Raw genomic sequence first — 60948 nt, 5'->3', positions numbered from 1 at the left:
AGATGAAAAAATAGAAAATATAAGACAGTTTGGCAATAGGAGTGCTGAACCAAGTGCTGGGGCAGTTTTTCCTCTTTCTAATAGATTGCTTTTGTGATAGTTTCTTCTGTAGAAGGCTATGATTAACAATACACTTTAATTTTTTTCATATAAGTAAAAATAATTTATTCAGTCCCAATTGGGCACCATTTGCATTTAATAAATCTTAATTCAAAGGGGCGTTGTTACTATATGTGGTTTAATAGAACTTGAGGTCTCTCAGAAAGGAGTCCCACTTTCATAACAAATGAAATGAAAAAGAATATTTCTCTCCTACGAGGTAGAACCTAACAGAAGAAATACCATCACAAAATCACCCAGACTTTCTTTAATTTCCCTTCAAATTCACAAAAGTAGCAGTAGTACTTTCCACAGAAAATGTTAATGCCCTTTGAACTTTTGTAGACTTTTTATTCGTGTGTACTCACCCCTTTCTGACATTGTTACATTCTAGGTGAACTCCTTGACAAGAAATTACTGACCACGTTGCAGGATTATTTTATTAAGTCATCTGGGACAGGAAAACCAAGTGCCTTAAGTAAACAAGGAATTCCTGATCTGCTCCCAAGAGCTGTCCCTGCCTTCCACACAGGCTTGTTTGAGAAATTTCTTCGTTCTGACTGCGCATAGTCAGTAAGACTTGAGGTAAGTAGGAACATTTATAATTATTTATTACTCTGAAGTGTCCTCAGTCTCCCTGAGGAACGAGTACATTACTAGTGCTGCCCTCTGGGTAGCAGATTCTTACAGAACTGTATTTCAAATGAAATGTTTTACTATTTTTTTTTTTAATCTACTATTAGCCTTATTGGTTTGGTTTTGTCATCCAGGATTTTTCCAGATGTTCTGTGATCTCATAATTAACATATCCAGGATCCAAGTCTCATATTTGCACTGAGGTCTGACTTAGACATGTATTTTCAATAGCATGACATGATTCTTTATTTGATTTACATTTCTTAAGCCTTTCCTAGGTACAAAAATAAAAAAGGCATGCAAATAATAACTTGGAATGTCACTGGCAACTCCTAATCTATTTCATTGCTAAACCTTTACAAAACAAATTTATTGTAATTCTGTATTTCTTTGGAAAACACGTGGTGCACAGACACGTACATCCAGAGTTGAGTCTCCTGTTATTCACAGCTCTAAAATTAGAATGGCATTTCTAATTTTTGTATCTGAGAAAGAAAAATGAACAAAGCAAACCATGGCATGCATGACTTTACAACACTAATTACTCACTGGCAGGAGCCACCAGCACTCACATATGACCTTACCAAGGCTTTGACTCAGGATGTTATTTTTCTGCAGATTACCACCCTAGACTCAGACCATTTATCATGAACTGCTGACATTTCAGCACTAGCACAACAATACACAGCACAAACTACTGACCAAAAATGAGTACAGCTTTTTGACACAGTAAATGACAGTTCATTATTGGGATATCCCTGCAACAATAATGCATTTTCCCTTGATAAAAATGTCATCTTCTAAAATTAGTTACAGTGAGTTGGATAATCTTAATAAAGAAGAGGCACATAAGTCAGAAGAACCACCACTGCTCAATTATAGCAAAAAGCAGAGCTCATGATGACCTGAAGTGCTTTAAGAACAAAAGTAACATTTTAAGTATGAATGATGCAAACTTTCACTTGGCAGGGTTTTTTTTACTTTCTTTGAAATCAAAACTTTTTGAAATAGCTTGCAAAGGCTCTGGGGAGAAACCTGTTTTTTCTCTGTGTATTTGCCAATCATATAGTGCATTCCCTTCAGATCACTGAAAGCATGTAAACTATTTCCTGGGAAATAAGCTATTTTCCAAGATGACACTTATGGAAGCAGAAACCCACCAACCAAACATGATGAAATGTGAACATGTATTTGGGAATGAAATGAAGCAGTGAGTGATATTTTGTAGAATTATCTTGTGTCAAGGTGTAAATTAGCTGGTAGAAGGAAGTAATTTCAAAATGTATCAGTATTTCCTCAAGCAGTGAATGCTTTGCTACAGCTCTGTCAAATCTTCTACAACTGAAAACCATTCCATCAAAGTCAATGTGAACTCTGACAGCGGTTACAAGAGGAATAGGCTTGCAGTAGGCAAACCACACAAAATTAAATACTAAACATTGCAAATACTGAAAAATTGTTTTATTACTTCCATGGAACTGAACCAGTAAAACACCAGTTTTAATAGTGGATTAATGATTCCTTGGAAGAGAAGATTAATGTACAAAGACTGATATTTCTGTCCAGCTTTGCATGTTAAATCATCCAGACCACCTTCCTTCCTTCCTTCCTTCCTTCCTTCCTTCCTTCCTTCCTTCCTTCCTTCCATTAGTCCCCCCCCCACATCCCCTGCATGTGTTCCCCAAGAGGTGCCAGGGACCTGTGGCTCTGCCACACCAAGCACACCCTGGAGCTGCTTTGACTTAGCTCCTCAAACAGACAGCAGCAGAGAACAATGAGCTGCCACGACTTTATGCAGTTTGTAATTACTTTTTAACAAAGTAATTTCACTTTTAAAGTGATAGAATTTCTTTCTTGGAGATTTTGCTGCATATCTCAAGAATCCTCACTATCAGCACAAGTCCTTTCATGATGGCTGTAAATGAGGGAGGCAGAGGAGCAGTAAGGTGCTATATGTAAGATTCAGACACCTTAGACTATTTTCAAAATTACTCAGAAAGAAAATGAGTAAGAAGAAGAAGTAAGAAGAAATTTTTCATTTCAGCTTTTCCCTAAAAAACTTTTACCATTGTTCTTCCATATGCTATTTGTCTGCAAGCTTCTGATTCTATGGGCTGCAGTACAGCTGTAAAAAGTGTCTCCAGGTTAAAAATATTCACAAAAAATCATGTAACACTTCAGTGCATTTGGAGGAGACAAATCTGAAGGAGATATTTTATTTTACGTTGTTTAAAATTTGATACTGCTCTCACATCCTCATAAAAGTGACCATTCTCTTCTAGGAGATGATGTAAAACAATAAAGGAGCAGCGTTAACGTGCTCTGTTAAATGTTTCAGGATGTGCAGTCAAAGAGGTTATTTGGTTTGGACTGCTCAAAGCTGGAACTAAATGGTTTACTGTGTGCTGAAGTCCCACAGTTGCAGGCAACACAGCTGCAAGAAGAGTAACCACAAAAAACTTATCAGAAATATAGAGTGCACCAAAGATTTTGTCAGAAGACACAAGTAACAAAAGTAAGCACAGCAATAAGTCAAAAAATAAGAACAGCAACAAGAAATTGTGTTATTCCAACCACAAACACAGATTAGAATTAGCTGCACTGACGACAAGTCTGACTGGGGACGCATGGCTGAAAATTCATGCAAGAAACAGAAAATAACCTTCCACTAGACTAAGTTGCTCAGAGCCCTATCCAATCTGATCTTGAACAATTCCAGGGATACAGCACCCACATTTTCACGGAGCAACTGTGCTAGTGTCTCACCACCCTCACAGGAAAGAATTTCTTCCCAATATCTAATCTAAATCTTCCCTCTTTCAGTTTAAAGACAAAACAGAATATTTTCAACAGAGATGAAGAATGTCAAATTACCATTTTAGAAAGCAGGGGTTGAATTGTTCCAGGCAATGATGGATTAAAGTTCTGTCTTCTTCATCTTCCTCTTGAGCCTGTGTCACACAGATCAGGAGCAGCAGACAGCACGTAGTGTTTCAGGCATCTGGGGAACTTCGTGCATTAAAGGTATCCTAGAAATTATTGGAAGTCTCTGCTTTTCAGAAATTATAAAAATAAATTTGAATCCTAAAATTAAATTTAGACTTTCTCACTTGTCCAAGTGTTATTGCAAAAGTTCCACTCTTAGGTACCAGGCTGCTTTGGCACGGACAGTTCTACATTTCCCTGCTGGAGCCCTCACTTCCCACAGTTCAGCCTTCAGCATGTCTGAAGTGAAAATCAGATGGAAAGATGCAATCCAAAGAAGAAATTGTTTCAGATTACAAATATCTTTTTTATGAATTACAACAGAATTAAAAGTATTTTTCTGCTGCTGCCTTCAGAAGAAATTAGATAAACACACATCTATTTTCCTGGCAAGGGTAGCTGCTTCATAGAGATGGTTTACTGTAACAAATTTTTGCCTCAAGTATTTTAACTTGTCAACCTCCTACTGAAATTAAGGTTGTTTTTTAAAAAAAAAAAAAATGAAATGGATTTATTTTTGTAAACTTCTGTAGAAAGTATTTATTTTGCAACCATGGTGCTGAAATTAAACAGCTAGATAGATACATGTTTATATTCCTGCAACCATAGAACTTTTTTTAATGACTCCATGAATGTGTTGCTAAGAAACCAAATCTTCCCTATATCTGTGTCACTCTTTAACTTATCCTAATTATAAACAATTTTTAATTGCATTTGAAACTATATTTTTAATACTTAACCATTGTCCAATCACTTCAGACGTCATTTTGTTTACAGGAGGCAGTAGAAAGGGACGAGTGGGTTTGTTCTTAAAGCATCATCACTTGGAGTTCCTAAAGTGTTTACAGGAAGCTTTTCCCCACACGAGGAGGGTCAGATCTATTACAGCAAGCAATTGTGATTGACTCAACCTTTGGCATTTTTGTGTTATTAATTCTTCCTGTAACTTGCTGCAAATATTATGTTTGTTTGTTTTCTGTTTCTTATGAATAAATTGTACTGAGTAAGACCTAATGGTTTAGGGCTTGCACAATTTTCAGGCTCTGCTCAAATCCCTGTTTCTGCCAGCAGATCTGTTCCTCGATTGCGCTGCCTACCTCTTCTAAGCATAAATCACTTCTGCATTTCTCCAGAGCCAGATGGAACTTCTTCCTATGGCAACCCTTAAGGGAGCAAACAAAAACCAAACCAACAAACTCTGTACTCAGAGATAGCATTCAAGGTTCTTGAGCCAGGAATTGTGGACCACATATGTGTATTGCATCCATCTGCACAAAAGCAGAGCATCAGCTACAAAAGGATCAGACAGCAAATATGCTTTGATTTCCCAGACACTGTTAAAGTGAACTGAAAAACAGAAAAAGTATGGATTAGTACTTACCAAGGATAAACCAATAACAGATGATAAAGACATGAAGCTGTCATTGCTTTTGAGCCTTCACCAAAAAAATTGAGATCTAATGAAATAACCAGGAAAGCTTGGAAAAGCCTGAAGAAACTATGAGTTAAGGAATCTGTGAGTTACAATGATAAGTAAGTGTAGGTCCTGCTCACTAGCCTGACCTCCTCCCACAAAGGGCACGGGGTCCCAAAACAACTGAGTAAAATCAACAGCAAACATTTTGGTGCAGAGAGAGCAGTTTACTTGATAATCTGAATTGTTCTGTTTAGAATATAAGAAGGTCTCCCTCCAAAGTATCCAACTGGATGTATTAATGGTCACCAGAAAGCAAGTTGTGATAGTGGTTGGTCCATGCAGAGAAGCAAACATGATATTTTAACCATTGTTTGCCCAGCTCCAGTGTCCAAGACAACAACCTGTGAGACACACAATGCCTGTCACCACCACACACCACATTGCTGCAGCCACTGGTAAGGAGCAACACAGCTATAAACAGTCATTTTTATGAGAATACAAAGCACGTTGTTACTGAACCAATCAGCACAGCTTTAATGGGCAATATTTTCCACCTGAGATACACCCTCAATACAAGCTGATGGCCAAGGGCTATTGGAACTCATGATTGGTTTTTTTCCTTGCAGCTATTCCTCACCATAGTAGTAAACTTGGGATTATCTCAAGAACACAAAATGCATTTTAAACAGCCCCTTTTTCATCTCACTTTTGAAACAGCATTACACTAATAGTATTTAAAAATTTCCTAGTAAATATCACAATTAGCTGACATTCAGCAGGAAAACATTGTTTGTTCAAAGAGCAAATATTTTTCTCAATATAATGCAGCAACCCTTAATAGAAAGTTGTTTGCTAAAACGAAAGACCAGTTTTGCCATTTTTATGGTGGCAGATTGCAGATGTTAAAATGGAAAAGCATCTGATTTTTTTAAAGGAAGCAATAAAAGTCACCAGAGGCATTGTAAATTCCCTTGGCATTTGAGCATTTTCCCAAGAAAATTAAATCTCATTCCAATCTATGCTGTTATTCAGTGAAGCGCTGAGTTACCTGTAACATCCTGGAGCAGTGCATTGGCAGGTAAGGCACATCTGAAAGGTCCCAACATCTTGTCCTAAAGGATCACCATGGCTACAGAACTGGTACATATTGCTATTCCTGAAATTGTTGCTCACATATCAGACTAAACTAATATAAACACTTAATATAGAGAAATCTGATAATAAACCCACAAGGTGGACCCTTTGTCTCAAGAATCACATCTAAAAGACCTTGAACCTTGCTCTCCATCTTTGTATCCAGGTAACAAACTACAGGTATTTGCATAATCCCCGTGATGAGCAATTGCTTACTGATGGTTTCTTTCCTCAACACATTGGTTCAGCCCAGGCTAGGACTTCATTTCAGGATAAATTGCTTCCTTATATAGCCTGCTGCTGCTTAAAATCCCAATTAGATTAAAATATTCTCCCACCCAGAGGATTTCCACAGTCATTAGTCAGAAATGAGATTCACTTTCTTCCCACCAGAGCACTTACTGCCCCTGCCTGCTCTGGAGGCACTAATTATTGCCAGCAGTAAACAGGCAGCTCATGACTGCTCGCATCGTTAGCCAACTTCTGAAGAGACCACCAGCACATCCCTAAGCAGACTGTCCTCTTCTCCCTGCCTGGGCAATACTCAGATCCTAATGTGAAGCCATCCCACTGTTTTTTTAATAATCTCATATTCCATAAAACATATAACTTGCTAATCATACAACACAGCACGTCGCTGGCTCTTCTGTGAGATGAAGTGAAATGATAATCCAATCACTTTCAGTGGTAACAGGTCCTTGGGTGCCTGCAACCTGAGCTGCCTCTGCAAGCTATCACATCACTGAGCAAGGCAAAATAGCCACAGCAAAACTCAAATGTTTTTTTCAGGATTCATAGTGTATGTGAAACACAGGCAGATACCTGGATAAACACACTTCCATCCCAAGCACCAAACTGCCTCAGTTCCACTTCTATTTGCATTTTCTAAGCATGGGTCATCAGAACATGATCTTCTCTGCCTCAGACCACCAACTGTCCTGGCTATGTGCAAGCACTGGCACCTCTTACCTGAATTCTCATTGGCCTCCTCTCTGCCTTCACACACACGGGAATGGTAGTGGTTGGATTGAATCCAGTGTGATGTTTTTTGTCACAATGATTCTTTTTAATAACTCAGGATCATCTTTCTGGTTACATAAAAACACCTTAACTCTCAGGATACAGTTTGGTAACTTTAATGAGGCTTTGCAATTTACATTCAATGTGTATCAGTACACAAAATATAAGAAATCACATATACATATAAACTTTGCTTTGTTGTTTTACAAGCCAGTCAGAGTGAACAACACAAGCTACATTTATTCACACAACAAAATGGAACATTTTCAAGCTTCATTCACCAATCAAATATCTCAACAATTTACAGACCAACATTATTTTGCAGTTGCTAAAACAACAATCTTCCATAGGTAACAAATAATTTATGTCAACAGATACAGTGACATCACACTCTACGAAATGAAAAAGTCAAGTTGAGCACTGGCTGAATGCTTCCAGATTTCAGCAGAACTCACATGAAGCACTAGTGCAGAACTTATACCAGCATCAAATCTGCCCACCATTTATCAGCCCCATGACTGAGAAAAAAAATCACATACAGAAATTCTTTAGGGTAAATAAAGCCATTTCAGTACAGGGTTATTTAACCCACTTATTTTTCAACCTTTTTAAAACAAAAAGGAAATAGCTTTAAAAATTAAAAAAAAGAAATATTTAAACCTTTTGGGTTTTTATTTTCTGACTTACAAACTATTCTCACATACAATATGAATTTGTACTTTGTGAATAGTTTTGGTCCCTCAGACTGTCTTCTTAGTGAATCTGTTTTTAACTACTTTGTTCAAATATACCAACACTCCACTAACATAGTTATTTGAAGTTAAGTAGGTAAAAATAACACAGACCTATTTTAAAACAATATCTCTCATTTTTGGCTTCTGAACAGCATACAGTCACAAAAACCAAAGCTTCTTTTAGCAGCATTAAAGGTGAAGGGCCTTCTGTGTGAAGCTGTCCTGAAAATTTTCTGGTACCTTCAAGTTATTGAATGCTCTCAGCTCTTCAGACACAGACCCTGCAAAAACTGAGCATTCAGTTTGCTTTCACAAACTAAACCTTGCCCCCAAAGCAGTTCCCTGCAGAGGTGCTCATTTGGTCACATATATTTTCACGACACACTCGTGACCTTTTACAAATGAAGCAGATGTACCACATGGGAATTTCAGTACATGCACCAGGGGAACACTTCCAGAATCATCCTTCAGTTTGGGAGGGAGGGGGAAACCACTGTTTTCACAGACTAACCACTTTTTTATGCCTGTTATTTTCAACAGATTTTGCTGAAAGGACTAAAAGCTCACCAATACACCTCAAAACATAACTATAAGGAAGCTGAGCTCATCTGCTTCTCTGTTCCCAAAGGGAACCTCGGGTTTTGTCAGTGATTTGAAAGGAACACTAACAATGATGCAGAGTTTTCAACTCTCCCAAAAATTAATGGAACAGTAAATGATTAAGAGATCAAGTCAATGAACGAAGCACAGTGGATCATGTAATAAACTGGGCATAAGGAAAATGTCTTTTATATATACAATTGGTAAATTCAATGCCTAGGAGCACAGAATACCCTTATGGAAAGGATGCTTGACTTTATTCTAGACAACAGTGACTCTGCAAAGGATTTGAGGGTATCTCTGGTAGAAAATTCTACCCCTTTTGAAAATCACCCTGGAGATCACTTCTGCACTTGAAGTCAAGTTAAAGTGAAAGGTTTGGTGGGGAGTATTGTAAGGAGCCCTCTTCACTTTAGAATACATCCCTTCCAAAACTGGCACTGGAATGTTAAATCATCTATATTTTTCCCTTCCATGTACTAAAGTGAATTAAAACATTCAAGGGCATCTTTTGGAGTACCAATATCAAACTGGTAAGCAGTAATAGCAAACCACTCACAATTTAAAACAATGCCAAACCACTGAGCCTTGGAACTCATTTTAAAGTACTGCCCACGTAAGAGAGTTGCCTCCATCATCTCTTCATAGACTGAGTTAAACTTTATTGTCCCATAGAGCTGAGAGGCTGGAGGTTTATCTGTTTGGAACTTCCTGGTGACTCTGATATTGCTGCAACCTTAAGAGAATTCTTGATGGAGCTGAGCTCCCACATGTGCAAGTTTATGACGTGCACGCCACAACATCCGCTTGTGATCTTGTAGAGGTTCCTAAGAACAGCCTTGCGGAGGAGAATGTACACCCAGGGATCCAGAATCTGGTTCCACGTGGCCATCCGGAGAGCGAAAAGGATCGTTTCACAGGTGTCCTTTGAGCGGCCTTCGTTAATCCCAATTCTGGCCATGGTCACCTGAAAAGGGGAATATTTTAGAATTATGCATCCAAAAACACACAAAGAGAGTATTTAAGTTACCTGAAAATTGAGTATTTTAAAACTGTACATTAAAAAACATACAAAGAGAGCATGTAAATGAGTAAAATCGTTTCAACATTGTCTCTAATCTTCACACCTTCACAGCATCAGTGCATCCCAAATTGCAACATAAATACTTTCAGGCATAAAAGATTTGTCATCCTAGAAATCCTCTAATGTTTTACAAAGGACATACATGTGCCTCTCCTGAATTACTTCTGCTGAACTTTAAGCAGAGGATGGCAACCAGCCAGAGAACACCCTCCAAAATGAGGGATTGATCTGAGCAACAAGTAAAAACTTAATCCAGAATTTATCTAACAAAGCCTGCCAAGACTGTTCCAGAAATGGATTTTCTCAAGGACAGAATCCACTGGTAGGTCAGCTCGTTTTTATAACTATTTATTTTTTCACATTTTCCTAATTAAAGGCTGCATAAGGAACACAGTACCTTGACTTCAACAAGAAGATTCATGCTTTTTAAACTGCAGCAGAACACAATTTATTGACACTAGAGGATTTAGAGGTCTGTATAAAAATTTAAGCCATGGTGACAAAAGCCACTTGTCAGTGGAGACATGAGGGTTTCATTCGCCTCTGGAAATGCTGCAAGACATGGACAGACCTCCAACAGCAACAACACTACCAGAGCCAATAATTCCACATGGAGGAATTCCAGACCAGCTCAGCAGGGCAGCATCTGGCAGAGGACACCCAAGGGCCACACCAGCCCAGCAAGCTGTGGCTCTGGCCCCCCTGCTCTGCAGGGACACAGCCCCAGGGAAACTCAGGCCACTGGGACTCCTGCCCTGCAGATACCTCCTTTACAGGCTGGCTGCCACTGGGCATTTGTAACCTGAGTTCCTGTGTGAGGAAAGCCTGGTATGCCAAGCCAGGAATCTGCCAGAAGAGGGTAAATTATCTCTCTTGGTTATTAATGTTGAAACCACAAGAAGACTTTTTTGGTAGAACGATGAAACACTGTAAGGCTTTTTGTTCCAAAGCCTTTAAAGCACTGCAGTTATTTAACTAAGAAACAAGATATTTTACAGCTGATGCTGTGAGTACACTGATTTATTGGGCAATGAGAAGTAGGGTCAGGCTGTCCATGCACAGGGTTGTAGTTTCAAAAAGATGCACTGAAAAGAAACTCAACAGCAAAACTAAAGAATAACAATGAATGAAGAGAGACACCTAAAGCTCAACATGCCAGCAAACCTATTTTACTTATTTTTAAATGCTTCTCTGTATTTCCAGACCCTACTTATAGCTTGCAGGTCACCACATCTGAGTGGTGCCATTCACAAGCTTGCATGGCACAAAGTGAACTCCAAAAAGGACACTGAACTTGTTTGATGAAGCCTTTGATGGAGTGTTTCTGTACGGCTTCTATGGGAGCAGCAAAGGAAGCCTCAGGAACACTGCTGAGGAAGCTGGTAGGACTGGCAGGAACACAGCTGGGAACTGGTGAGGGGAGAAGGAGGAATGTCTGAGCACCAAGCCAACACAAACACAAGCCAGTTCCCTGAATCTGCTTTTCACCCCAACCACTGGGCACATTCCTCTCTGACATCAGCAGCCCACCCAAACTTGAACAGCTCCTTTGGCTTCACATGGGATATTTTTTCAGGACAGTCTGCATTTTATTTATTAGAAGTCCAATACCACAAGGCAAACTCAGACAGAATACTCCTTACTCTACACACAGGACTGGGCAGCAAAGGACAGCTCAATAGAGCTCACAGACCAATGTCCTTACCCCATACAGCATGTTTGACTTAATACAGACATAGAAGCTACTAATCTGCCTCTCAATGTACTTAAAAATTCTTTTGTTGTTCCTCTCTCATATTTTCTGGAGTTAATAAATGCCAAATTCAGTGCAATTTCATGTCCAGAAAAAAAAAAAAAAAGCAGTAGCTCCATCCAGATATTGTAAAACTTATTTTCTCATGTTACCTAGAACATTTGTGAGAAGTGTTTGCATTTAGAAGTAATCACCTCTAAGTGAATCCATTAATTTGCTGTTCAACATAAACAACTTCTGCTTTGATTATGGATTTGTATGAAGTAAATCAGGACAAAAAGGAAAACTGATACATAAGATATGGATTCTGACTTGGAGAAGTTTCATCCAGAACATTTCAGCTGCCTCTTCTGAACATCAGACATACAAAAAATAATCCATCTAAATTCACACAGAGCAAGTAGAGCTTATGTCCACAGACACACATTTAAGCAACTCAGCTGTAGGTCCCTGGATTTGAAACAGTAAGATAAAATCTAATTATCTAAAAATTTTGGTTTATAAGATTTTCCTAACCATATTACTAACATTATTTGGGAGTATTGTGCAGAAATTTTAAAATATTTTCTTTCTTATATCTCTAAAACTAATATAAAAGCTTTTTGGACTTCTGGGAGGCCAAGATTTCCACATAGAAATGGAATAAGACAGAGAATCTCATTGCAGCCCTAAGCATGAGCATTTTTACACTAAATTACTTGTGGCAGAACAGCAGGATATGTTGCCATCACTTTGAGTATGAAGTGAAAGAGTTTCACTCCTCCAAAGAGACTGCCTTGTTCTGGGGGCTCTTCACATCTTCTGCAAAATCATGTATGAAAACTGCAAGCAACTGTGCAAAGAGGAGACTATGTTCTGGAGCCTTTCTAAAATGATCTGCTGATTTCTAGAACAAGACTTAAACTTCAGTGGAAGAGGGATGGAATGGAATGAAGTTAATATAAATTATTATTTCTCTAACATTTTCATAGTCTATTTATTTCAATATAAATTCTTAAAATACTGTTCCGAAGTCAGTTTGAAACCATAGCTTATAAAAAAGATAATACACTACCAGCTGTTTAACAAAGGATTTCATTGAAGCAAAACACACAGACAGTCTGCATTTTCTTCCTGGGTGTGAGAAATTCATGTCACTGAAATGGTTCAAGTCATCAGCTCAGAAATTGCCACCAGAACTTGGTGCAGTGCCAAGTGGACTTTTGAAAGTGGGATCACCTCCATGGGCACAAAAAGAACACTTCAATTATTCTTATTTGACTGTCAGAGGTCAATCATTGGTTCAAAGTCAGGGAACCAGTTCAAACCCTCTTTTCCTTTCCCTGCAGGTCCACCAGGCTGGTGTGACAAAGGAATTCTGTTCTCTGTAGGCAGCAGTACCCAACTGGGGAAGAGGCAGCACTATTGCATCACATCTAATCACCTTTGATCTCCACAACTGAAGTTAACATTCATGCAGATTCAGCAGCATGACTCAAAAAATTAATCCCCAGCTGGTAAATAATACACGTAACTCATGGCATTTTCTAACATATTTAGAAATGTAAGAAACCAAGTAGCACTCTGCTAATTTATACACTGTTTATATGAAGACAGCTGTAGTATGTCTCCCTGGTTTGCAAAAAAAAAAAAAAAATTTAAAAAAAAATCACATGATGTAACTATGACAATTCAAACTTTCTTTATAAAAGGTACTATAAAAGCACAACTTTAAAAGCAATTTTTTAAACCAAGGCTACCTGCTTGAAAGATGTAAAGTTACTCTGACTCATACTAGTCCTTGCTGGTTTAAGAAAGGATCTGAGAATTCAGTGTCCCTAAAAATATAGAGAGAGAAATCAGATTTGTGTCAAGGAAGCACTTGACACAATACATTAAACTTCTACATACTTTCCGTCCGATCTTATGCTTCATTAAAATCAAAGCTCACTTTGCAAGGTCCAGAAAGTCTGATGGAAATTTTTTTTAAACATTTTGAAATTGTTGACTTCTTCAATTCTGCATCTAGCAGACAGCATCAGAGAATTACCATTTCCCTTAGGGACAAAGCTCAGGGCAATAAACCAAAAAATTGCTCCAAGGCTTCACACCACTCTTCAAACATAAACAGCACTAATTTAATTTTCCTTGCAATTGGATCTACACAAGGACAACCAATAGGCTCAAAGGCTGTGCTGCTTAGTCACATTCCTGTTAGTACTCAAGGACAGCCAGTCAAAACAAGCAGCTGACTTTAGAGCTAGTTAAGAAATAAGACCAAAATGAGACTTTGATGCATTTCACCTCACAGGCTCTAAATCCAGGTTCTATCCTTGACTTCAGGAAACTGGATAAAACCCAGTCACCAAGAGACTGACATGGAAAGCAGAATAGACAAATATCGGAAATTCTTGTTTTCTGCAGCTCAGCCCTCAGACTCACTTCCCTGTGGGAACCTTGCAGACCCTCCCAAGCCTCTTCCTTTGGATTTCCTTACAAGCCATTCTGAGGATTTCCATTAATGGAAGGAAGTCCATGGATTCTTCAGTATTTGCACAACACTTCTATTTTGTCACTATTGCCTATGTCGAACCCTGAGGTGCAAATCCCCTTCCTCTAAACCACAGAGGTTTCAAGGCAGAACTTTACTGATCCCAGTCCACTAAAACAAAAAATATACACTTATTTTGAATTCCTAGAGATTTTGGAACTTTTCATTTTATAAAAGCAGCTTCAGTCTAACAGGCAAGGGATCTTACAGGATGACATTTTGTGGTACTCTATAAACACAGATCTTCAGAAAATAAATTTGCAAAATAGTGTGAGAAAGAAATAAAAATGCATATAACTTCACATTTTATGTACCATTTTATATCTCCCAAGTAGAGCTGTTAAAAAAGAAACACTGACAGCAAATTGCCTGTACCATTGCTATATTGATCATGCAGTGTACAAGCCAAACATTTGTTGCAACAAAGCTGAGTATGCTTCGTTTTATTTTGATGTGACTCTGCAAGTCAGTTTAAAAACAAGAGCTTCCAAGAACAATATGCAGTGCACCACTTCTGCCATCAAAATATTAATACACACACTGTTCTACTTGTGCCACTTAATGCTGTTTATGTTCTAGATCTGTATATTTTTCCCCTAATGTTTTCCTTTCCCTTTCTAAAAGAAAAACATTAACTATATCTTCAACTTTATATACCAGACGATCATTTAGCTTAGCAATTAAATTCTAACTGAGCATAGTGATTTTATTAAAAAACGCCAATTTTAAAAGGTATTGTAGACAACAAAATATATGAGCCAGCTTTCTACCACATTAGAGCCCAGGGAATACTTTTAAGAGCATGTGTAGTAACTCCTTAGTACAATTTGGCAGGATCAGCATGATGAGACGTAGCATTAGAACAAGGGAGTCTCCTTTTCTCTCGTGTGTATTTCTGTGATAAAATAACAATGCCACTAAAAAAATAAGAGTGGATCCACTGGCTCACTATTTGCCCCCCTTACAAAGGAACTGCATAAACATTTTGAAGGTATTGTTAAGCTACAGAGGTGTGAAAGAGGTGTGAAAAGTCCAAAAAGTATAGAGAAAACAGGAAAACACAAAATTTTTCACAAAGCAAATACAAATATTTTCTCATATTCCTTTCTCAGACACAGCCTAGTCTGTGACCAGGCAATTTCTCACTGAAGTTGACAGGAAAGAAATTATGAAGTAAGCCTCATAACCAGAGGGCAGGGGCAGGTCTGTGTGCATGACCTTGCAAACATTAAGTGAAGTTTTTATTTTCTGTCAACTTTCCGCTTAGACACTACCTATTTTGCATCAGTTTTGCAGCAGGATAAATTCATGTTGGGCTTGAATAAATCATTTGAGGTCACCTCTTTCTTTCTCCTAAATAATCCAAATATTTCTATCTTGGATTGACAATCCTTTCCTTGCCATCAAAGTAAGAAATACTTCAGTTCAAGTAGCTAGCAATGTAATTACTCTCACTGCTTAATTGATAACTCATTTGAAAGGAAAGCATTGTGGGTACGGATAGAAAAGATTCTAGCATTGGAAACAGCAGATGACTCACTTCATAATGAAAAGACATAGCGTCCATACCAAAGTCAAATAAACAACCTGTTTCCTGAGCTACATGCTTTAAAGCTACAAGAAAGCCTGTTTCAACAGCATGAGGAATGTATTCCTGCCTAAGAACAAGGAATACAAATTGTAACAAAAAACCTCTTGCAAAAAAAAAAATTATTTTATGGATAGAATGAAAATATTCTTTACCCAGCAATGCCAGAGAATCTTTACACAACAATTTAAAGGACCAGAAAATGAGAGAGTACTTCTAATAACTATAATAGGGACCATCCTTAAGTATTTAGCAAGGCAAGGACTATACATATTTGGGATTAATTTATCCTTCCATTACTGTCAGTTGGATAAAGTTTCAAACCCTAGAAATGATCTATTACTTCTCTGTTGTTGCTTTACTTTTACAGGTTTTCACACTCATTTGGGGGAAAAAATGTATTTTTAATGCTTAAATAAATATTCTAATTTATTTAGGAGCGATATAACTTCTCCCACTAATAACCTACAAATATCCCAAGAAAGAATCACAAATAACACACAATGCTGGGGATGAAGAGAACGGCCTGAATTAAGAAAAAAGCAACTATATGCAGCCTGGGGGAAGAGGAGTTGCAGAGTTCCACAACCATAGAACAGACTGAAAAAGTTGGAAGCGACCTCTACAGTCATCAAATCCAACCATTACCACAGCACCACCATGCTCACGCCCAAGTACCACATTCACACACCTTTTGAACACTTCCAGGGATGGTGATTCCAGCACTTCCCTGGGCAGCCGATTCCAATGCCTCATCACCCTTTCAATGAAGAAATGTCTTCCTAATTTCTATTTAAACCTCCACTGGTGATCCTGTCCTTGTTGAAGATGGACTGGAGTCACAGTCACCTAATCACTTGGTACTATCTGATCTGCAGTGCTTGAAGAAATCTCACTGGAGGCAAAAGAAGACAGGATTCATTGCTTCCCTGTCATTCTTTTTAGATCACCTTTGTTAAAGTGACCTATTCTGTGTATCATTCTGAAGGAGTAAACTAAGCAGCTATGATCAGAAATATCAAGACAAATGAATTAGCAATATATCTACCAAGTTGAAATATATAATTCACAATTACCTTTTTCTTTTTTGTTGGAAAATAAATTGCAAGGGCCTATTTTGCTCAACTACCTTTCAGGAGGAGGATGGAAGAGAAAAATCAAGTCTCCATTTAAAAGTGATTTATTTCTTACTTCTGAATTACTTCTGCAAAAGTACCACCTCTGGTAAAAGGTGGATTCAATTTTATTTCCAATTCACTAATGAACTGTAAATCCTAAAAGAAACTGCTACCACTGACTCCTTTCCGCCTCTCTTTCTCTCTTCCATGCAGTGAAGCAGATGGGAATACAGCTGGTCCCATCCCTCCCAGCACAAGAGTTTTCCTCCCCATGTACTCATGTCTTCATGTCAGTCATCACGGTTACTCTTGAGCAGATTCAGCAAATCCTTTCCATCCCACCCCACTCCTGTACCTTTGGAGCCCAGACCTCCAGAGGGGCAGCACACAGGTCCAGGACAGCAGGAGATGGCACAGTACCTCCAAAGCAGCTTCTGTTCATTCCACTGTTCATCTGTTTCACCTCACCCAATATGAAAATTAATCCCAAAGAAAGAGTCGACTGCTGAAACTTCAGTGCCACCCCTGGTGTGAACCCTCTCTGCAGTGCTCTGCTCCCTGAGCACTGCTGTTTCCAAAAGCACACCCACAGGAGCTGCAATGTGGGCACACAGGGAACCTCCATCCTCAGGGAGCCTCAACCCAAACTGCAACTCAGCAATTCCTCTCAGACATCAACCAATTCTACAGCACCAGAGACACAAGTAACTTGTGCTAGAAAGCACCATGCCGCACTTCAGATAGCGAATTAACACCATAATAATTATAATAAAAAATATTCTCTCACAGAATACATGAATATATATTACACCCTGATGTCTGTCATTAAAACTGGTGAGGATGAAGGACCTTCTGGAGTTTTTCCATGTGAGTGTATTACTCCCTGAGATTTTTCAGCAACAACTTTACCATTTAAAGTGTTTAGATAGTCAGGAAAGACAGCTTTCCTAAAATAACCATCCAAAAATGGTTATGCCATGTATGACATTTTCCAAAGATGGTTATGCAGTGTATGACATTTTCAAGTAAGAAATGCCTGAATAAGTGTAATATCTAGGAAACAGGAAGAATTCTCTTATCTCAAACAATGGAATGAATGTCAAACTGACTTACTTTTTAATATCAAACACAGAATCCAAAAACTTAACCAAGTGAAATAGACAAGGTAAGGTTATGAATGGCAAATTTGTTTTGGTGAAGTTTTCAGAATTTGATTTCTTGAGATGGCAACTTCAAAACTGAAAAAAAAAATATTTTCTGTGAAAGTTGCTGACTTATTTCTTGAGATGGCAACTTCAAAACTGAAAAAAAAAAAAATTTTTTCTGTGAAAGTTGCTATTTGAAAAAAAATATTGTATTTCATAGTTTAATTCTGTATATACAGAATTAATCTAAATTTAAAAATCGAGAAGCAAACAATTATAAAAGAAAACCAGAAGCACATTATTCTGAAAATGCCATGTTCTCACGTGACTGGAAACCTGCCTTCCCTACTTTTTCCCTCCAAATCAAACAACCTTATTGTATTCTGATGGCACTGCATTAATAGAAAAGGCTTTACGCAAATTTTTCCAAACAGCACAAGTAAACATAGATAACAAAAATTCTATTTATGCTTCCCCAGAAGCCTCTGGTAAAGGGCAATATGTCAATCTCAGCCCTCCTTCCTTCCCTGGTTCCTACCATCACTGCCCATTTCTTCTCCAGCACTTTCCTGTTGAGAGTATCTCAGCTCTCTGACTTCTGAGAGCAGGAGGTAAACACTTGAATTACAAATATAGCCACAATTACTATAGACTTTCTAAGCACTCTGTGATGAACTACACCCTGGCCCATGCTTATAAACATTTTTGTTAAAATGATTCATGTTTCTCAGAAAGAATAAGCCCTGTAAGATCTCTATGTACTGTAAAAAGATGACAATAGGAAGAGACCAATTCTGAACACCAAAATAGCACTTTTAAAATTCAGGATCATTTTAGGTAGGTATAGTCTAAAATTAATGTCATTCCAGTTTTCATGTAACCTGGTGGAATTAGGCAGCTGTGTTACTTAAGAACACAAAATTAAAGAAAATTCTCTATAACCAATACTAAGAAAGGTATGAACATCTTATCCAAAGGTTTCCTAGAAACACATCTGAACAGGGGGATTGGACTTTTAAACACATTGTATTAAACTTTGTCACTCTCTCAACCACCACGTGCAAATTCCTTCCAGGACTATTTTCTTGGGGACAAACAACAGCACACTCAAATTGTCTGAGCTGCTAAATAAACCTTATTCCATGGAAAACTAAGCTGGAAAGAAACTTCTGTCTTGAGATTAACAAAAACTTCAATCAAAAGTGAGTGTTCTCTTTCCTCTTAACCTGTAAAATGAGTTATGTATTTCAAAATACCTTTTGGGCCATAATATTAGCAAAGAAAGTAATCTTTCAGTAATTTAACCTTGAGTTATCAGATGCTAGGAGAAACTCAAGCAAGAGCAGTAATTGAACTTGCACAGTTAATGGATCTATTGAGAAACTCAAGCAAGGAAGACCATGATAGGAGTGGGAGCCCTTTCTCTAATTTGGCTCAAAAAGACAATCAAACTTGACAATTGTTTTTCAGAGGAGCTCAGGGAGCATTTTATTCATTCAAACTGACACTCCTGATCTCCTCTGACACAGCGAAGTCTGGAAAAGAAATAATTACCTACAGTCAACAACAACTATCCCTATATCAATGCTGCAGGTTAGAGGTAAAGAGGCATACCCAGCAGTCCTGCTGCTGGCAAAAAGCTTTTTTTCCTTTCCCCATGACACTGCTTCATTTATTAAAACCACTGTGACAGCAGTGGGCTCCTAACATGGGCCTGCACTCAGCCTCAGAGATGCACAGACAGTGTCCAGGGGTTCTCTGTCCCACGGGAGACTTGCCCTAGCACAGGCAGGTGTGAGGGGTTCCACACCCCACACAAACCTCTTCTGCTGAAAAGGCATCCTGTCCTTGTGCAGCGTCAGCAGACAAACTTTCTAGAAAGAACTCAACGACAAAAGCCAGCACAAGCATAGGAATTATCACTGATTATCTTTAAAATCTGAGCCCTTGAAAAGGACAGGTAAATGTTGTTTTCCCCTCTGAAAGCCTTGAAACAGCACTGAAAGCCGCAAGGTTAGCTGAACATATTTAAGTGTATCTCCTTCACTTTTCAGAAACACACCTGTGGAAACTGAAAGCCTAATTTATTATTTTTCAAAAGAACAGATCATTCTCCCTGTTGACAGTGCCTGTGCAGGCACAAGAAGCTCACGGTGGCTGCAGCTTTGACTAATAAAAACTAAGATAATAACAAACTTCTGCAGAGCAGCCTCACACGGACCTGCATCTTGGGACATCTCCCTGCTTCTCCTCAGCTGCACTTTCTGATTCTGAGAAACCACCAGTCGCAAGAGCAGAAGGGATAAATTTTTTAGTAAATCTTAAGCTGTAGGGACAATACAACCAGCAATGAAGGCATACGAACAGCATTAATAAAGCAACAAGCTCACATATATGATGTCCATTGCACACATAAGGCAGTGCAACAGAAATTAAACTGCCACCTAAATAAAGAAGACAGAAAACAAGAACAGAGGGAGAGACTTCAAGAGTAACACAGGTATGAACACCTGACAAAGTGTACACAAGGCTACACAGGCAAAAACACTCAAACGAGATGTAGAGGATTGCCTTGCACATCCAACTACCTTATACTGTGCACAAGGACGTGGCTCAGAAGTTACTTAGTGCAAGAACTGCAAAAAACTGAGCTCCTTAGCAGATACCAGCCCTGAGCCTGGCTCTGCACCCAAAACAGCTGGCGGAGCAGCCAGGCTGGGATGGGGTACGGGCATTGCAGTGAAAGCCTCCCTGTTAGTACAGCAGCTTCTCACCAGCTCCAGAGCACACAGTCTGAAAGGACCACTCAGACCAGCACCTGCAGCTTCTGAGTTGAAGTGATTCAATAAATCACAAGCTGAACGCAGCCCTAGGTGCACGAAAAGCAGTCATCAAGCCTCACTGCATGAGACAATCTGGGGAAAAGAAAAAGTCAGAGCAAGTTCAGGGAGACACAATTAGCCTAAAAAATTGGAAAGAGAAGAGATTACATGAGAAGGGGCTGATAAAAATTCATCTAAGCAATAAAAAAAGCAACTGAATAACAGTTGATTTATTCACATGAAATAAACAGAGTTCTTTCCAATAAAAACAGGAATGGCTATTTCCAGCAGCAGAGGGGAGGTAAAACTGGAATGAAATTAATCAGTTAACTGCATGGAAAAAGATCTTAACAAGAATAATTTGAATCTAAAAGTATTTTTCTCAGGCTGTGTTTCACACATGAAAAAGATTAGAAATTTCTCCGTATCATAATTTGTTCCTGTAAATAAATTCACTCTGAAATAAATCTCTCCTGTCCATAGTTACACACAGTTCTCTTTGCTACTCCAGAAAAACAAATTTTATAATATGTTTATCCCTTGAGCCCTACAGAATACGACATAGCGATGTCAGAATTTGCTCATACAAGCACAGCTCCAAACCAAGCTGTTTCATGACACGCCAGATGTCAAGTGACAGCCAAAAAACAGCTTTATGTAACAATGTATTTCATCAGAGGTGCTTGTCACAAAAGGCTCCTGCCCAGTTATTTGCTTTGGGAATGCAGCCTCCAGGGACCAAACTCATCCAGCAAAATTGGCATACCCTTAGCAAAGGGCTAAGGCTCTCTCAAGGATGAAGAAAACGGAGAAGTTGAAGGTAGTATCTTCAGAACATATTTACCTGGAATTACCCATCACAGAGCAAAATTATTTGGACTGTCAGAACAACTGTGCCTCTGCAAACCATTGACTACATATATTATTATAAAACTCACCAATTTCCCTTTTTTGGGGTTTATTTTTGTGAATTTTCTCCTGCTGTCAACTCCTAGCCATCAGTGTTCCCCCATAAGGGAAGAAGCAGGGAGCACCTCTCATTCTCATACTTCATTAAGGGAAGATTCCCTCACAGTGGCAGAAAACTTGGAAAAGCTGCTTATTTTTGAAAAGTAGATGAGATGGAGCTTTGGGAAGGAAATCCAAAGGCAAAAAAAGAAATCAGAAGGTCCCTGTCCAAGAGCCACGGGGAGAGCTCCACATTGCCATGCCTTGGGCTTTTGAAAAACGCTCCATCCGTATCTTCAGGAGTCTTAAAACAGAGGTGGTGACTGATTGCAATACTATTTATTGTTATTTATATTATTAAGTATTAGCTATATATACATTTACACACATGTGTAAATAGGCCTCCAAACAACTTCATTATCACTGTGCAGATGCAGAAGTCAAGTTCAGTTCCACTCCAGACACCATAAAGGAAAATCCAGGGTCTTGTGACTCTAATGACATCTGAAAATGATTTTCTCACAGGACAGTGACAATGTCGGAATATTAACTCCAGTTGGAAAAAAAAAAATTCATTTAAAATCTAATAGTGAAGTAAATCTGCAGTTGGATTACAGTATTGGACAGACTCGGTTAGGGTAGCCCTACACATATGTCAATGGACATACCAAACTAGATGGAAAACAGAAGGGAAATAAATTAAAACTCCCCCAACACCAAATGAATCCAAACTCTTGTATCTGCAAACCACATGTGGTATAAAACGCATTGCCTTCCTCCACTTTCTCTTCCAGAAGTTTATTTGGTTTCTAATAACTTTGGTTTACTTTGAGGCACTTTACTCTCATGAAACATTTTGTTCTGTATACTCTTTGGGACAGAGAACATAGGTAGAATTCACAATTCAAACACTAGACTTCAAATTCTGACTTTTAGATTTAGCTTGGAGAAAAAAAATTAAAGAAGCAAATGATCACAGAACAAGCATGTATTTACATCCTTTTCCATAGAATTTCACCTACAAACACCTGCTCATATTTATATCAAGAAATACTTATTTTGGTATATGATGATTATATTACAGAATGTAAACCAGTCTTTTCACAAATTAAAAGCCCTGAGACCTTTCAGATGTATCAGACAAGCAGGTTTGAATCAGCAATTAATATAAAGCATGTAAGTTGATAAACCCTGGATCACTTCAATGTAGCACTTGAGCAGTATGCTCCGGACAAAACTTTATTCTACTGCAGGCCAAAAAACTCGCTAAATTAACACCACACTTGTAATTCTGTTTGTATTCAGTTGCTATCAAAACAAGTAATGGATAAATAAATCTGCAAATCAACTGGTATAAACTCCATGATCCTAACAGCTATGAAAGGAAATACCCACAGAAGACCCTGTCCCACTGCATTTCCCACCGAAACTTTCTGGCTAAAACACTGACTGTTCACTTCCTTGAAACTTTGTTCCAAGAATCTAATCCCACACTATATCTACTTTTTTTGTTTTTTAAACCCTTCATTTCCAAGCTAAATTTGTCCACGTTGTAGAACTATTTTTCATAATACCAGGCTGATTTTGGCGTAAGTTTGGCTCATCTCATTTCAAAAGAAATCCAGAGGCAAAGCATCACAAAGCACCAGCAGATTTGCCACCCAATGAATCAGAATTCTTTGTGAACCAGCTTCCCTCTGCAACACAGTCCCGAAAAACACCATGTCCAAAATTAAGCAAGAACTTGTTCACTGGCCTGCATCACAAGCTGATGCAAACACCAAAAAGGGTCTGAAAAAAAATTCCTGCTAGACCAATAATTCATCTTCAACAACCACTTAGATGAAGTTAAATATTTTAACAAAAGTAGTGCTGGATTTCATTAGATTGCCACGATTTCTAAAACTATAATTTTATATATATTTAATATACACCATAACTAAAACTGAATGGAATAACAAAATCAACCAGTAATAGTTGCAATTTAGTGTCCCTTAATGTGTTGAATAAATGAAGCATCTCTTTTCAACTAAAAAAGTTTATAGCTCTTCTGACACCCAAGGTTTTTGCAAAACCAAATTAATCCCTGCTTTTAAGAACAATTATTTTAAATTAAAAAAAATGTCATCAGAGGATAATAATGCTGCTTTTTCATGGGAAGTGAAGTCATCATATGAGATCCTTATTTTGAAAACCATTCTATGGCTTGCACCAAACTTCAGATAGTGTCTGAAATAACTGTAAAGAAGTTCCCTACAAAACTTGCTCTGCTGCTCTGACAACTTTGTTTATGCTCCATACACTACGGCCACGACACTGACAGAAGCCAACATGAATTCAAACTATGCTGCAGAGCAAGACTAGAAAAATTCTCTGTGATTGGAACAAAATTGAAAGAGGTTTTGTGCATTTCAGTGATTGCAGACATTCATACCTAGACTTTGCCTTGAAGCTGGCAATACTGGATTAATTAAATGCTACCTGCCAGATACCAAACTGCTGCAGCCAGGTTAGAGTCAGTATCTAATTTTTAACTAACTCAGGTAACTTCAGACTCTACCACAGGCAGTGAGCAGATGAAATACAGCTGGATCTGATACAGATCTCAGACTTAAATGTCAGTATTTGTCAGCTCAAACCAAAATCGCTCATTTATATCATTGGAAAACTACAGGACCCTGTTTCCAGGGAAGTTAAGATTCCATGTTACTTGTGATTTAAACCTCTGAGCATAGCAAAAAAACTAAAGTTCTTCAGACAAGTTTTCTACACTAAAAGAGGCTAAGCTAACAGCAGCTTTCTAATGCCATGATACAGCTGGAGCTGTCAAATTCTTTCCCATATGACAATCCCACCTCCTCTGACCTGCTCACTGACAGAGCAGGCACTACCAGCACTGACCCTGCGGGAGTCAGAGCAGGGACAGTCCCACAGCAGCTCTGCTGCTCATCTGTCCACATTACAAACCCAGTTTGCTTAGGTCTAAACCACATGTTGATTTCAACCCACTGCCAACCACTGTTTTTCAACAGAACCCTAAAGCAAAGCCCTTCACACCCTGATAATGGAGGGGAGGGTTTTTAGGTTCTTAACTGTTATCTGCCCTAGCAAAGCTCACAAATAGCAGTAAACTGTTGAAATAACAGCAATCAGACCGCCATAAATAAAAAAATTATTTACACCATACAAAGTAAAAAGACTTCCCAATCCTAGATTTGACTGAATTTTTGGAAGAGCTCAATATTTGTTCTGAATTATTCTAGTCGTGATTCTTCTACCTCTGTCTGCTCCACAGTACTGGAAATGTAGTCCTCACAATTACTACATATTTAGCTTACTGTATTATTGATCAGAAGTGGAGAATAATTACCAGTTTTTTATACATGCATAGGTACATACATTATGGGCAATATGCTATAAAACTACTATCAGTGAGTGGGTGGAGCTGTTATCACATCTTACGTGCTTTAAAACCTGGAGACAAAAAAGTATAACTTTTATACAGTGATGTGCATTAAACATTGGCAAATACATTATGCTCTTACCAGGAATGGGCTCCAGCAAATGCAAGAAACACACATTATAGCCAAGAGCTGAATGATCATTTCAAAATGATGAGATCTGCCTTGTCTTTGTTGACTTTTAAATTTGACTCTTAAGAGGGTAATTCCTGTGACAGCATTGCACAGGAATGAAATAGCAAGGGCCAGGAACCCAAGGCAAGAAAAAAGTAAGAGATAAAATCTGTCTTCCCAGTCCTCAACATGTTCTGTTTTATAGAAGCACCAGGTCCTCGATGCTTGAATTTGGTAGGCTCTAAACCTAAGAATAGGCAGCAAAGCTATAAGAACAGCAAACAGACATACCATAGTCAACATCATTTTCACATGTCTAGAAGTCATTTTTGTAGAGTGAAATATTGGCTTAGTGACTCCAATGCACCGTTCAACAGCCATCACACTGCCCAGGAAGAGTGGGCACAAACCAAAGAAAACCATGGAGATGCCAAAAACACTACACAGAATGTTGGACTGGTTGAATCGAATCCAGTCTTTATCTGATGCATACACAAACACTGCAATGGCTCCATTGATGAGGTGACCGAAGAGATCTGTGACAACCAAACCACTGGCAAGAAGCAAAAAGGAGGCTTTTGATTTCTGTCTGAATCTCTGGTATGCCTTCATGAGAATTACTATTGCAAGACTGTTGGACAAAATTCCCACCGTCATGAAGATTATTGAGAAGAAAACTGAAATCTTTTTCTCCGTGTGGCATGTTGTGTTTTTCAAGACTCCAAATCCAGCCAGCCCTGGTGATTTTGAACTGTTCATGGTTAGGAAAGGAGATGCAGCTCTCAAACCATTTCAGCAGTCTTGCAATCAAAAGGCATCTGCAATTATAAAAACAAATATACACAATGCTGTAAAAGGCATACCACTGTTCAAATGACATTTGAAGCAGAAATTCCATAATATTAGTCTGTGGTACAAATCTAATTTTCCGCTTTTCTGAGTGATATGATATGGCATCACATTTTAAGTTCATCATGCACAGGGTAAAACAATTATCTGCAAGCATTACACAATACAAGTATAGCCTAAAGGAAATTTAGAGTCCCTGCATGCATAATAAACACAAAATAATGTATAAAATATATCATGGTTATGTACATGCAGTAAGATAAACAATACAAACAAATCTGGAGGTTAAACTACGCTAAACAACAAACTCCAAGAATGACAGTATTTAACCAGCCCAGCCACAGTCAAAAGTGAAATACTGAAACTGGATCATTTTGAGATCATAATCACACTTTTTAAACATTTATTTTCAAAACAATTCTACTCCCACAAATTCAAGTTTCAAAGCTTTAACCTAACCAGCACTGAAGCCTTCAAGTTCCCAGTGCCCTCGCTGAAGCACAAACTTGGTTTTTAGACGCACCGTAATTCGGAAACCAATTCTGCAAGTTACTTTGCACTTTATCTCCCATCTCTACTCCAAGGACATTCCTAATAGCAAAACCTTCCCAGGTTCCCAGGCGGGGGGGGAAAAAAAGAAGGGGGAAGGAAAAAAAAAAAAAAAAAAAAAAAGCGGTCGTTAATAGCCCGTATTACAAAGTGGTGCTGAAGCCCCTCGGTTCCTGAGCTACATCGGGAACGGGACACGCCGGACCGAGGCAGCTCTGCCGCTCGGGAGCGCTCGGCGGAGCGCGGCCGGCGAACTCCTCAGACGGAGCGGCACGGCACGGCACGGAGCGGCGCGGCGCGGCACGGCACGGAGCGGCGCGGCGCGGCACGGAGCGGCGCGGCGCGGCACGGAGCGGCACGGAGCGGCACGGCACGGCACGGCACGGAGCGGCACGGAGCGGCACGGAGCGGCACGGAGCGGCACGGCTCCCCGCGCCCAGCCCTGCGCTCCGCGGGTGCGCACCGACAGCAGCCCCGGTGCCGGAGCAGCGGCACTCCCGCCCCCGACTCGTTCTCCCTTAAGCGCTGCCGCCACCGGGGGCGGGGCGAGCCCGGCTCGCCGGGCACAAGTGCCACGGTGCCCGCCGGCCCGGGCCAGCCCCGCCGCGCCACCGCTCCTTCCCTACCCCGGCTCTCGGTGTCCGTCCCGGCCCCGACGCCGCTCACGTTCGCTTCGCCCCGCGGGCCGGAGAGGAGCGCAGCGCGGAGCTCCGCCGGCCGCCACCGCTGCCGAGCCCCCTCCCGCCGGCGCCGCCCGCGCCCGCCCTCCCTCCGCCTTCTCCCCCGGCCTCCCGCCCGCCCGCCGCCCCCGGGACGCGCTCCGGCTCCGGCTCCGTCCCGGGCGCTGCCCGCCAGTGTCCCCGCCCGCCCGTGTCCCCGCCGGGCCGCGGCTCCGATGCCCCGGGGCGCGGCACCGCACCTCGCCCCGCTGTCCCGAGAGGCGCAGCCCTCGGAGTCTCCGGCAAGGAGAGCCAGGCTGCCGTGTCACATCACAGCCACGGGCGACAGGGCCACCCCAGCCGGGCAGGGCGAATTCCCTCCCACCAGGCTGCAGCCACAGCAGGAGCAACTCACGGGGCAGCCGAGAGGCCACATCTGTCCTCAGGCACCGCTTCTCCTCTTCTTCACCTTCCACGTGCTTCTGCCCAACTACGCGCTTCAGCAGCACGCGGGGAGCTCGGGAAGGGTAGCCCCAGGGATGCTGTCAGGGATGCGGCTGGGCACATCCCTGGACACCCGGCCCCTCGATCTCCCGGTCAAGTAGAGCTAACAGTGCTCCTTGGACCATGTCTCTACTGGAGAAATACATCTAGAGAACACGTCCAGATGAGGCATTAATGATACAACCCGTAAGGCTGGAAATTCAAAGATTGTTTCCCATCATGCACTCAAGTTGTTACGAGTTGAAGTTATAGATGACTTTCATGGTTTTTTGTCCATCAATGTCCAGTACTACCAGTCAGGACTGAATGGGAACTTTTTTGAGAACTCTTACTATAGAAAGAAACCAAAATATAAAATCAATGTCAAATTATGAAACAAAACTGTAGAATTTATCATGGGCTACAATGGTGAAGAACTTAAATTTGTTTTCACTGACACACAGCCTTGAGTGGTGCTATTCCTGGCACCATAAGACAATTACTTAAAAATTAAAATTCTCAAATATACTAGTTTTTGCTTACCTTCATATCTTGAATAGTACAGGTACAAGTTGCCTTTCTGTAATCCACCAGTGAGGAAATACAGGCTAGCTAAATCTATTTTTCAAACAGTATTTAAAGTCACTTGCATAAACAGTTAAGAGCAGCACACAATGATTTTCTTCAAAATGGTTGTCAGATTTTGGCATTTTATCATACATTGAACAAAAATGCTCAGTTTGGTCTGATTGTGACCTATAAATTCCCATAAGTTCTTTTTTAAGACAACAGTAAAACATAAAAATATTTCAAAATACATTATTACCTATTAAAGTTCAGAGAAGAAGAGATTATTTTATGTTCCCCTGCCCAGGAATAAATAGAGATGGAGATCTCAAACGACAAACAGCTTGCTCCATGCCTTTCTTCCCTAGCCAGATTTCTTCACCCAAAAAAACTGAAATGGGGGGCAATTTTGCTTGAAAAGAAGCAATGAAGTTGGTATTTCAAGATGCAGCCTGGGTGGTAGAAGCTGAAACAGCGTTATCAGGTAGATCAAGACAAAGGGAAGAACAGAAAAACCTCAAGACAGCTGTTTCAATGTGCTTGTAAAAATGAAGTAAGGGAAAGGCAAACTTGTGGAGTGCGCCCTCAGTAAAGCAGTAGCCTGCCAAAAGGAGGGGGAGCATTTCAGTTGCTGCAGAGATGGAGAAAACAGGCAAGAAATAGTGTTAGGTAAGTAAATACAAGCTTCCATCTCACTTTTCAGACAAGAGGCATTAAAAGTGCCTGCATCTGTGCAGCTGTAAGAGCACAAAGTGCCCCATCCCAGTTCTGTGCTGTGAGCAAGCAGCTTGTTGAGCACTGGCATAAGCAGGACAGATACGTCTGGTGCTCAGCCCTTTACACATTTGTGTGCTCCTGATACAGGAACAACTTAAATAATGACTTCTCTGGAATGGGATGGGTTTGTAAGACTATGGCTAAGTAGGATGGAGATTTCAGAAGGTGTTGGAGGGATGAAAACTGTCAGTGACACCAGCAGAACTAAGTTTTTCATACTGACCTATGGTCAGCTTCTTTCATCTCCTATTACTAATGAAAACAGGAGTGACCAAAACTGTCCCATCACAGCCTTTGCTGTGGGTTTTGAATGGGCAGCCACTGCTTTCTTAGGGGCCAGCAGTCTTTTAACAGCCCAAAACTTGGGCAAGAACTGTGGGAAAGGAAAAGAAGGATTAATGTCATTTTCAGCAAGGCAGTAGCTCTTCCTCTCAACCATTTAACAGTCAACCATTATGGAGCTGGGTTTGATTAAACTCCTTTTTATGTCTGAGAACAAAAGCTGTAGATGCAGGAGCCACAGTGGAGTGTTTCCTGATGCTTTCTTGTTCTATCTATTCAACTACTGCAGAACTGAGGTGGTGCCTTGGCTTAGCTCACTGACTTCAGCACTTCTTAATCTCTTGGCCTGCTTGTGTTTGTTCCAAAACCCTTGACTCCCAGGTACTGCAAGAATCAGGAAGATAAATACTCTTTTTGCCATAAGTTTCCTTGAATGAAGGAAGCAGAATTCCGTGCTCACATTCAATGACTGTAAATTCAAGAGCAATAATTTAACAAATATAAAGAGATACAGAGATAAAAAGACATCTCTTGTTCTGTGACAATTGCAGTCCACCCACTGGTTACCAAGGAGTGGAAAGAAAATGTGACAAAAAACTTCTGGATGGAGAACTTCTGCATGTTGCTTGTTTGCAAACAAAGTGTACAGTAATCAAGTCCTCAAAGCCTCCTGCTACAAATCCAGGAACCTACTCAAGTGTTGCACTAATTTTTCACTAAATACCAGCTTCAAACAACCTTGCTGTAAATGAACACGTAAGCATTTCAGTAGCAGCAACAAAGTTGGTAGAATGCAAATAAAAACAATATCTCTTCCTCCTTTTTCATCAACTCATAAATTTCTTGTGCAGCCTTCAATGATAGTTACTACTTATTTTTATTATATTCACAGTTCTTGCTGCAAAACATTGGAAACCTTTTCCCTTTTGTACATAATAACAGTTAAGTGTCATCTTTCCATTTAGTGAAATAGCAGTGATATAAAAGCCTTTAAATTTCACAGACAAAAGTAGTAAATCAAAATAACTAGAGAGGGAAACTGTGAATATGGGATCAGATTCAGGGCACCTCAGTCAAATAAAGCTGTCAGTGAGAATCCTTCAGTTAAATGCCAGCTTGTTCAGCCCATAATTGTTTGAGACAAAAAAGACTTCTGAGGCCACAGACACTGACAATGAATGCTACAGTACCCATCCCCACAGAGGGCTAGAGTTACTGCCTTCCATTTCTCCAAAATCAGCAATCCTTCAGGACTTCCTTCTCCTCTGGGATTAGTGCCCTGCCACCCCCAAAGAACAGCTTCTATCAGAGGAGATAGAAGCTCATGAAGAATGAGCTATTCTAATGAAAAAAAAAAGCTGATATCCAGATGAAGGTACCAAAGGAGATTTAGACTAGGTGGGATTTACATCAGAAAGATTGTACATATTTTAATGCATATATAGCATTCTAAGTATTATATGGCTGAGGAAAAAAATTAATGCATATGATGAGTTTCGAAAGGTTAATAAGGAATGCTGAGAGGTTGGGCAGAGGCTTGCTCTGTTCTGAAGTTAGCAATAGTCAGACAGCAGAAACATGGAGATAAAAAATTATAGTCTTGGAAAATCTGACTCACTTGTTAAGAACACCAGCATTACTAATTCTTCTTGGATTTTTAGTGGTGTTTTTTAGTATTCTCATTATGAAATGCGGAATTATTTCCACGTCTTTTTTAAGGTTGTTAACCTGATTTTTACAGCAGATTTTCAAAGAGACTAGTTTTAAATTATGTAGTAGTAAAGGACAATTTGCAATCTCATTTCATTAAACAGTTAAGACTGATAAGGGCTAATTTTGCCTGAGAAATTAATTATGCCTCCTGTCTAGAAAATGCAATCAGAAAATTAGGTCAGTAATGTGGAAGGTGATCATGTACATAGTAAAATGGCAGTAAGTGCATAATAAAGGATGTCACAAATTCATAGGCTTTTAAAATCTCATATAAATTTAGCAAATAAGGCTTCCTTAAAAGTGTTATGTGACTGCAGTGAATCCTCAAGATCCTGGCTTGATAGTGTTAAGACAAAAGAGCAAGTTTCTGCCCAGGCTAGGAAATGGATTTTGTAAGAACACATGCACAGTCATACTGGTGTGCAGTTAGACCATGTAGGTCTCTGAAGCAAGAAATGGAGGTCAGAATAGGTCTCCTTAAAGATGTGTCTCGGGATCCCGAGTTTGCTTGATTCTTGAGGAGGGTGGATAAAATACTTGCTGTATCCTGTCATATTCAAAATACGCATTTTAAAATATGTTAAGGCAATTCACCAAGTTAAAAGAAGTGTGGTTCAGCAGAATGCAGCTGACAACTCACCCATGGCTTTGTCATTCTGATAACCACCACTCTGACCTTCATAGCTCACCATGAACCAGTAAAACAGTCACAAACTGTGGCTTGAGTACTGCCTGAACTGAGACACAGCCAAGGCAGCTAAAGGAGGAAATTCCTAGGTAGTTAAATATAAATTAATGGTGTTTTGCAACAAGCCCCAGATCAGTTCAGGAGGTTAAAACCACCAGCATGCCAGTAAGCACTCACTATCAGAGCAAAATAAAACCAAGAAAGGTCATCAGGAATCATAACAACAAACATGCATCTTTCTACTGAGATTTCCACCTGCTGATATCTGAAAAGGGACTGTTTGCTCTTACTGGAAGTACAGCTGTGAATAATGGTGTTTTATTTTCTAAACATCCCTATCAGCAAGGAAGTTAAATTCTTTGCTTCTTGGTAATGAGACACAGCTCCTGGCAAATGAGGTAAGAGTTTCTGTAGACAGAACAAAGAGGAAATATTCTCAATTTCCCTGGTGAGGTTTGGAGGTGGGAGAGGGGACACAGAGGTTTGCTACAATTTGTGACATACATATTTGCATTGTTGTTCTTTTCACTAGAAATAGCAAAGACAGATTTTCTGTTTTAATTTGATTTAACCAAGGAATTGATCATCAAATGGCTGATGGTACTATTGATACCAAGCAGATGGTTTCTGAGATACCAGCAGACCTGCAAAGCAATTCCTCAATGAAGCCCAAAACTGAGGTGCTAAACTGCTGAAACAACTGCATTTGACTTAGTCATCCTTGCCAAACTTTGTTAACAGAGGAGGAGAGAGCTCAAGCATCCATCATCCAGCTATCAAAGACAGACAAAACTTCCAAATAGAAAAAAATTACTAAACCCAGAAGTTTCCAGTCTAAGTCAGAATATTTGCAATCTGCCAGGATAGTCAATACAATAACAACAAAGAAGATTCTATACTGTCTTATTCACATTTGTTCTAAGCAATGTTTACATAAGCATAAAAATTAAGATACCTCATATTGGTCAAATGATTCCCTAATGGATCATGACAACCAATGCTAAATATTAGAAGTGGCTACTGAAACCTTTCATTACATCAGTTTATTGATTTGCATTTATTCCTGCTTAGAGATACAATTTCATCTTGATCACATACTGTTGCTCTAAAATTATCTGATTGCTACAAATAGTGACTAATTTGGCTGTATCAGAAAGAGCTGCAGGGCAGTAATTCCCTTTCCTCCTTCCTCATTTGCAAACCTTGTAGCTGGTACTTTCTTGAACCCTTTTTTTTTTTTTTGGTATGACACTACAAGGCACACATGGGAGATGATTAGGATCCCTCAGAGTGTGGGTTGATTCTTTTTTACGTACAGTTTTATGTGTTACTTTGTACAAGTACAGCCCTTTGGAGTGAGGGAAGATGAACAGAGTAATAGCAATGTGATTATAGAGCAGGTGTATCACTGAGGATGTTCTTCTATAAACCTATGAATTTGAAAGCATTCCCTTCAAGAATTTGTGGGAAACTTCATGTAGCAGTTCTATACCCATTTGTCTGACTAATGAATAGCAGATTAAATATTTTTAACATATTTTTTAAAGTTACATTTGATGTTTGAGAACCAAGGGTTGCCTCCTTTATGATTAGATAAAGAATCCATTTTTTGTACTGCCATAGTCCCAAATGTTTTTTTTTAATTTAAAAGGCCAGAAGAGACACATATTGCCATTACTGACTGACTCTTGCCTGTTCAGGCTGGAGTAATTTGTATGAAGTGGTCTTAATCAGGAATGGAAGTACAGTCCTACACATAAAAATAATAATGTCGTTTTCTCTTATTTTAAATATATGGGACAGAATGTTCTCTTTTATTACTCACCTCTTTCATATTTGGGGACATAAGAACAAACATGCTACAAGTTATACTAAATTAACTCCTTTTAACTTCTTAGTAGCTCCTTTTCTCTTCTTCCCTTCCCCAGGATGGAGACCATGGAAAAACAAGCCAGAAGAAGTCTTTCATCAAGTATTCTTTTCAATCAGTTTGCTTAAGTCAAATTAAAAAAAGAAATAATTTTCTTCAAATTATCCTAACCTATTATATTTGTTTATTCCTCAAGTGATACTTGATACCCCAAACTTGTCAATAACTAAGTCATGTGGAAACATCCTTGAAAAGATGCTTGAACTTGGTCAGTCCTGAAGTGGTCAGGCAGTTGGACTAGATGATCACTTTATGCCCCTTCCAGCCTCTGTTCCATTCTGTTGTATTCTACTGAAATATTCTTTTCTATCCTGTTCTGATATATCCTGATAAGTAGGAAAGTTCATTTGGTTTTATGATGTTTTTTTCCTCTGATTCTCCTCTTATCATTTTTCATGTTTCAAAGTAAAACTACTTCATTGTTATTCTTTAAGTGTACCATAAAATACAAATCTAAAGTCCATTAAAAAACAGTAGGAAGATTTTAAGTAAATCATGTGGTTTTGGGCTACAAACAAAGTAAATGCCATCTGGTTAGCAGAAAAAGCAGCCCCAGAATAGCCAATGATTACATTTCAAATGAACAGTTCTCTCCCTGAGCCGTGCCACCACAGCTAGAGGCTGATACAGATACAAAAATACATGATTGCTCCAGATAAACAATAAAAAGTTATCTGAATATCTTATCAACTAAAAGTGAGGAGAAATAATTTTTTATGATATACCAAAGTAAACTAAATTAAATTAGAGTAAGACAACAGCTTAGGCAAGCAAATCTAATTTTAGAAAAAGCTTCATGTTTTCACAACATTATTTTTTCCCTAGAATCATACTTATCTTAAAGCATAGTAGGAGCTTTAGACTCAACAACAAACCACAGCCAGAAGCAGGAATTCAGCCTCAAGGCTTTCAACTAAGTGAAAGTGTTCGAATTTCCTGGCAGAAGATAATTTTTTGATGAAGAAAGAAATTCACATTAATGAAAAGGAAGAGCTCTCATTTATGATGTGGAGAGGTATCTCTGTGGAAAGATTTAATTGAGAATGATCTAATTTTTTATAAGTAGTTCTCACAGTGTTGGCTTACCACAAGTAATATCTGTGCTAAAGAAAGCTGGTAAACAAGTTTATATCCTTAATTAGAATATATTACTGTGATAGGCAGCCATGTAACATTCAGCTCTTACTTAATAAATTAATACAATCTGTATAGACATAGGCTTAAGCCAAGCAGAAAAATTACCTGTGAAATCTCAGTAAGCCAGTTACTCTTGATAAACAGTAGGATTTGATAAACAGAGAGCTAATGAAAGATAATTATATTTTCAGTAATTGCATTAGCAGAGTGTCACTGGAGAGAAGAGACAAGAACGAGGAGGTGCTTGGAGAGGAACCAGAGTGTCAAAGCCTGAGAGCAAGGGGAAATTCCCATGCAGTACGTGTCAACACATTGATTTTCTTTGGCTTTGTTTCCTGAAGGAAAGAGGGCTGAATTTCTAGGTCAAAGGAAGTGTTCAGGTTCAGTAAAGAACCTCTGCAGACCAGGACTGACCAAGCAAATTTCAGATGCAAGGATTTAGTTATCAGTAGGGTCCAGGTGCCTCTGAAGGTGCAGGGGCAGAGACAGAACATCTGTGAGTCACACAATTACAACCACACTCTCCAGGAACAGGTGCTTCATGAGAAATTTTGGCTTCATGGACTCAGAACAAAAAGTGGCCTAAAGGTTCCTAGAGGCCAGCAACACATATTTGTACATAGACATAAGTGAGAGCAAGCACAGAAAGAGTGAGTCTGACTTTTAAATTAGTAACTGGGCCTTCTTCAGTAGCTTGTGAGTCCATGAATAACACTACAGGTTGCAAAAACATGAGAAGGGCTTATTTTGTTTTAATCTCTAATTAGTAGCAAAACAATTAATAGCATTTTAACATTCTGATTGCCTGGGGTCACGGCTAGTTAATAGCAAACCAAGAAGTTATGCATCAGGCTTCTGCTCTCTAGCTCATGAAACTGGACTAGGCAGGGCTGTTTACTTAGTACAAGCAAAACAGTAAAAAACATTTTCCTTCCAGAAGTAAGATGAAAAACAGTACAAAATTAATCCATAATACTAGCACTGTGTAGCACTGCAGTGGAAACAAGACAGCCATTGAGTAGCCTCATTTGGGTTAGAAAAGTAACCCAAATGGATCCTAAATGGATGAGTCTTCAAGGCTGCTGGAAAAGTCCCATTTCTGCTGAAATTTGCCTAAGTAATCAACTATCAAGACCTTAATAAGAGGACATTTTCTCCCATCCTGAGTAATAGCTTTGATTTTACTTTCCTTTTTAACTTTCATTTGCCAGTAGGAGATCAGAGTTGTTTCCTTCTGAGTTACTCAGCCCGTAGGATGAAGGGGAAACATTCAGCCCTTACTGCTCTGGGCCCTGGTGCACCTGAGCTGTACCCAAGGAGTAAAAACTGACAGTGAACCTCCTTGTTTCCTTTTGAATAGCTCCCAGGCTTTGATTTATTTTCAAGAAGATCAGTCTTTCCTCTATTTTTTCTTAGCTTTCCCAGCTAATTATGCACTCCCTTCTGAGGTCTTCTGAAGATCTTCCACTATCTCTGATAAAAGCTGATAAGGAATTATTTAGAAAAATATGTTACTGTTTTCTGATATCTAGAAAAATTTAGATAGCTCTGCCTTACTGCAAAAGATGACCAAGAATTTGGAAAGAATTAAATAAGGGGAAGAATTAAGGGGTTGGACTGAAAAATGTGAATTTTGAGGGAATGCTGTAAATTAATCAGACCTGGCTAAGCAGAAGTTAAATGGGAGATGAAATTATATTCTACATGACATAAATACCAAAATAAGAAAGAAAATGTTAAGGGTGAAGCCCAAGGAGACAAAACTAGTGCTAACTGGGCTAGATTGAGCAATAGAAAATATCAGAAGAATGTAGTAAAATGAGAGGTGGGCGGCTGTGATGCATTCTGGTACGGTGCTGATGCAAGACTGCACATGATAGCCAAACCTGACAGCCCAGTTCAACCACACAAATTTCATTTCAGTGTTTTTTCAGTTTATCTAATTAATTATTTTTTTCACTGGAAGAGGGGGTTTGTTGTTTGGTTGGGGTTTTTTTTCATTTTGCCTTTTTTTGCATTTATATTATTATTTTCATCTTTAAGGCAAGGAAAAAAAAAGAGACAGTGAATCATGGAAGACAAGGTTTGCATGAGTAGATTTGGTTTTCATATGAGACTGGAAAGGTGACAGTTATAAAAAGACATTGTGGTTCATGGTGGTAACACAGGCCACTGGAGTTTTTGGGAAGATACTAGCAAGCTATGAAAGATAAGTAAATAAATTTCAAAGCTTGAAAAGAGAAAATATTTTTACCTAAAGTTTCCCACTTTCTGAAAACAAACACTATCAGTTTTTTTTAAATCTACTTCTTAAATAATAACAGCTACATCCTAAATTAGGAATATAAAATCACCCATAACAATATTACAGTTTTAGAGTGATTACAGAACTTCTATTTTTTCTAAGAGCTTATCAATTTAAAATTGGCTATTTGTTGTTCATTGAGTATATTAATGTGAAATATATTTCCTTGGCAGCTCTATTTTTCAAATGTGTTGATTGATTGATCACAATGAATGAAATCACGGGGTTTTAATTTTACTGAACTGTTAAGTCTCGAGTTAATCTGGGACTGAACATCCCATGAAAACATCATACTTCATACAGATCATTTTTTAAAGTTCCGTACTTGAATGAAATAAATAAAAATGGAGAACTTGTGGCTGCATAAAACCACTGACTCTTTTATGATACCTTCAATGGTCAAAGGCCAGGAAAAGTTACTGTTTTCAAATCACATTTCAATGTTTTGCTTTGATAAAAATTTTTTTCATGATTTGAACATGAAAACAGAATACCCCAGCAAGGCCAGTACAGTAAAAGTCACAGGAAGAGGAGCAGATATCATGAGAAATGTACAGTATTAAAAAAGAATAGGCCAAAGTGACTCAGAGGTTTGTAAGATCACTTAGCACAGTGTCCTTTGTTTGCCAGAACCCGCTCTTTGATGAAATTCAGTGTGATCTTTTTGTCAGCTGTTTACAGCAAGTAATATTTAATGTTTTGCTTAAGTTCTCTGCCCTTACTTTTGGTGAGGCATATTGGCAACAGAATAAAATCTGGAGGTAAGTTGCTGAAGGCTTAATTAGTTGTGTAGCAGTTTAGCTATATTCAGAGTCACATGTGAATGGAATGTACCAATATCCATGAGTTGTTAAAACACCAGAAAATGAAGGTGTTAACAACTCATGGATATTGATTATCTTTTTTGGGAGCAGATAAATTGTAGCTGAATCCATGAAGTGAGAAAAGTTTTCCTAACTGAGCCAACATTAAAAGACAAATAAACAAACACTCTAATAGCAATAGGTTGCGGGACAATCTTATTTTCAAAAATTCAGCAATGACCCAAAACATAATGATCGAAACAAATGGTCCTGCTACTGCCTCATCATCTTGAGCAAACAGCAAATTAGTCTGCACTGTCTATAAAGAGAACCCCTAAGTGCACACAGGATTTGTGCTGGGCCCACGTGGTGACAATCTTCTGTTGTGCATGGCACAGCCCTCCTGTCACAAACTGCTACACTGTCACACAGCTGAGTCAGGTTTTCAGGTTGAACCCCACGGTGTCAGACATGCTAATAGGAAAAAAAAAAATCTATTAAAAATACTAAATTCTGTTATAGAACTGTTTTCCTTAGAGTTAGTGGTTTTCTGAGTCAGAGGGAAAATGAGTTACAGATTGGAACACAGAATATAACCATGCAGCAGCATCACCATTTGCTAAACGAGCAATTAAGTTATTTACCATTGCACAATTAAGCCCTCACTTAAACAGAGGAAAATCATGTTGCATTTCCCTAGAATGTTTCTGGGGACAAGCTGTACCCAAGAGCCTTGCTGGTGCAGAAGGCAAAAGAGAGAAGCATGATTAAAACTTGCTTCATTGAAATACTGGCAAAGTCAGCCATGCTACTGAATTTCAGGTGTGGATACAGAAGATAAAATGGAGCCTACAGAAATAATTTGGTTTAACAAAACAGGACATCAACAACTTTCTAACAGCAGATAATATAGGCAGTGAATCAGCAATAAAAATATTAAAGCTTATGGGTCATATTCATTTAAATGAGAAATTATATAGAATCTCCATTTCAGTTTATTTTTGAAAGAAAAAAAATTGCTTGACATATTTCTGTACAGGATTCAAGAACTTAATCAGCTACTCTCTAGAAAAATCCTATTCCAAGCTAATGGATATGGGTTGAGGAGAACAATTCTATAGCAGAGTATTTGTCACATTTTTCATGCTTTCATACATAATCACAATGAGGTGGCTATATACTAGTGACTTGATAAACTACAGGATTGAGGTGTACCATTTTTGGCTAGATTTAGGACCAGGGTTTTCCCAAGGAAAGTGTTCCAGCTGTGCTGTTCACCTGCCCCTTCCCTGGGCTGACATCCATCTCCCAGCACTGGGTGGGTTTCCCTCACCCATTCCAATGGTGCTCATTCAATACCACCATTTCCAAATCATTTATTAATGAAAGTATTTACTTTTATGAAATCTTCTAGGGTCAGAAAAAAAGAAAATTCTTTTACCTGCTTTGCAGTATACAAATTCTTAGCAAAAGGGAGGGAGAGTGCAGGAACAGAAAATCAGGAGTGATACAAGTGTAGGAACTGCACCTTGTGCTTGATTTAAATGCCTGCAGTGCAGCAGGGTTCTGTGCAGACTCAGCATACAGATCAGCTGGGTTACATGCAGGCTGGAAACCAGAACTGCCTCTAGATCCCTTCTTCTGGATGTTAAATTCAAGCACTTTTGACCACTTAGGACCGTGCTCAAGTTCTCCTGGTGACCAGTTAGACACAGCAGAAAGAAAAGTTACCAAATCTGGAGAAAACTGTAATAGTAAGAAACAATTTGGGTTTTGTTTTGTAGGAGAATTCAGGCTTGAACATCAGGAAAAAAAAAAAAAAAAAAAAAAAAAAAAAAAAAACCCAACACCAAAAATCACTTATACCAAGCAATACACCAAAACCTCTTCCCTGTTGAGAAAACTGATCTGAAAATAGAGGTCAAAAATATATTACCTGCTGTAGTAAACTTTAAGAGGCATTTCTTTGTGAAATATACCTAAATCAGCTCACATTTGCAATTATGCTGAAATATAGTTAATTAAAGCTCAAAAAAATATGATACTACATATTTTTCTCATGTGTATGATGTTGACAGGAGCATATCTGCATCAGAAATTTAATTCCTGCCTTCTTTTTTCCACTGGGCCTGAATTTGACTGCGTAATTCACTCAGGAAGGAATTAAAGTTCTAACACATTAATTTTTTCTACAACCAGACACTGTTACAGCTGACATTTGTATTTCATGCTCCTTGTTTTCTTGTACTTCACACAAAACCTTATCCTTAGAATGCAAGGGCCCTGAACACTTGAATCACATGGAGGATGTTGTGAATCAAACGCTCAGCAGAGAGCCTGATTGCATTGGGAAAAGAGTAATTCCAGCAGGTTTGAGCAGCTGTAGTCTGCTCATCCTTTTCCCTGAAATTTTGATTAAATGTCACAGAGTGCGTTATCACTGGTGTTCTGCATTGACCACAAAATCAACCTCCACGAGGGCTCACAGCTCGGCAGGCTGAGGTTTTGCTGCCTCAAACACTTCACCATGACACATGAAAACAGGATCAGGACCCTTCATCAATAAATGCAAACAGTGCTCACCTCCTGCTTCTGAACCTTCTGCCAAAGGAGCTGCAGGTCATCCAGATCAGACACTTGTCTGGTTTTGTCCTTTCTGCAGGGAAAAAGTCACATCCAATGCTTTGCCTTGGCCACAGACTAAGAGAGCAAACAGTTCCCATGAATCATCTGACTCAGCCATTTTTATTTTGTTTAAATGTCCAGATTGCCTCCTTGTGATCACTTCAGACACAGTCACTGAGACAGCCTCAGAATAAATACTGTACTTCTTATTTAACAAATTCCTTTACTTGACTATCTTTTTTGTTACAATTCAGTAGTAGACACACTATCCATCCTTACCTGATTTTTTTCCTTACAAATTTTCCCCCTGGATAACAGTCACAATCAATGTTGAGGCATGAAAGCATTCCTGATTCTACCTCAGTATTTATTTCAATGGATGTTAAATGGTTCTGATCACCACCTGCCTACTGAAGTAATCAGTGTCACAGCTGGCTCTAGAATCTTATGGATACTCAATTATTACTTTAAAATAAGTGTGTCCCTTATTGTTTGCCTATCCGAAGCTAAAAATATTCTTCTTTCTAACGAAATCTACATTGTTTCTTGGATGATCAGAGAAATGGAATGTGTAAGAGCTACACCAGCCCTTCTTAGAATGTAGCTCATTCTTCCATTTACTCTTCTGTCTTCATAAGTGGTACTTAATTCTGCTAAGAGCTGATGAGAAGTTTGTCTTCTGTGAAATTATTTCTGACCAATAATTTTTTTTTGAAGGAGGAGAGAATAAAATCCTTGATAACAGCCTCAGTGAAGCCTCTTTTCCCATTAAGGTTCTTTAGAGCTCAAAAAATACACAGCTACTGAGACATTATCTTCAAACTGCCTGGATTGTGGTGTGGATTTCTTGTGGGTTTCTGTGGAATCACTCATAGATTCCTAATTTATTGATGTAGTTCTTTGAGGGGGAAATACTGGCTATTCACTATCTACCTGAAAACTGTGCACCACAAAATTCTGAGAGATTAGGCTTAAGATCAACCTTACTTTTACTACACCTGAGCAGAACCTCCAAGCCTCCATCAGCAGCACAGGACCAAGCAATAGACACAAAATCTCCAAAGCAGTCTTACCAGAACAATTGAAAGTAGTCTCATTTTCAAAAAGGGTCAAATAAACCAAGAACCTGGCTTTCATCATAGTTGATAGCAGTAAAGCAGTGAAACCATTGAAACACTTGAAAAACAAGCTGGTAATTTGCCAATGCCATTCCAGGGAGAAAAATCCTATATATTTACCAAAACAAAGTTTGCAATACGTACACCCCATTATCCCAGTTCTGGGAAGTCAAATTGCAGCTCCTTGTGTGGGAACTCACTGAGCTGAAGAGCACGAGGGAGGTCACTGCTGGGAAGATTTTGTTAGGCAACAAAAATTGCAGTTTTCGGATTCCAGCCCAACCTGTTTGGGGCCAGTGTTGCTTTACAGGTTCCATAGAGCAGAGCCCTTGTATGAGCTGAGATTTCCTGCCACAACTAGAAACAGATATGCATTACAACATCAGCATCTTGGTTGATGATTAATCTTTGCAATGAGCTCCTGTTTTGACCTTGTCAACAATATAGAGAAAAATCTGATCAAAGAACAGGTATGGACATAGTTTTGGAGTAAATTTTTTTTCTACAAAAAACGCATGCCATTTTCAAGCATTATTAGAAATTTCTCCTTTAAACACAGCAGAAGACTCATCTTGATAGATGCAGCAGCACCATAAATTATTGGCAAAATGCATATAAAGCAAGATGATGGGTAAAATTGAGAAATAATATTCTGATATTGGAGCTATATTAGTCTTGGAGATAAATGATGCATGTCAAGAACTCTTATGCTTTGTTGAAGAGCTAGGAGAGAAAAACTGTGTAGGTAGTAATACTGTTGATAAGGAAATAGGAAAAAGAGCTGGCCTAGAATAATCACTGTTCACCTGCCAGAAGACAAAACAGTATATTCCTTGGCCAAATACATCATCCTGCCTTTCCCAAAGGATTTGTGAAAACAGCTTTAGGATAAAGCTGTTCCTCTCTGATTTCTGTTGAAATACATTTTTTTAAAAAAAATTATATTAAGTGATAAGGCTGAAAAAGATAAAAACTCATTCCCAAAGAGAAGAGGGAGTGAAGGACAAGTGGCCACATTAATAGGATAGGAGGGATGCAAGGTGGTGTTTAACTGAAGAGTAACAGAGATCAGGAAGGTTACAGAATTTTGGGAAGGGAGGACATGGGTGGCAATAAAGAAGGCTATTATGGGAGCCTTACTCCAATTTCACTCTTCCCTGTTTTCCAGTATTGAATGGAAAGGAATGTATGCAAGTCTAAAAGAAGTTTTTTTAATCTGTATTTACCTGACAGACATTAAACAAGCATGTAATGTTCTTTTGGGCAGCAAGAGGAATTCAGACATTTATTTTTTGAACAACGCATGTTTTCATGATTATGAAATAGCAATAAGGGTCCAAGCAAAGTGAAATAGCAATAAGGGTCCAAGCAAAGTACTTTTTCAACTGTTTCTTATGCCTAGATTTTGGCTGCTTTATTTAAAAAAAAAAAAAAAAAAAAAAAAAGCGCCTAAACAAAAAGTTTATAAATTGTTTAGGTTAAGATTATTATCTTCCATTGTAGTCAATTCATGGACAGTCCTGTGTTTGGACATGTGGATGTGGCTGCCACTGGACACCAGAAGACACCTTCACCTGTCTCATCCCATAGGCAGAGCTGGCTGAGGTACCAGCAATGCCAGATTTGCAGACAGAATTAATCAAATCCATGGCTTTAGCTGCTGTCCCTGGGAACTTTCTGACCCTATTTGAGGCACAGGCTGGAAGTCAGGACTCATGGAAATCAAAGACAGAACCCCCATTGACTTCAGCAGGATTGTACTCAGGCAAATAAATGAATGACTGTTCACTCACAGGCAAAACACAGACCAGTCTGTGTGGCTGACACTGCAGCAGAGCCATGCAAGCAATAATGCTGGCAAAATGTGGGCCTAAATTTAGTGCAGCTTAGGAAACCTTCACTGAAAAGGGAGGAAAGACCCTGAAATTATTGTGGAATTAATCTGATGGTAACTGAAGTATATAAGTACCTAGGAATAAAAATAATAAAAAGATCAAAGACAAATTGTGTCACTGTACTGAAAACATATCCTGACTTATGTCCAGGAGCTGTTGGTCCTGGAACCAAGGTGAGGAATGCACTGTCACTGTAAAAATTAAGAGTATCACTGCGGTGTATTCAAGGTGTTAAACAATACTTACAATCCAGTAAGGATCCATAATACTGAGCATAAACAGTTTGATTTGATTTGATTTTAAAGCAGAGTTTTTTTCCATTACTTTCTTGAGCAACATCTTTTGCAGACGATGGCAGCTCAGCGACACTTGGCTCTTGCAAAAGGACAGTTTAAGAATGTTGCACAAAAGTGGTTTTCTTTCGTTTCTTTTTTTTTTTTTCCTTAAGAAAGAACTGGGAAATGAGGGAAGTGAGTAAAATTTTTAACATTAGCAGATTGTTTGCTTTTATGTAAACAGCCTGGGGGATTAGATGAGATGCAGTATTCAAACAAGCAGATTTGGTTTCATAATAAATGAGCTTTTAAATTATTCTGACATATTCAATAACACAAACAAGTTTTTTCCCCAGTTCAGAAAAGCTTCTCTCAGTTTTTTCAATTAATTTGCCTTACATCAGCAAATAACCTTACTCTTCTCCCCAGAAAATTTACTTGCTTTTGTGCTGAGTCTTGTGATCTCATTTTCATTTACATGAGCCAATCCTATCCTTAGGACTCAGAGATTTATAAACATTCCATGGTAATCTTGATAATGTATTTGTGATGTATTGAATCCAGTCCTAATGAAGGTTTGTTTTAAAGAAATGTAAACAGGGACTTGTTTTCATCTAATGCAATTTGGCAGCAGAGTCTCCTGCAGAGAGGAAATGAGCTGTCCCATGGTTAGTATCCTGGTCTGGAACTCAGAGATTCCTGATCTCCTCTGTTCTGCTGTAGTTTTCCTGAATGACCTTAAATAAATTTTTGTCTACTTCTGATCCCCCTGTATAAAATGAAATAATAATAATAATACCTGTTTCCTGGTTAACAGATGATGGAAAATTAAACACAGCTGAAAGCGCTTGATGTCTATCAGACCAGTTTGTGCTCCATAACAGAGATCCAATCTGGAGAGACATGTTTTGTTCCATTCTAGATTTTGATCCATGTCCATGTATGACGAGTTTTTTGGGAGGTTTTTAACATTTCTAATCCCAGCTTCAAAGTCTCTGTGTCTGTTAGATCTGTCAGCCATGTACCAAAGGCTGTACATATGGTTACTGCCAACAGAATTCACAATTGTAGTGGAAAGTGATGACTCAGACCAAAGGTCAATATTCCAGTCATGGAATACCAGGCTGGAAGGGATTTTAAGGATCATCTGGGCCAACCCTTCTTGGCAAAAACACAGTGTAGACAAGATGGCCTAGCACCCTGTCCTGTTAAATCATAAACTATCCAAATTTAATTAAAAGTCCTAGGTAATTATTTATATTGTTTACCCTTTAAGCTGTTACCTACTTTAGATAACAGGTAATTAAACAAAGTAGGAAGATAGAAATTTATACTGTTTCCTGTTACATGCACTGTGAAAAAAATCTACTTACATGAGAATAGTTATGATAGAATATTTACATTATTCTCTTGACATTTTGTGAAAAATAATACTGGACCAATTAATGAAAAGACATTGAAAATATATTGGAAAAAATATCATATGTTTATTCCCACTGTATCATGTTTGCCCTCCTAGTCAGAATTTCACTTTTGTCTAAGTGAAAATAGGAAATAAAGCAGAGACTGATAGACTTTTTGAGTTACAGTAGCATAACTGTAGGACAAAAATAAACCAATCATGCAATTTACTTTGAAATTTACTATAGAAATTTTGAGAAGTAGGACTGAGAAAATCATAACTAAGGAAGAGGTGATAAATTGGTATAACTACATTGCCTTGCCAGCTGTAGTTCCCTCCTGCCACACCTCCACTGTAAATGTCACAGCACTACTTTGTAGCACAGCCATGGGAATGGGCAGGCAGATGGACAGTGGATAGTGCTGCACCAGGACCTCTTATCTTACAAACCAAGTGTAACACAACTAGAGTTAGAGCTGTGAAACCAAGGCTTGCCGGAGTTTAGCTCTGCAGCCAGATGAGCAAACCCATCAGCACAGGCAGTGCTGTGCCCCTGGTCTGGGGACACACCAGGCACCAGCAGTGCCTGCAAACATTTCTGTTTGGTCATCAACCAGCACTGCAAACACACCTGCTTAGAGAAATTTCATTTCCTTACAGTATGAGATTCTTTTAGCTGACTAGTTTCTCCTTCTTCTTTCATTTACAAAAGCTTTCCCAGAAAGTGCAGCAACTCACTTACTCACTGTTTTCCACAGAACTCAGTTTTGTTTTCTTTCAGTGACACTCCAAGCCCCGTCTGCTGTTAAGAAAACCTCAATGTGATCTGACACTCTGAACTTGAAGATGGACATAAGTAGGTCTGATGGGAACTCTTCCAAAGTGTAATTGAGACTGTTACGTTTTTCAGTGTAGCCTTTTCAAAGATATGCAGCATTGAGTAAAAAAAAAAAAAAGGTTGCTAATTTACCAAAAGCAACTCCTGGATTGACCCCAGTTACACATCTAGCCTACCCAAAACATCACCTTCTAACTTTACTCCGCATTCTTTACCACATTCTTCATATGAGCTACTCTTGGCAGCTCTGTTTCACATAATCAAAGCTGTGTTTACGGGTGACTGCTTTAACATTGTTCCTGTGACAACAATGCAAAATAAGAGTAGTTGTACGTGTTTAATTTGGTGGTCAGCATATCAAATGACAGCTTGAAATGACACAGTGCTTAAGAGGAAGGGAAAGAAGAGAGGGAGAGTGCCTTCATAGCCAGCATTAAGTGAGCTATTTACACTTTCCCAATGCCACAGCAGACAGAGAAAATTATAGTTATTTAATTTGTGCTTGGACAAACAAGAATGGAATTTTTTTAATTCTTATTTTCCATCTGAGAGTCAAGCACTACTGACGCAGACGCAGCAGAAACCACAGCCTTTGCTTTGCTCCACAGGAGAGGCATCCTAAGTCTTCAATCCCACCTTGGACTCCTTTCTGCAGCAAGATACAACCAAAGGTCTTGTTCCTCTCTCTAAATCCTGTTTATGTTGGATAGTTTCTAACAGCATTATTTCCATTTCTATTCTGTACTACATTATTGTAAGACAAACATTAAAAAGTATTTCCCTGTCTTTCATGCTGTCTCCTTTTCCACATGGTATTTTACCTTCACTAGAGATGTAACTGATCTGAAGACTGCAGTTGAAGATTCTGAAGCTCATACTGTCTGGAAATTGTAAGTCTGATGATGACTGGTCCAGAAAAGCCACTGATTTTAACAAGTTTAAGACCTGTCATTATGTCCTGATCTAAACCACCTGCTCACATTGTATAGTGACAAGTGAACACTGTCCTGAAACAGAATGTGTGCATCACCTATAGCTCTATTTTTATACCAAATCAAAGGAATCCACGAATTCCCAAATAATATCAACTTTAAAGAGATTCCAATATTAATCCAGTTTGAATTCAAGTTTTTCATAAAGAAATACATCTAAAACAGCAAAGTACTCTGTCTTCTCTATCATGGTTGTTTCTCCAAGTCTGCTTTGATTTTGATCACATTTTGCATGATTTTCAGGTTCAAATAAAGGCATAACCCTACTGAGTTCCTCTGCAGCTGATGTTTAAACAGAAAACATGCAAATAATTGATATTTTTTTGTTGTTCAGTAGCCAACAGAAAAAAAAAAAACCCAAAACCAACAACAACCAAAAAGAACAAGTTGGTGGTTATTGTTTTGGGTCTGTCCCAAACTGAAATGTTTCCACATGCTCAGCCAATTAAGACAGATCATTTGAGATTAAACAAAACATTTCATTCAAAGAGAAATAAATCAGACATACTTAGTAATACCAGCCAGCCAGAGTCAGAAAGCATTAAGGAAAAAAGCCTTGGTGTGCCTGCCTCTGTGTACCAGAGGTGCTGATCCCGTGGCTCTCGGGTCGCAGAGGACCCACAGGCAGTCCGGGGATCATTCCTGATCCAGGCCTGGCTACGTAAAGCAGCAGGGCTGGGTTTTGTGGGAATGTACTGGCTGTGTCCTCTGAACCCTTCTCTAGAAGAAAGGAGCCAGCTGTGGCCAGCACTCTTTGCCTGGATCAGTGACAAGTGACATGTTCAGCCTCAGGGGGCTGTTGTCACCTCATGCCTGTGACCTTCTCAGAGTTTCCTCTTCTCTGCTTTTGAGTTGCAGCATTTTGCTCCCTGATCAAGTAAAATAAGGAACACCACTCACAAGTTTCACCTTTTTTCTGTTGGATAGTCATCCAAAATGTGGGTTACTTGAGCATTAACACTGCCCTGCGCACTCCTAGAAGAAATTTCACTCATCCCATGAGTAGACCACAGCAGTAGGTTGGGACATCATGGGAGCAAACCATGGTTAGCAGATATCCCAGGACACATCCTTCGTCTTGTATTGCCTGAAGTAGTGTACTTCGAGAAGTAAATTGTTCACCTAAAAACAGTAGGTCAAAGGTATTAAAGAAAAATTCATGTATGTCTTGAATTGCTTTGGGGTTTAGTGTAGTCCAATGCAATAGTCCAGATTTCCTCAGAAATTATAAAAATTTCTAAATAATTTCATGTTTCTGCTTTTTTGGAAAAAAATCTCTTCATGTTTTTCTCCTCCCGAAAAAATAAACAATCTTTAAGCTTTAGGAGAACTATGAGAATGAATCCTCTTCCTCTGCAGCTTTTTCTTGAGAAGAAAAGCCTTGAATTTTAACGTGTAAATGAATTACTACATAGACAAAAAGTAACACACTCAGTAAGACCAGTAATGGAACCACCATCCACATGAAGGGTACATGCAGCACATCTGTTTTTTCAATGTGATAAAGGATACCATTCTTTACTGGTCACTTCTTTTAAAAGTACTTTTGACAGCCAAGTTTTGTCAAGCTGCTGAATTTAATAAAAACAGAGGGTACTGCACTTTCAAAGTTCAGTTAATGCTTGAAGTGAAATGCAGATGTTTAACTCACCACAAGCATCAATATTTTGTTTATTTAGCAAAGACGTTGAGGAATTCATGTGCCTCTTCTGGAGCCACATTGCTTCCAGAGGCTGCTCCTGCTCGTGTCAAACCTCCTGGCTTGTAAATATTTGGGTCAACACTGGCTGCACTGCAGTAATTGCAAGGAAGACTGGGAAGCTGCAGGCCTGTGAACAAAACAAGGTGTGTCTTCGCAGCTGTAGGTAGCAGCTGCCTAAATAAAACACAGCAGGGACATGAAGGAGGGAACCTGAATTTCTGCAAGAGGTTAAACAGAATTAATTCACTTTCCCTCTCCTCAGGAATAAAATTCAATAGCAATTCAGAGTTGTATAATTAGAATTATCATTCTAATTATACAACTAATTATTAATTAGTTGTATAATTAGAATAGTATCAGGGTAAGTCAAAAGTTACAAAGAAATTATTAAGGTTTCTGAAAGCAGGCAGATTTTCCGTTCCATTTCAGCTGTTGAAGTCCTTTTGACCCTTTTCTACTGCAGCTTTTCTTTTAAAACATTAGGTAGGAAAAAGCAAGTCTTGCTTCCTTTGGACAAACTGCTTCTGTTCACAAGACAAAAGTGTGTGAACTGCATATCATGAAATAGCAGACTTCAGCCTGGAAGCTTCAGCTACCAAAATAAATACTAAGTCAAAGGAAAATATTAGTGGGATTTTCATAATTTAAAATAAGTGATGGCCCCTGATCAGGACAGCTTTCAACTGCCCAAAGCATTCCTGCAATGAGATACCACACTGGTTGGCTAGCAGGGCCTTAGTCCTGCTGAAATGTATGAAAAACCCTAATGAGGTGATAATGCCAATTCTCAAGTATGAGGATCAGTCACCAGGATTGTGTCCCTAATTCACATTCACCCTACAAAGCAGTAACCTCGCACAGCTACACCAGCAAGTGAATGCACTCTGGAACACTACAAGCTTTTGTGTTGGCTTTGCACATAATGGAATTGTTGCTTAAGAGTTGTTGAGCAATCTCCTGCAAGGAAATTTGTAATTATGAGAAACCTTTTCCTAAGGGATTTTCTGTTTTGAAAGATGTTATGCGCTATGATTTGTGAGGTGTTTGAACTTGAAAATCCTTGGGGTTGGGAGTAAAGGCTCTTTGTTTGAGAGCTTGCTTATTTGAGGGTTTGTTGGTTGGGAATTTTTCTGCACTGTAAGCCAAATAAACAGTTAATTCCCCATTTTCTCCCCAAACTCTCTTTGTGGCTTCTGTTTTGTTATCACCTCCCTGACTGCACTGATAATCCAAACCCAGCATAAGGTGCATGTTAGCACATTGCACAATTCCAGGCTTTTGGCATGCCACCAGACAGCAGCTGATTCAGACAAAAGTGGAGTCACTGGGAAACTTTTCCTTGACCTCACAGGGCTGCAGGAAGGCCTGAGGAGACCAACTCATTAATCCAGTCATTTCCGTTGTGAATGTCACTGCGACAGTCGAAGCACACAGATATTAAGGTTACCCACTAGAAATCATGGCAGGTTTACTGTCAAAGGACAACCTTTGCCTCTTTCTGGTAGTCTCTCAAGTTCCCTGTGTTTTGGGAAGCTAATTCTTCATTGGGGGGTCTGGTTGGGTGTCTTTTTGTCACTATAGGGTGAAGTCCCATTTGGGAATTGTCCAGCATGAAAGCATTTGAACAAAAGCTATTTGTTCTTGGTCTGGCAAGTTCTTCATCTCAATATGGTTCATTCTCTGCTTTGTTTTCTTAGATTAATAAAAAAATGCAGATCATTTTTGTACCTCTCAAATAGTTTTAATTACTTCCTTTCTAATAGGAAATAGAATCTATAGCATCTTTCCCTTCCGATAACACAGCAGAGGTTCATAAAACTGTAATTAAACTGTCTCGTCTGCTTGATAGAAGAAAATATTGGATTGCTGCCATCTTTTGGTTATGCTCTAAGATAACTGCTGTCAATTAGATGTTGTTTTTCTAAACTAAACACAAGAATAATGTATTCTAAAAACATTTGTGACTTTGTGGTAATAAAGTGAATTCTCTTGATAAATACAAATCTGGGAACATTTTCTCTGTCGTCACTAAAGTTTCAGAAACAACTTAAGTGTATTTGTACAAGGATCTGTGGGAAGGCCTGCTTGAGGCAACAGAGTTTCAGGATGCTTGAAAATAGTACATTTTAGATTTTCTAATTACAGTCTTATCATTATATAACTTGTGATCTTTTGTTTTTGAATTTCATTCTTTGCTTTGAGAAGTTATCTAAATTTCACCACAGCCATGAATATACGTAGCTGTATTTTCTGGAGTCTTTACCAATTTTTCCATATAATGTTTGGGATTTAATATGCCCCCACAGACCTGAATTATCAGAAGTTTTGAATAATGGCTTCTCTGAGCCATCCAAATTAAATGGCAACACATGGGCATAGTTAAAGACTAGAGAGCAAGTAAGCACATGCTCCCCATTGGTTTTGCCTTTACGTCAGCTGATGAGCAATGAATAAAACTCCAGACTTCTATCACTACTCCAGCTTTCTCAGACTGTAAATACATTCACAGCTGTTTCATTTAGGAGACCAGAACACAATGAATGCAAGGAATACAGTTGACAAACAATTTAGCAGCTGAATTTCAGGCAAGCTGAATAGCTCACAAATTATTATGCCAGCTGGAATGTTTCAGAAAGTGTTCAGGAAGACGTACACAAACTACTTCTCTTAATTTCAGTGAGAAATAAAAATGAGAGCCTCCTACTTCTTGGCAGTCGCTTGATAAACAGCAGAACAGATTAAAAAAATATTGCAATGATGCTGTGTTTCTTGAGATTGTGTGTAATTCCTCAAGTCCACACTATCTGCAGCTGGAATTTCACAATATAGGCATAGAACAAATTTGTCATGCTCAAGGTGTGGAATATTTCCCACTTAGCCTTTAGCAATATATAGTCCACTGTGCACGCAGCAGACAGCTCTGGTTACCTCAGAAAGATGTGTACTTGGTACCTATATCCCAGCTGAGACAATAATGACCCCAGATAGCTGTAGGCACGGGTGGCCACCTGATACACCTTTTGCACCCAAAATCAGCAGGACAAGTTAACACTATTCAGTGCAGAAAATAATGTCTATCATCATGGAGCAGTTCAAAAGTGGTTTTGGCATTGACCAGTTTGGCTGGTCAATGCCAAAACCATTTCCAAGCTACCTTTTTACTGTGCCTGGAACATGATGGAGTTAGTTTTATCATTGTTATCAAGAGTTTATGTTAAGTTAGTGCCCAAAGGTACTGATCCAATCAGTTGTAGAGATGCTTCTGTTTGGTAGTGCATAAACACATGTTATTACCTATATTCTATATTCTGCCAGACTTACAGTCTGCTTGATCAGGACATTTTTATTTCATTCATGAAGCTATAAAATTTATATTAACTGAACCTTTATGTCACCAATGGGCAGCCTGTTGCACACTGGTCAGATATGACAAACAGTGCTACAGTCAGTGGTACACAAGCACAGATAAAATGGCAATAACTGTGGAAAAGCTTCTGAATGCCAAAAGGAGCAAGGGTACAGAAAATTACCTGGAGGAATTAGGGTAAGAGGCAGGGGAATATTATGTACAGACATAAAAAGCTTTTCCATCTCCAATTATTTCTCTTACATCTATCTGGAAGCTTTCCCAAAACTGACATGTAATTTCAAAGCTCAGAAATTAAGTTTCTTCCTAGGTAATTACTTTCTCTAGTAATAAATTTAGTAGTAATAAAATTAAACACAGCAAAAGCTCTTTAAATATCCCAAAGAAATTAATAGGAAGCAGGCTCTAGATACAAAGCACTGCTCTATCCCAACCTCTGTGGAGATATGCAACTCACTCAAAGAAAGGTGCTGCACAGAAAATGCCAACATGCCTGTAGGAAGACACAGACTGAAAATGTTTGCAATATATATTACAGTCCTATAATGTGTTACTAGTAGTGATTTCAGTGTATATGAACTCATGTGTTTAAAATGCATCATCTGCCTGACCCATTTAATGGCTCCACGTGCCCCAGCCAGACCAAGGTGGCTGCTGATGACATGCAAACAGGAGAGAACTCCAGATCCAGATGTTCATGCCCAGCAGAAACACCAGCTGTTTAGAACATAACATCTTTGCCCCTTTGAACTGGACAAAATATGTTGTACAATGATCAGGGACATGAAATAAATATATTTGCAGTGAAGTTTTCAGAGTCACTTCCCAGGGTATAATTGTGATTTATAGAGGTGAAAAAGGTTCTACCAGTGGAAGAACAGCATTTTGAGGTGGCAGCTTGTGATGCTACAGAGGAATAAACAGTTCACGGTCACTGTCAAATGCAAAATGATATTGCATGGCATTTAAAAAGCAGAAAGCAGACTTGCTGCTAATTTCAAACTTAAAGAAGGAGGAGCTGAATTTATCTCAATATGGAATGAAGTCTTTGATGATTTTCCTTTTTAATTTCAATAACAACTTCTATGAATTTTCATCTAATAGGAAAGAAGCCTTTTGATATCAAAGTGGCACTTAATTTGAAGTATTATCTAACCTAAAGCATTACTCAGACAGCACTGCAGAGATCACGTTTGCTTCAATGTAAGAGTGTGTGTCTACCAGATTGTGTTGTGGGTTTCCTTGCAGGGCACACCCACAACACTCACTGGCCACAGCTGGTGCAATGGCCTATGCCCTTAGCATAGAAACAAGTTTGATGTGTGTTGAATAATAGAAATTAGATGGTTTATAATACATTTTTCACTACTTTAAACTATGCAAGTATTGCCTACAACTTCATAGGTCTATAATCAATCACGGAGTCAATAAAACACAGTGGCTTTGTGGCATGTCTGCAAACAGGGCAGGCTTAGCCACTGTTTTCAGTAATGACAGCTGACATTGATGGCATTGCTGTGAGGGAAAGCTACCCAGACCCACAGATGCAGGAAATGCTGAACACAGCTTAGGATAAAATGGGGAAAACAAGAGAGCCATTTGCAGCTCTCAAATCTTTAATGGAGCCTGATTTGAAGTAATGGCTGCATTCCTCTCCCTTTCCCACAGACCCCAAACTGAGTTCAGGAAAAACATGGTTTAGGGGAAAATAATTTTGGTATTATTGCTTTAACTACCTGTTACCCCTGCTCGGAGGACTTGTCAGTTTTCCAGATCTCAGTGGTACAAAAGGACTGACTGGGGCTCCCAAGCATATCCTAGGTCTATAGAAAACAAACTGACAAAAGCAAAGAGCAATACACAAATACACAATATTTTCCTTTTCCCATATTCATATCCTCTAGACTGAGTAAAGCCCTAGACACACAGGCACTATTCTATGTGACAGTGTTTTTGGTCTACTGCTACTCATGGCTTTGCTGCCAGTGGCTGATAACAGATAATAATCTGTTTAGGGGGTATATAAGCACTAGTTCAGCTCCTTCCCAACCTATTTTTCTCCCTCTACATCTAGAATTCACAGGTTACCTTGAATATTTTGGCTTATTTGTCTACATTTATAACAGAGCAAATACAAGTGTCCATCTGTTATATGTATTCTAGATGAGACTTTCTCTTACAAAAGGGATTTGAACCTGTTTAGTTTGAGTTTTCTCTAGAAACTCTCTCTTAGAGAAAGGAAGTCCAAAGTAAGCACAAGTTTGACTCTTTGTAGGATAGGATACTGGAGTTCCAGTTGTATTCTTTCCACTGACATGATATGTATAAGAAGCAGCTTCAGAATTTAACCCAATCATCAACATCAACAGCTGCAGAGCAAAACTGCTCCTGACTGTAGCCCAAAATTAAAAGGAAAATGGAAATTACTCCATCTATGTCCCTCAGAGCATTTAAGTTTTGTAGAAACCTTTTCCTATATGAAATGTGTCCTGAGAGTAAACCACAAGCCGTGCTACAAAATCACAGTGATATACAATGATGTATGAACAAAAAAATTTCCAGGAAAGAAAAGCATTATACAAACTTCAGAACTCTTTCTGACCACAAGTGAAACCCCACATTTTTCCTGATGACAGCAGTGTTATGCATCTGTAGTTACAGAGGAGTGTAAGAAACAATTGTCAAATGTTGCTAACACTGAAGCAAACACTTCCAAATACAAGGGGTGGGAGGGAAGAGAGCAGAGGAGCATCAAAACATCTGTAACTGTTTGAAGTACCAAAAACACCCAGTTCTGTATCCCCCAGAAATATGTGTCAGGTCTCAGCTAATAGGAAAATGACAGAAAATGGATCCTGGGAGGACCACAAGCAGCAGTCTAGACCTTTGCTCTGTTTGCCAGCTCTGTAGTGACTCACAGCACAAATAGCTGCTTCCTAAAGATGCCCCAGTCACGGCCTAGAATTAGCAAGTTCTGAGCTTGCTAATTCTAAAATATTTTAAACTGAACTATTGAGGTATAAAGAGCAGAATTACAGCTTACCTCTACCAAGCAACTCTTTTTTTCCAAACCTCTATCTTTTAAAAGATGAAGGCCTGCCAACCTCTTTATATAACTAGCACTCATGGGGCATCATTCCTATTTTTTCCTGATATAAACCAGTTCTATCAGGAAAAAATAGGAATGATGCCCCATGAGTGCTAGTGAGCACAGCATGCAGCCCTTTCACAGAGTCAAAGTTGTTCCTTCCATCAGCTTGAGTGAACACAGGGTTTTTAATATATTAATAGAAGCAGACTATGCTGAAAATCTCAAAATATTGCAGAGAACACCACAGTTTCTAAAGGATGCCATTAATATGGCACTACGAGAGTATAAAAAAAAAAAGGAAGAAAATTAAGAAATACAACTGCAAAACAAAGAAATATGGAAAAAATTACTGTCAGAGAATGAAGCATTTTGTATTAAAGGATCGTATTTGCTCCCACTTGCTTCTGAGTAAACCAAGGTCTTCTGTGCTCCTTTGCAGTGGTGCCCACAGAACTGGGATGCCTTTGCCAGAATCAGGCTCCTTGGAGCTCCTGGGTGGGAGCACAGCACATCAGAAGGCAGAGGGGTCAGGGGCCTGAGCAAGCATCCTGCTCTCCGAGGCTCTGAGCAAGCCCAGGCTAAGCTTCATCTCACACCAAGGCTGCAGCAGACTCTGGAGCAGAGCACAGGCAGCCAAAAACACCTTGGTTTGTCATTATTGCAGGGGATTATCACACATCTTCCAAAAGCACACGAGGGGCTGCTGCTCTCTCTTGGCTCTGTGTGGCAGAGCTTGCCGGTAATGCACCGTGGAAGGGAACTGCTCTGGAAACAGAAGATTGCACAACAGCATTCCTCTGCTGTGGTACTGATTTGGTGCCAGTTATGTATCATTAATATTGTGTTTGGATAGCAAATCAGACAGACTCAGCTAAAATAACACAGCTTGTTTTACTAAGTCTTTGTGTAAATAAAACTATTGTACTGTTCATATTCCATACTTATTGCTTCTCCCTGTGGGCCTGATTCTGCTTTTCCTCTACTCAGTAAGAACCAATTCCATAAGTTTTTCATTAGTTTCACAATGTATATTTCACAACATACAATAGTCACAAATTTGACCCTGCTCCAGCCATTTTCTGCAAAAGGTCTCTCATTCTCTGCAAGATACAACCATTTGTTCATCACTTTCCCTGAAGGCTGAATAAAAAATACAGAGATCATATGTCATTTACTTTTGTGTATACAAAATGCTTCCCCAACTCCTAAAAGCAATGCCATGGCACACCAGGGATCCAGAAGGACAAGTGGTGCTCTTGTCTGTCAAGGTGCAAATGGAGTCCAGAGCCAGAGCAAGATGAAGATGCATGATATCCCAACCAATTTGCAACTGAACAATTAGACATCAATGGGAAAAAAAAATCTAAGTAAATTTAAATTATGAAGTCACTCACTAGTAGCTATTATCAAACCAAGAACTTTCTCATACATTGCTAAAAACTAAACTGGCATGCATACCTAATGTCTGTACTGATCATTCACCCCACATCTGGACAGAGTGATAAGCACAGCTGGAGGGGCTACCTGCGGGTCAGTAGGCTGGATCAGCCAACCAGCACAGAAAATATCTTTTGACCATGAAACCTGTGCAGATTTCAGTAAGTAGTGTCTACAGACAGTTCAGAAGGTGTGCATTATTCTTGCAGAATTCCAAAAGGGAACGAGGAACAGAGTGTAAAGAAATCTGATATCAACTGACTCCAATCACACAGTTAGCACACTCAATAACCGTGAAGAACTGGTGACTACAAATATTTCAAAAATATTTGTTAAACAGAAATAGGAGAAATAAACAAACATTGGAGAAACAGTTTGCCTTTGTCCTACAGCACACAGAGTGTTGCTGAGCATGTCCCCACCTTGTAATTTGGTAGCTGTTGTGGCAAGAAGTGATTAACTTCTCACTGCATGGGCACTGCTTTCCAAAGGGAGAGTTTGCTGTAAGGAGTTTAAAGATGGAAGTGCTGGAGGCTGACCATAAAGCACACAGTAAAATCCTTCAGCACAACCATAAACTCAAAATTGCAAACCAAGTGACCACTCTAGGGAGTGCATGGGACTTGGCAAGGGTAACATTTATAGCTGTGATATAAAATTAGACCCCAGGCAGACTCTGGTTTGTATCAGGAATCATTTGTTCTGTTTTTTCCACTGACAAGAACTGAAACATAAGCATTGAGTTAGGCTTGCTCAAACAACTCCCAAACCTCACAATATACAAAAACTGAAAAAATCACATTAAATCAAAACAATTTGAGAGCTATGTTGGGGTGTCTCCAGTGCAGCCTTGGATGTACTGTTCAAGCAAGAACATTCACGAATCCCCTTGTTCAAGCAAAGGGATTCATCCTGCCTAAATACGATTAATGAACAGCAATGGAATCTCCCAAAAAACAGCCAACACACCAAGTTGGTCAGACTCAATGGACATGAGTCCAGAAAAGAAAGAGATTAAGAAAATAAATGTCATAATCTTTTAAATACCAAATTCCAAATTATTGTGCATCTGTTCAGATTTAACATTACGCAGGTAAAAGGTAAAGTTACTTTAACAACTATTTTCTTCTGCATGTTTCTGTCTCAAATCCTTTCCCTCTGTCCCGACCACCAAATCTCCAGGTGTTTTTCTTTCAGACTCCTCCATATAATTAATTTTCAAATAATAATTATTTGGAATCATTTTCTAATAATAATAATAACAATTTCAAATAATAACAATTTCAAATAATAACAATATAATAATAATTATTTCAAATAATTTTCAAATAATTTTCCATATATGTTTTTTTAACTTCTCTTTACCACTAACCAGCCTTTTTTTCTCCCATACATTAAAAAAAAGTTGTATCTTGCCACCTGTAAGGCAGTAAACAACTCATGCATCAAATGCAAATTGAAAAGGAATAAAAGAACTTCACTACCTATTAAAATTAAACTTTTGGACAAAATAGTCTTTCCTGAGAATATTTTGCATTGTGAGTCAAGTGCTTAGTTCTCAGTCAAAGACCTTAAATGTGCTGGTTCTCTCAAGTCAAGTTTATATCAAGCTAGAATCTTGCATCATATTCAGGTGCACTTCGCTACATTTTTTGTCAAGGCAGCAATAGTGGCAGAGTGATTCTCTCTTTCACTCATGCCATGTCAGGCATAGAGACTGTCTTCTGGACAGCTGTTCACACTCCTAGAGCCATTACAACAATTCATAATAAGTAAAAATTGGTGTATTTCAAACTGTTCTTAGTGCAATTTGGCAGTTAAGGAGTATTTCCAGGTATTTCAGGTAGTTCAGATAGACAGATTTAATTCTGGGTTGCTGTTGGAGATTTCAGCATGCCCCATGCTCAGATGTTATATTTCTAGCAGAGATGATGAAAAGATTCCATTTGTAAATATTAAATTTCTGCGTTTGGTAATCTGAACCCTATTAAAGTGAAATATAGGTTTCATACAGAATTTGATTAACATGGTTGTTTCAAGAAGAGTAAATACTCATACATCTTTCAGAATCTTTTCATAAACAATGAAGAAAAGGACTGTTCTAACTGCAAGATGAAAAATGAGATAAAGATGATGAAGTAAAGTAACACAAAGGTTAAATTTAAAAGCATCTAAAAAGAAGTCAAAGTTTTAGCAGCCATTTATGGCTACTGGATGGCAAAGCATAGGCTACATAAGTAATTACTGCAGAACAATTTTCTCCTGAATATAGTCACCTGTATGTACAGGCATTGGATTTGTTTCCTGACACACCATCCTGAGCAACATCCTGAGTAGATATTAAAAAATTCTTCTGTCTAAAGTTCAGTCAAAAGCACGTTGAATTTGTCTCCTGTGTCACAAAATTCCTGATTCCAGGAGCCTGCAGAGCAGAGAAGTGTGTTCTTTAAATATGCTTTAATTTTGTTTGACAAACATAATCCTCCTGCAGTGACATGTTGTAACTAGTGAAGCAGAAGGAGACTCTTTCCATTAGCAAACATGGGGGAAAAAGTTCAGCTGAAGAAAAATACTCAGCATGTTAAAACCCATATTCGAAGGAAAAATAAGACCGAGGAACAGAAAAGGTTAAAATGAAGTTAAAATCTAACAGGAAAATTCAGCATCTCTACCTTCAGAACATGTGTTAAATCCATATGAAATTCAAATGCATTTTTAAATGACTGTATTAACTGTATGTGGGGAATTTTTAAGTTCTTGGGGGGGGGTTGGGGGGTTTTTTTTGGCTTTTTGTTGTTGGTGGTGTTGGTTTTTGGGTTGGTTTTTTTTATGAGTGGAGCATTTGTAAACAAAATCCCAGAATCAGCAAAAAGATCCATCTGGATCCCATGCTGCCCAATTTGCCTTCTCAAATTAGACATTTGCTTCTAATCAGAGTTGTCAAGCTGTAATAAAGAGAGAAAAATAAGTGCTTTTACACAATGCATATGGCCATGTAAGAATTTTCTTTTACCTATAGAACCTTGCCTTCAGATCCTCCCAGGTAAGGAAAATTAAACTGGAGATTTTAGTGGCCTCTCAGAATTACCAGTTGTGTAATTTTTCTACCACACAAGTTAGTTTCTAAATTTGTGCCTCTGTTCCCCAAGTTGTAGCACCCTCACATGACATTTGTGACAGATCTGATGGGTTTTGTGTTATTTGGAGTTACACTTGATGAACAAGCTCCATCCATATGCAAGAACAGGATGCAGCAGTGAATGGAGCTCTTTCATAGCCATGAAGAAGCACAGATAAAGGAAATTATAACTTCAAACTGAGCTACACTTTTGCTTTGCAGATCTCTTGCAGTGAGAAGAACAAGTGTAGCTTGGGACCTTGGCATTCTGTCACAATTTAGGAAGAAAGATAAGGGCACAAAATTAGGCAAAAGGAATTAAAATATTAGGTGCAGGACTGAGAAAAAACATGTTAATATTTCCTCAGAAATACTGAGGAATATTAGCACTTGTGGCAGAGCAGAAGTCAGACTACAGTTAATTTGTTTTGTTTTTGTTGTTCACTTCCACGGCTTGTAATGGCAGAAGGATTCAATCTAGTGGACACACATCCTAAAATATGCAACTCCTCACAGTATCTTCACTACAGCCACCTGAGGAATAAGCAACAATTTCCTTGAACATGGAACAATTGTAAATTAACATATAGTAGCCAAGCACAGCAGTAACACAGTAATAACTATCTGTTTCCCCATCCCAGTTAATGAATTCCTGAGGGCAAGCAAAATAACTTCCAGCTGATGGAGTTCTGAGGGCTGAATATGAATCATCCCCTGCCTCATCAGCATCCTGACTCATCTTCATTGTGCACAAAACAATGTTATTTATTTATTGCGCATCTCTGCAGCACGTGGGTGCCAGTTTACAGTCGGTGTGCTGGCAGGCAGAGCTGCCCATGGCAGAGAGCTGCCACATGTCCTTGCTGCTAGCACCAGCTTCTTTTGCTCTGCTTTGTCCTTCCCGCTGCTGCTGTCACTCTGGCAGTTGCAGTAAGTGGCTGAATTTGTCACTGCTGTCCCATTGTTCAGGATTCTGGGTGAAGTCAGTAACGATGCAGAAGTGGGAGCCCAGCCTTACAGATAAGCAGCAGGCAGGAGGGAAAATGGGATGGGATTTGTTGGTAACACAGCTCCAAGTGCTCTCATTGTTATCAGCTACCATTTTTGTATCATCAAAGCCAGTTTCTTTTGTTTCTAGGTGTATCATTCACATGCATT

At 38.9% G+C, this 60948-nt stretch overlaps 1 protein-coding gene across 7 annotated transcripts; it reads right to left on the bottom strand.

The window, feature by feature from the left end:
* Positions 1 to 7394: 7394 nt before the first annotated feature.
* Positions 7395 to 29420, bottom strand: PTGFR (prostaglandin F receptor). 7 transcript variants are annotated; one of them, XM_041421818.1, is made up of 6 exons: positions 29296 to 29420; positions 28555 to 28707; positions 27661 to 28080; positions 26561 to 26641; positions 25159 to 26006; positions 7395 to 9592 (listed from the first exon to the last, which is right to left on the bottom strand). In XM_041421818.1, the coding sequence occupies exons 5-6, from the start codon at positions 25945 to 25947 to the stop codon at positions 9287 to 9289; spliced, it is 1095 nt and encodes a 364-aa protein (XP_041277752.1). In that variant the 5' UTR covers positions 25948 to 26006; positions 26561 to 26641; positions 27661 to 28080; positions 28555 to 28707; positions 29296 to 29420; the 3' UTR covers positions 7395 to 9286. The 7 variants fall into 7 exon arrangements, with proteins under 7 accessions (XP_041277752.1, XP_041277759.1, XP_041277754.1 ...); XM_041421825.1 differs by having other exon boundaries at positions 25480 to 26006; XM_041421820.1 differs by having other exon boundaries at positions 26561 to 26628.
* Positions 29421 to 60948: the final 31528 nt, after the last annotated feature.

The sequence above is a fragment of the Onychostruthus taczanowskii genome, unplaced genomic scaffold, assembly GCF_017590055.1.
Source record: "Onychostruthus taczanowskii isolate IOZ18803 unplaced genomic scaffold, ASM1759005v1 scaffold7, whole genome shotgun sequence".
NCBI lineage: Eukaryota > Metazoa > Chordata > Aves > Passeriformes > Passeridae > Onychostruthus > Onychostruthus taczanowskii.
Note: the sequence above shows the minus strand (reverse complement) of the source record. Positions and strands in the feature narration are given on the sequence as shown.

Excerpts from the sequence above, each read along its gene's own strand:
- PTGFR (XM_041421818.1), bottom strand. The coding sequence starts at position 25,947 with ATGAACAGTTCAAAATCACCAGGGCTGGCTGGATTTGGAGTCTTGAAA. Across the intron at positions 9,593-25,158 it reads TTTGCTGGAGCCCATTCCTG|GTGACCATGGCCAGAATTGG; the intron begins GTAAGAGCATAA and ends TCCCCTTTTCAG.